This window comes from Aplidium turbinatum, chromosome 10 (genome assembly GCF_918807975.1).
Source record: "Aplidium turbinatum chromosome 10, kaAplTurb1.1, whole genome shotgun sequence".
NCBI classification, from domain to species: domain Eukaryota; kingdom Metazoa; phylum Chordata; class Ascidiacea; order Aplousobranchia; family Polyclinidae; genus Aplidium; species Aplidium turbinatum.
This window is the reverse complement of record NC_137481.1, coordinates 6,601,787-6,669,103: the sequence shown is the minus strand read 5'-3', so window position 1 is coordinate 6,669,103 and position 67,317 is coordinate 6,601,787. Positions and strand designations below refer to the sequence as shown.

General features: G+C 37.2%; 4 protein-coding genes and 1 long non-coding RNA gene across 5 annotated transcripts; 2 read left to right on the top strand and 3 right to left on the bottom strand.

Annotated features, from left to right (window-relative positions):
* Positions 1 to 6,468: 6,468 nt before the first annotated feature.
* LOC145778777 (uncharacterized) lies at positions 6,469 to 16,749 on the top strand. The gene is made up of 8 exons (XM_082590354.1): positions 6,469 to 7,005; positions 8,276 to 8,410; positions 10,227 to 10,425; positions 11,877 to 12,001; positions 13,328 to 13,434; positions 14,278 to 14,417; positions 14,811 to 14,963; positions 15,896 to 16,749. Exons 1-8 carry the CDS (start codon positions 6,469 to 6,471, stop codon positions 16,273 to 16,275), a joined length of 1,776 nt encoding a protein of 591 aa, XP_082446480.1. The 3' UTR covers positions 16,276 to 16,749.
* Positions 16,750 to 26,742: 9,993 nt separating this feature from the next.
* On the top strand, positions 26,743 to 43,328 carry LOC145778251 (uncharacterized). The gene is made up of 16 exons (XM_082589708.1): positions 26,743 to 26,869; positions 29,135 to 29,238; positions 29,786 to 29,899; positions 30,364 to 31,141; positions 31,449 to 31,687; positions 32,515 to 32,746; positions 33,085 to 33,322; positions 35,333 to 35,475; positions 35,886 to 35,970; positions 37,272 to 37,434; positions 38,335 to 38,485; positions 38,971 to 39,127; positions 39,376 to 39,543; positions 41,233 to 41,421; positions 41,771 to 42,001; positions 42,508 to 43,328. The coding sequence occupies exons 1-16, from the start codon at positions 26,766 to 26,768 to the stop codon at positions 42,691 to 42,693; spliced, it is 3,282 nt and encodes a 1,093-aa protein (XP_082445834.1). The 5' UTR covers positions 26,743 to 26,765; the 3' UTR covers positions 42,694 to 43,328.
* A 1-nt stretch (position 43,329) lies between these two features.
* On the bottom strand, positions 43,330 to 44,813 carry LOC145778253 (scoloptoxin SSD976-like). Its single transcript, XM_082589709.1, has one exon. The coding sequence runs from the start codon at positions 44,209 to 44,211 to the stop codon at positions 43,432 to 43,434; it is 780 nt and encodes a 259-aa protein (XP_082445835.1). The 5' UTR covers positions 44,212 to 44,813; the 3' UTR covers positions 43,330 to 43,431.
* Positions 44,814 to 44,984: 171 nt separating this feature from the next.
* Positions 44,985 to 47,107, bottom strand: LOC145778551 (uncharacterized). Its single transcript, XR_014290445.1, has 3 exons — positions 46,923 to 47,107; positions 46,670 to 46,727; positions 44,985 to 45,931 (listed from the first exon to the last, which is right to left on the bottom strand). It is a non-coding gene; the product is annotated as an uncharacterized LOC145778551 (long non-coding RNA).
* Positions 47,108 to 47,900: 793 nt separating this feature from the next.
* On the bottom strand, positions 47,901 to 50,888 carry LOC145778549 (uncharacterized). The gene has a single exon (XM_082590057.1). It carries the CDS (start codon positions 50,765 to 50,767, stop codon positions 49,106 to 49,108), a length of 1,662 nt encoding a protein of 553 aa, XP_082446183.1. The 5' UTR covers positions 50,768 to 50,888; the 3' UTR covers positions 47,901 to 49,105.
* Positions 50,889 to 67,317: the final 16,429 nt, after the last annotated feature.

Here is a 67,317-nt window from a genome sequence, read left to right as displayed (position 1 = left end):
ACAAATAGGGCAGTGGACCATAGAAATTTTGCTTGGTGAAAATGGGCATGAATGAAAAAAAGGGTTTAAAACCACTGATCCAGCCAGTTCAGTAATGCCGCCGATATGTAGCAATCCTCTAAAGCTAGAAGCAGGCATCTAACAGATAGAGTAAGCTCAAACAACACAAGTAGGTCATTACAAGCGGAAACTACACACTATCCACCTCTATGACAAGGTCGGTGTCATGGGTCCAAAGCCTTTAGATCAGAAGGTTCTTAACCTTTTAATGGTCACCGACCCATCTCACACAATTTTCCAGTTTGCGAGCCATCAACTTTTCACCTACACCAAAAATATTTTTACTCTACACGAAATGCCGAAAATCTTCGTAAAAAAGCAAGTCCATCTTTTTTAAAGTCACTGTAGTTAATCCAGTGCTGTTTTTAAGAACACCAGGGAAACCAGGGAAACATGCATGAATGTCGTGGAAATCATTTGCTTGTGGCCTCAGCCAAACTGCGAATACAAATTGCCCTTTTTCTAATTAGATAACTGCAACGCATTGGTTGCATAATAAGCTTACAAGTTACATGTTTCATTACTGTTTCCAAAAAAAAAACATAATAAATTACGTTATGTTAAATACCAGAACTGTCTCGCGATTCCAAATCACGTGGCATTTTCTTTGACAATTAGACTACTCTGGATTGGGATGTGGCCAGAATGTGTCCTTCTTTGAGAAGCACTCTGCCTTCTTGATATTCTTCATTAAAATAACAAGCTGAAACGTTTTGAAAGGGTCTTTAAATAATAGACATTACACCATTCTTAAAACACAGTAAACATTATGAAAGTGTTCGCCAGCATTCTAACGTTTAACGAAAAAATAGCTCTAGAGCAAATGTTAAATATAGAATGACCAAAACATTTCCAGACTGCAAAACCCTTCATTTTTACATTGATTTAACGTCTACAGACATTAAATCAATGTAAAAACGACGGAGTTTGTTGTCTGTTATTAATCTATTTAATTAATCAGTCTGAACCAAAAACTCTTGTAACGTTACGCTAAACATTTAGATACCAATTATCGCAATTTAAATTTAAAGTGTAAGCCAAATACTTTATTATAAAATGCATATATATTGGCAGCACTGCCGGGTGCAAGCAGAACAAAAAACGTTGCTTTACGAAAAACTTGTTAAGCTGATTTCTTTTTAACTATTAGGCCTACTGCATTTACACACCTCTAGTAGCGTTGACTGGGGGTCCGCGGGGTATTTTTAGACCCGGGATAATTTTAGGGGCCGGGAACCTTTTCAAGGGGCCTAAAAAAATGAAGAAACTACAGCCTATTTTTGGGATACAGTGCGTTTTTTTTAAATGTCTTGATTTGGGCTCCAAAAATGTCATTGGTACCCGGCCCAAAATTGTCTCCCAACGGCCCTGCACGCCTTACTGAGTTAGTGATAATCGTTGACTGGACACGTCAATGCAAATTGAACCTGAACAAGTAGATTTCAAATTGCTGAAGAAAGTTAAATGAAATTTAGAAAAACATCTCTTAAGTTTATTTAAAACTATACGCGTTTTGAAAAATGGACATGTTTTTACAGTCAAGTTTTTTTTAAAAGTCTAATCGTTTGGTGGAAATTGGACGATCACAGTTGATTTCATTATTAGACTATTGTCGAAGTAACAACATTGGGCCAGCTGAGAAACTTTAGAAGCTTTCTGTCCCCGATTATTATTGATTACAGGGTTAGCCTACTGGAGTAATGCAAAGGAAGCAACTTTGCTAGCTAAAAGGTAAACATAATCAAACGGTATGGTGTAATAACTTAAAGCCTATGATAAGCTGGAAACATCAAAAAGCATAATTATTATATCCAGATCGGTATGTTCCAGATCTTCCGGGTATGATTCTTGGAGCATATTAGTAAAGAAAAAAATTCTTGTCGAAATATGGAAATTTAATTTCAATACAAATATTATATTTTAAAAGCATCGATTCTATTTAATTTTATGATTCAGTTAAAATGAGCCACGTTTTATAAACTTTAAGATTGATGCTGTTGCTTTGTGTTTGCAACGATGGATGAGTGAAGTTGGTCTAATTTGGAGACATTTCAAATTGACTGAAAAACAATGTTATGATGTGATGGGTTGTAACGCAGAAAAAAAGCTTTTTTGAATATTGCAGAAAGCTCGTTTTGCCAAAAACATGTCATAATAAAATCCATTAGCAAGTTTTGATGAATCGCTTTATAATCTCGTCTGAAGGTTTAAAGCGTTTTTCACTGAGTAGCTATTAAAAACAAGCAAAGAAAGCCAAACAGCTGTAGTCTAATTATAACTGTTCCGTACCAAAATTGAAACTTATGCCTCAATAATGATGCGTAAAAACATTTTTAAGGAAATGAGTTCTGTAGTACGACTCTTGTGGAAATATAGACGATAAAAGCAGCTCTCAGATGACGTAAGCGTAACTGCTGAAAAAAAAAAACAATTGGAGGGAAATTAAGAGCTGATCATCCTCGCATCACCATTGATAAAGTAGACTTTAGGATGATGCTATCTCCCCATCTTCTTTTTTACCGGGCGCCAGGTGCAGGCAACAAGCTGCTTACAGCGCCTCTATTTCGCGGCAATGCAGCAGATTTAATTTACTCTACAATGATGTCTCAATTTTTACCATCGGTAACGTATCTCCTGCCTAACGGCAGTGACGGATCCAGGGGGGGGGGTGATTGCCCCCCAAAAACACAGAAAAGTAACTTCATTTACGTTATATTTGCAAGGTTGGGTATAGACCTACCCATTATTGTGTTTTGTTTTAAGGCTAATTGCTGGATCCGCCTCTGCCTAGAGGTAAACAGAAAATTTGATGTTTTTGGTTTATTTTACATAAACGTAGATTGGAATATGGACTAGCTTCTTGAACGCAAACTTGTTGCTGGCCATGGGTTGTGCTGGCGTGGTAAGCGCAGACGACAAACAAAATCGCAATTAGTTCATTTCGTTCTTGCAGCATTATTGTTTCCGTTCAATACTCTTTATTGTTGGTATAAAACTGTAAACAATTAGTTCGTTTTACGTGGAAGAGTAGGCCGGCCTAGTTGGTATTAAGTCAACGAAAGCTATAGCAGAGCTGTTGTTGCAATCTGTAGGCTATGTGCTGAGGTACAACAGATATAACAGGAAGAAAGGCGCTCGCACGGCAAGCTAAACTTTATAAACTGAATCCTTTTTGCCTATGTTTTGCAATAAAGACCTACAATGTTTTATGTTTACATGTAGGAACTGTAGTCAGGGAGCTCATTTAAGCTATGTAGCCTATGCCCCCATGACACTAAAAGGAAGGGCTGAGTCGCCATAATTAGATGCAGTATTAGGGTGCTAAATTTTAACAACAGTGATTTTCACTTTGTTCCCAAAGTTTCGTTAGTTTATTGAGGAATCTTGATTGGCACTTCTCAACTGCATTAACACTTAGCATAAACTATACAGGCTAGCATATACCCCAAATAAAAGCATAGGTGCATAGCCTATATCTCAAATAAAAGCATAGGTGATAAAACTACTGATCTACTGCACATTTACAAAAGTATCCCGGTTTTTTTTTTTTTCAGGGTATTTAAATTATCGTCGAAGGTTCCATGTAGCCTAAAGAAATTTGGTGAAAATACATAAAAATCTACCAGCCGTGGCATAACTACATTTCCTAACACAAAATTAATTTTGTTCACCCCAACACAAATTGAAGTATGCATAGGTTCGCCCCCTCCTTCTGAGTGAGAAAATCGTCTTTTTTTAAATCAACAAATAGTGCTGTAGTAATGTTCTCACTGTTTTTAGTTGCTTTTTAAACAGAAATCTTAAAATCTAAGCTGCTTTTGCCTATCGGTGTTGCAACAACAATGTTAAAGTCATTGAATTTTTATACAGCTGACGAAAAGCTCACAATGTATAATATATAACAGGTTTAGGTGAAGTGAAGCTCGGATTTGTCGCTTATTGAAAACCTAGTTCGTATTTTTAATAAAAGTGGTCTCGTATGCTGAGCTGCAGGAGCATTCATCTTTATCAAGTTAGCATGGCCCCCTTTAAGTTGCACCCCGCTGCTAAGCTTTCTGCTGGCGGAGACTATTTGGTTTGCATCTTAATTAGCTCTTATAAAGAGAATACTCACAGAATAGCATACGATCAGCCACTTCTACAAGGATCTTCCAGCCTCTTGTAAATAGCGAAATCATTTTTGGCTAGTACGTTTCATCTTTTACACCTAAACAATACGCAGCCTTCTTATATAATAATGTGTGTGTTTTTAAGCGCTGAACCCATCGCAGATATGCCTTGCTCCTCAGCGCTTTACAAAGTTTACAGTGTAAGTGCAACCGTACGTAGGGGAAACAAAGCAGGTCTACATTATTATCTTGAATATTTATTTTGTTTGCTGAGTGCCAAGCACAAACAAGATTTTAGTAAATCTTTGGCATGACCCAATAGGGCATTGAACTCATGCCTGGCGATTCAAAGACGGATACGTTAACCACTAAGCTATCTGAGTTGGTAATAATTCTTCTTAAATATTGTAAAGTTGGTCTGGTCTTGACCGAGATGTAGCTTACCACGTAAATGCAAGTAACTATCTATTGTTTTGAAAATATTAGGCTTGGGCATTTATTGTTCATGTCTGTAAACAAAACTAAGCGGGATTAAAGTAGGACTACAGAGAGTTTAAACATTAAAGAAAACCTTTCAGCGCACTTACAAAAAAGTGTAGAAATTATTACAGGAACAATTAGATCAGGTATACAAGGCACGCACGCAGTACAGGAATTACGTATAACAACAAACATACAGTATATACAGTTGCTAAACGTGAGGTGTGTTGATCAATAAGAGTGGCGTTTAATGACAGTATTGCATTAGTCTAATTTGCGTCCTTTTAATTGAAAGGGTTTTTTTCTTTTTTATCACAAAATTGTTCGCTTGTGCAATTTTTCAAAAATCTGTTTTCGTGAAACATGATAGGCTGTGATCATGTTTTAAGCATTGGATGCAATTTGCTCACTTCACTCAAGGTATCGTTTAGCAAGGCGTTATAATTTCTGGTGATACGCAACAACAATATTGATAATTTTTCAGAGTGGTAGCTTACTTTGTGTAGGAATGAATACAAGTTTAGGCAGGTCATCTTGATAACAACATAGTGAATGAAAGACAAAGTAACGTAAGCGTACACAGGGATCAACAATGAAATGTAAACCTACAACCGAGAGAAATGTTTCGTGTTGCAAATGCTTGCTAACATTTTTAATTTTTTTTCTCTATAGTTTCTCATCAAAAATGCAAAAGTTTGTAAAACTTTAGAGATTCGGAAACAAAACTCAACGTAAATGAATGTGGTCACGTACTAAACCATCTAATTCCAGTCGTGATGTTTTTAATAATAGGCTATTCTACCCCACCTTCTTTGTAGCCTTTTGAATAACTACATTGGATCAACGCAGAGTTGCTGCGAGAGATAGTCGTCAAACACCTTTTTTTTCTTTTCGAGTTCTCTCTGTTGATATTACTTCTTCAGCAGCAAAAAAAGTTTCTTAAAAATGTATTTTCTTACGCAATTGCGTGTTCTGTGCTTATACAAAGAAATACAACACAAAAAAGAGAACAGAGAAAATATTTCGTTTAAACCTATAAAGAAGAAAACTATGTCTGGTTAATTATCACCGTCAGCAGAAAATATTTGTAAAATTTTCTTTTTGTTCAAGTTCGATGCTAAAATGTATCTTTCTTCAAAAATGAGGCCTAGTTTTATATTTTCAGCATTTTTGGTCTAAGTGTAAAGCAGATATAGAGTTGAAAAGACAGTTTGTAAATATATACTGGGTCACTGAGGCAGTCTATTTCGACATATGTTGTCTAATGCGAAACCTGAATAATTAATGGGTTGCGCACTGCGCAGATAAACAATACATAGGTTTAGTCCACAGAAGTATATACGCTGCGTATATAAAAGTTATCAAAATTGTTTTTCTTATATGTAAGAAATGATTACGGCCACACTGTAAGTCTGTTCCGTTCTTAAAAGCAATTATTCTGCATACTAATTCATTCAGACGTTCATATAACATTCGCATACACTGAAATTGCAAAGAAACAATACAGTTGGCTTATCTTTAACAGCACCACCACTTGAGCAAGAACTTATGAATAACAAAATCTTGAACAATGAAAGAGCATAGATCTCGATAAGTTTCAACAAATTAAGAATAAATATCAATAGATTTCCTGTTGTAGCTGCGTCATAGATAGGCTACAAGACATGTGTTAGCTCTCAAGCTTTAGTTGAGGCAAGATTAATTGAAGTTGGAAAGTGCAGCAATTATAATAGCTTAATGCCGGAATTGAAATTCGTTTTTTTTTTAAACAACATTAATATGTGTTGCAGCCTAAACGTGCTTGTTTAATCACTGGATGATGTCGGTGGAAGCACAACATCACAGCCACGTGGGTGGGAACTTTAATGTCGCTTCAGTGCAAAGCGAAGTGCTCGAGTCGGGTCCGTTAAACCTTACTCAATTTCAGCGACGAAACGAAAGAAAAAGGAGCATTCCTCAAAAATCTACAGAAGTTGATGAGTTTGCAGAAGACATTTCATCCGATGACGCTTTTCACGATGACAGCTCGACAGATGAAGAGAAAAGAATCATGATTTCCGAAGAAGCAAAAGCCAAAGCCAAGAGCATACTTGAACACTACCGATCATTCATGCAGCGAAACACTGTGGATTTCAGCGAAGAATTGCATCAAATTGCAAAAAAAGCAAAACTGATGAAAACATCTTCAGTGGATGCAGAAAGAACGAGTGACCACAACGAGTGTGAGTTTCTTCCATCTCATCAAAAATCGAAAGATATCTCAACCGGATTTGAAGCAATGATCAATGGACCAGTACAGGGTCCGAATGGATTAATACCAGAGCGAACTATGAGGCAAAACAACTGGGCTATCAAAGTTTGTAGCAATTATTTATTTTGGAGCAAAAATTCTTAATTTTTTATTCGCATTTACAGCAGTAAATTTGATAAGTAGTTTACAAACTTTTTGTCATCATTATTTTCTTGCTTAAACTATAATTTTTTGTTTTCAAACGTTATCTCTGTATTTTACTTTCAAATTTTGAAAATTAATTAAGCTGGTCTGTTAATTAATTATACACCAACAATCTCCATTTTCTCCACAACACATTGTTGAATGAAGGTTTAGTTAGCCGTGCTGTGTGACAAATTTGTTCAAATATTAACTATTTTCTTAATTTTCATCACTTCCGCTTTCTACTTGACATTTGTCATCAACCTATACAACGTAAAGTGACGGTTTTACTTTTGTTTGTCGTATCCAGGCTTACACCCGGTGGTTGAAGATTTAGATTAAGTGGACGGGAAGGCAAGAAAGCCAATCTTCGTGTCTCCCTTCAGGCATGTCTTTAAGTGTCCTGCCAAAGACACAGCCGCATGCTCTTGAGCGGTGTTGAACCGGCGCCCTTTCGATTGCCGTTCCAGGGCTCTCACCACTCGGCTATGCAGCTGATGGTTTTAATGGCAACATATCATATTTGAATATATCTTAGTTCAAAAATTTAGCATATATTTGATGTAATTACATTTCTAAAAGGTTGGCTTATAATGTATTTATGTTATGTTATGTCGCACCCAGTTACATTTTATACCTCTGGTTATTAGTTATTTTGTTAACAAGGATAGTAAAAGAATGTGTTCATATTGACACCAGACGTGAACAGAGTAGGCTATATGTCACATGTCCTCAAAGCAGCACCTACGATATTATAGCAATATTTCGGTTGACCTTTTTCCAAAAATAATAATTAGAAGCCTTGAAATCTAATCATCAAACTGAAATGCAATCAAGTTGATTCGAAAAACAAATTGCGACTTTTTAAAATCAGAAAATCTTTTATTTCACTATATTACACCTCGATGCTGCTGGGTTGTCATTATTCGATCTAAAAGGTGAAGAATAATATAAATCGAATAAACTGGATAATAGCTGGCGCCTTTACAAAGCTTAGGCGACAAATTCGCTGGGTACCGAATAATTGATGTTCTGAACTAACCACGCATTAGAACATCTAATTTCCATATATGACAGAGATATACTTCTATAACTCAATAAAAGTTGGAATTAAATGGACTACGTCTCGCTGCTATAATTTAGTTGCAATTGTCTTCCAACAAAAACAGAAGAAAAAATTTTTTATTTGCAGGTGTGGCGAGACTGGGCGCTTACTCGAAACAGACAACCAGAAAATAAATTTGACAAATTTCCAAAAGCCCCAGTGGACATCAGGGTTACCGATGTTGAAACAATGAGCTACTGGCTACCAAGATTTATCAAAGAGGTTGGTTTCAGTTTATTTGATTTGTGTACATCTTCTTGAACTCCTTTTTGTATGAAACGTTTTTCATTTTTTAAGCTAAATCTTGTATAGTTGCTGTATAAAAACGTAAAGGAGAATTCCCGCAAGTATTTGATATTCCCATAAAAGGATTTTTCAACTGTATCTCCGCAAGGCTATTTGATAACAACTTCAATATCCAGGCTATTTCACAAATATCCTTTCATGGCAACAGCTGCAGTATAATTGAGAGGATAATTTGGCTCCGGTACCAATCATATCCTCTCTCTCTAAATCAAGACCATTATAAGAAAAACGCACTATATTCAAGGAATATGAGGTGGTCTTTTCAAGTTTTCGGGGTTTTTGGAAAAGTTACAGGCCCCTAAAATCATTCCGAACCCCAACCCAAAAATGTCACCTGGATCCCCTATCAACGCTATTGGCTATTAGACCTATGAACGAACATGTGGCGTACTAATTATGCTCACCGTTTAATCTGTGCAAAACGTAGCCTTAAAGGAGGCTACAAAACCGTGCAAAACATATGCTGCTTTTGCGTAAATAGAAACAATTACAAATATGTTGAAAACAAACAAAAACAACTCTCATAACAACGTGTTATCAAGTGTTTATGACTTTCTCTGGATGTTGGTGGAAAGCTAAGTCTTGCAATGGAGCAAAGATTGGAACTACCTCAAAAACGTGAAAATTAAACTAACGTTTGTCTCTCCCTGACAATATAAGAGTTAGCCAAATTGATTTTGAATAATCAAAGCTGTTGATTAGTGCAAGATTTCTTCTCATGTCTTTTTGAATTGTATTTTTTCTGACTTGTCTGTCTCATCACTTGGCAAACAGCTCGCTCGGTTACATACAAACTGTATTGATTGATAGAAGTGTGACGTTAAATACCCTAAAAAGGTCAGATTTTATAAACTGAAGTGATCAAATGGTTTTAAAATACATACTTTGAATCCCATCTGCATGTTTTTGTCATTTAAGCCTTCAGTTAAATTAGTAATTTTTTGTGATACGTAAAGCAGGGTAACCACCATGAAACCCAATGCTGCTGACCCAGGGCTGTTGAAGATTACCGTTTCTTTCTATCTGACATATAAACCAGCTTGTATTAATTGTTTACTCTTTTTGTCACATCATCCAAGCCTATGCCTGATTGCTGAAGAATCAGATTAAGTGGACATGAAGGCAAGGAAGTCAATTTTGCTCAATTTTAAAGCATGTCATTTCTTGTCTGGTCAAGACACAGACGTGTGCACAGTGCTTAATAGGGTGTCGAACCGATGCCCTTCCGAACGCCAGGCTAATGCTTTCACCACTTCACCACGCAGCCAACGAATATTTTAACTATGCAGAAAGGAGCGTCCTGGTAGTCAGAACAAGTATACCACCTATCGCTGTTAATTCTTGATACTGTACAATCGGCCGCCGAGAAACAAATGTTAGAACTGAAACAATAAGCTATTAATACCTAAGATCATCGAACTTATTGAAATAAAAATATAATTCTATTTGAATGAGTTCCTTCAGATGATCCTATTGAGGTAAAACAGGCTGTTAAGGCTTTTGGTGAACTAGTAACTAATTTTGATGTAACGTTACAACTGATATTGTTTACATGTGACTTGAGCAATCTATAAGCGATTTACAGGCATATGAATTATCTTCTTCTCAAAGCGAAAGTGGCATTGCTCCTTATGTCATTTGAACTTCATTCACCGACATAAAGTCTAAATCTAATCGAATATTGGCATCATCAACCATTTTTTAATTGTCTGTTTTGTTCAAAAAAATTCAGGTTCGACGGAAAGATAAGAAACCATATCCGGCAGATACTCTTATGCAGATCGCTTCTGGGCTGCAACGCTATTTGAGACAAGTCTCTTGTCGCTCCGAAGTGAATTTTTTTGATAAATACTCAAGTACTTTTGCCGAGTTTCGCGATGCTTTGAAAACAAGATCCGGAGAATTAAGCATGGAAGCACAAGCGAGCAAATGTAAGTCGTAAATCCTTGTCTGGGTGGCTGAGGTCATTCATGTTTGTGTTGGCAATGGACTAAAAAAGAGGTTCTACAAAAAAATAATTTTAATCGGACAATAATTTCACAAAAGTAGTCGCCGTAGGCACGAGAACGAATGCTAGTGTGCGTGATTAATAGTTTCATCTGAACTCTTCTCTGTCTGTTTATTTTGACATTTCAGTTTCGTAAAAAAAGCTTTTTATCGAGACCGGTAGTAGCGTCAACAAATTCTGCGACCTCTGACCAAAATCATTTTCATGCCATTACCATAATTCTGTTATGGTGGCTTCACATGCTCTACCTTTATTTTATGACTTACTGTTTTGACTGTGCGAAGCGCCCAGCAAACTGCTGTATGTTTCCAACAATTCCTTTCGACAATGTAAGTTTCGAGAAAAAAACATTATGATTATTATCTAATCTCGACCTTTTAATGCGATTTTTTTACATTGCTTATCTTAGCTTTAGTTGCAGTGATTGCAAAACATAACAAACACATTTTATGAAGCTTTTCCATGCATTTTTTTCTTTATGTCATTATTTATGCTACTTTGACAAGACCAAAATCACGTCTTATCGTAACAGTCTCGTTTGTAAATGTATGAAATTGACTCTATCGCAGTTGCGATACGAATACATGATGTGCTGTAAGGTTGGCCTATATTCCTGTACACAAAAAATCAAATATCACATCTCCACAGGTTACCAAACGGAAACCGTACGTGGAGCGGATATTTTTTACTCATTTATAATTTTCTGTTTACGGAAAGCATTTAACATTAAGTAGAGATATTAGCAAGCAGTTTTTAAAATTTCCGGTAAAAATACCTGAAAGTGCAGATTTCATAAATTTGTACGTCTTAGTCACTTGTGGAGAGAGTTACTCTTGACACGAATTGATATTCGTAGATAGGTTTCTATAAAAGTAAAAATTAGCTAAACGGCTTATCAAGTATGGGCAGATCCAAAAAGTAGCCATAAGGGGGGAGATTTCAACAAACTACCAAGATGTGTAGGTCTACATTAGTCCGACCTTGCAAATACAATATAGTTACTTTTTATAGTTTTAGGGGAGGGTTACTTTCATCCCCCCCCCCGGATCTGCCAAACACATCAAATATTATAGAATGAAAATATACAAACACTGCAATAAAAGCTCATGGCCTTGAACAATGGCGCATTGTTATTAATTTCACGAGAAAGGAACTTAATGATGAAATTCCACGAAGTCTTATGACATAGTAACCTAAGTAATGTCGATTGGTGGCCAGGAGAGGAGAACGTCTGTTCGACCATCAAACGACCGCCGTTCGATACCTGTTGAAAGCCCCTACTGTGCCTTGCCAAGACACTAAATGACACAGTGTTATACCAAATGCAAATGTTAACCCCTTCATCTAACAAACAACCATTATTTCGTCATGTAGCCGGTAAGAGAATTCAAGTTGACAACTTAAACGAAGACGAACTATGGCAATCTGGATACTTGGACTGCTCAACAGCAAAGGGAATCTTTCATGTCGTGTTTTATTACAATTGTGTTGAGTTTGAAGTAAGTATTAGATTGCAACTGGTTTGTTCCTTAAAAAATGGCATTTTTAGGTTTGACTACACAAGATTTGTTCGTTTTATTTTTTTTAATCAAACAACACTTTTAACTGGTCTATGACGCTGCAAGACCATACGTTACATTTCAATTCAATTGTAAAAGATTTTCGTGTGATTAAATTTTACTTGTAAAAAGTGATGGCGATCTAAAAATGCCATAATATCTACAATAACAATTTTGTATGATAATCCATGTTGGTCGAGAACCAAAGTATCCTTTTTGTTTCTTCATGCATGGGCTAATTGGCCTGTGCATTACTGAAAGGCAGATTTACAAAAGAGAATAACTTTTACGCCTTTTTTGTTTTCGTAAATCATGCTTTTGCTCTGTGCCATGAAGAATGTTAACGAGCAATTAATTCTTGTCAAAACCATCTCAACAACAATTAATTTCTGTCGTTTTCATTTCCACCATATACAACTGGCTCTCTTAATGCTAAACACGTATTTCACTGTAACCCTGTCAAATTCAGATATTTAACAAACCTTTGGTTTAACATGTTTTCTTGTTTGACGTTCAGTTTTTGTGATGAAACGAAAAGATTTTGAAAAACGACATACTTTATCCTGTCGAGTTTTCGGTAAAGATTCTTGCATCAATAAACATGTTGAGAAAATTGATCGATTTGTTATAAACAAAGTTAATATTAAAAATTCGTGATTGGTCGCAGTCAATTGTTCACAAAAATCAACAAAACATTTTGATTTTTTGAGTACCTTCTCAACTACTTAAAACTCTATTTTGCTTTGATGCAGAGGCGTGCTGGTTTGACGGAGCAGTAAGGCCCTAACTTACTATTACATTTGTAACTTGTCAACTTGGATCTTTTAATGTACAAACTGTGTGGACAATAAATCAATTCTGAATTGCCATAAAATTTATGAGCACATACAACTTATACTAAGCTTTGGCTGATCAAGATAAATTTTGTCTTGTTAACATGAATATTTTGAAATTGCTGAAATGTGTTAATAATACCCATACCATTTAGATTGCTCACAAATAATACTCTTTGCTGAGGATTACTTCTCGCAGTAGCAAAATTAAATTGATTCTCCGGCTTTATTGTTTGAGATAAAGGTTTTATTCTTTATTATACTGCAAAAATACAGTAGCCTACTTTACCAAATATATGCGAATGTTACAGTACTTTACCAATTGACCTTGAAGCTATCTGCAATACAATGCATAAACGCTTATAAACCAATGTCTTTTGAAGTAACATTACAGTATATGTCGCAAGAGTTAATTCATGTTATTTTAACGTAGATCACAAGTATGGAAGAACATCATGAGCTTAAGGTTGAACAATTCACTTTTGCAACCGACCCAGACAAAAACAAAGATTACATTGAATTTACACGAAGTGATCAGAGGTGAGTTGCCTCGGTAATGAATAGCTCACTAACTCCCAGCAGTCAACGTCGCAGTTTTGTTTTGAAGCTGAAAAGGGTCTTCTCAAAAAGTGTTTAAGTTAGTTTGAATATTTTTTTTACTTTATTTTCTTTTGCTCATTTGAAAATAGCAATAAACCATAAAGTATCATAGTGTCGCCCAAAAATGAGTTCTTTCACATCATCAATGTCACAATCTAATGTTAATGCTGCGGAAATGAATAGCCTCACAATTTGTTGAATTAAGCTTATCTTGTTGAACCATAGGCTAGGCATACGAAGCCGAGAAATGTGATCAAATTTAATATATTCAAGTTTATTGATCACTTTGCTCGGCTTCGTATGTCTATGGTTCAACAAGACAAACTCTCTACGCAAGCTCTAAGCTTATCTTTGAGAGTAAGAGCCCAGATATTTGAACGCAGAGTTGTTTATCTTAATTGAAGGGAACCAAAATTCGTAGATGTCTGAATTTCAGAAAGTGTATGTAAAATTGCTGCTATTGTTTGGCCTTTGTCACCTGAACCTCATACATCTTCTTAAATAGAGTTACGTGTTTTTCAATTTTACTAATTCTCAGGAGAAAACAGGCTATTTTGTAACATTTCTGGAGAAAAATCTTGTCTATGTTTAAGTGACTTTTGAACTTAATAAAAATAGATTGCTATCTGTGAAGTTTTTATCTTGTAAGATGAGGATGTTAAGTTTGTTATTATTATGGGATTAGAGAGAGTGACAATTTAATAGAAAACAAAATTAAATGCTAGACTGACGTTTAGCAATTAATAACAGCCTAAAACTTAAACCAATTTTGGTAAACGACAGGTATTACAACATGTCCACAAAGCAAGTGATGAGGAGATATTTAGCAGCAGACGATGCCAGATGTATCGTGAAATTATATCGAGCTTACTTGGACCTTGTGCCTTCTACGGGTCCTTTTTACAGAAGACCGTTACAGACGCGTATGTACACACACTGCAGCTTTGTGCCAAATTCACGGCGATTCAATATGTTATCTAAGCAAATACTCTTCTTCGTTTGAACCTTCTTCGCCCCTCCAAGGGGTCGAGAAGCTCTGCCTTTCATCACCCTTGGCAGTGGCCATACTTGTCAAAAGTTAACTAAATGCATGTACTGTATACTTTTTAACTGCAAACAGGACGTCACTGTTTTGACCTTAAGGTCTCCTTAGCGCAGTAAATCGTGAAACGCCTTATTACTATATAAGCAATGCAGTGTGGTGATTTTTCCATTTGTGGTACGCAAGGGATCACTATTTTAAGTTTATTTGTAACATGAAAATGTAATAAACAAACGTGGTCATTCTAATTTGTTTGACAAGTTTTTCTTCACAGCAGAGAATTCTTCTCCGAGGTTTAGTTTCAATCCAGTCGGAATAAACAAACTTCGTGAAACCTACAAACAACTTTTTTCACCGGACAGGCCTGCCAGCTTGCGGAGATCTGGTCAAACTACAACTATCCGCCACATGTCGCGCCATAGCAACGGCAAGTTTTTTTCGGTTTTTATGAAAACCTCGAAACGCGGTCAAGTTCGACGTCGTTTGCTTTCGTAGCAGATGTACAGTAGTTAACATGTTTTTATAACTGTACCGGTATTACATTTGGAACTGGACAACTTTGAGTTGACGAGTTTAGTGTGGAGGTGACGAGTTTAGCTGACTGGGGTCTAAAATTATCGCTTTATCAACGCAAGTTTTATCAAAGCACGCTTGATATCTTGAAGATATAACTTCCCTGGGTATAATTGAATTTCCGCAAGATGATGATGTTGTTTTTGCTAGTTTGTTTTATTTGTTTTTGTCATTGTTTTCTTGTCGTCAAGTTATAGCCTATCTATTTTGTGAGTCGTGCAAGGCCTATGGTGCGTTGCGCTTGAAATGGCTTTGCCCGTGGTAGGATTTCTTTGTGGGGTTTTCTTTGCCTGCCTTGCTCTTCTTTGCTATGAGCTAAACGCATCAAGACGTGTTCCCCTTACGACCATCAGCACTCTTGATAACGCACCATGGTCGATCTTCATAGCAACTGTCCATGCAAATCTTAAATATATCAGCTAAAGCTATGTGGGCTAATAAAGCTATAGCCTAAATATATGTTGTTTAATTGTTTTTTGTTTTTTTGTAACATTTTATTTTTTTATTTTCTCTTTATATCTTAAATTTTTCTGAAGGTGATGCGACCGTGCCAAATATCTTTCAAATCAATAACTTACTTCGGTCTCAAGCACGTTTGAACGTTCGCGTTTTGTCGCTTCTACCCTTTTTTCGACCTTTGCTATGTTGACGTGTATTGTTTTGATATGATGGTCAGAAATAAAAACAACTGAACTGAACACACATCGTGTAAAAAAATATACACAGACTGCACTAATATCTCACACCAATTTTAAAAAACGTTTTATGTTTATTATCCAGACCAAGACCAGGCAAACCCTTCACAACCACCGCCACCTCTGGTCCAACCACTGAACGCCACGTCACCAACGGTTTATGACGTAATAACACAAAAGCTCAGAAGCAGCGGACATTTGCGTTCGACGTCAGACGATGTTGTCGATTTATCGGTGAAAACAAATGATAGCTTTGAGTCAGACGATGACGTCACCGTGCCACTGACAACCGAGAGTGTCCTTGAACGAATAAAAAAAAATTGGCAAAATATATGTTATTCACGTGACTTAGACGCAGTCAAGCATGAACCAGACAGTGGGGACATGCTTGTGTTGAAAGTTCCTCCCGCCGTGAAATACGTCATCGTGGAAAAAGAAGGAAAAAAGATGACATTTAGTTTAAACAAATAATTAGTTTGTTTTCCCTATTAAATTATGTTGTGCTTACGTTATATTGCTGTCCAAAACAACGTAATTTAGAGTTGAGATCGGGCAAACATCGTGTACATATTGACGGTTTTCGATCCAAGATGAAACCTTACAAATTCTGTTTTTAGAGATTTGATCCTTGCCCAGTCAGTAAAACTCATTTGGCGATTTTCAATGAATGATGTTGTGCTTTCTAGGAATTTTACAGATTTGCGATTTTACTGCAAATCTTATGTTGACTTGGCTTCGTTTTTGTTGCATGTCATTTGAACTAATTCATACCTTTTTTTATTTATCTTATTTTTTACTTTGAAAAAGACAAAACTACTAGTTTCATTTTTTAGCTGTTTGGTCTTGCAAATCAAACTATGCTACAGATGCAGAAAATCAAATAGTTTTGTTATTCAGTCGATGTATGTTTAAATTGTTAAGTTATGTTAACTAGTTGTTATGTTAACTAGGACGTTTCTGCTTTTTCTTTTTTAGTTTAAACAAGTTTTAAGCTTTTAAATGAGATGAACGTGATTTGTTCTTGTTGAATTTGTCTGTATGAAAAGTTAATACATTGTAACAGAGCAATTGATCATAGTCATAAGTTTCACAAATGAGGCCCAATTATAGCGTCCAATTGCTTTCGGACGACATTTAGTAATCTTCGTAATCGACTCCAAACGTGTAGTTTGTCAAGGTTCTTCTTGTTTGAAGACAGCGCTAAAACTGGAAAAGCTGATCATGATAACAATTCAAAAGAACGATTTTTTAAAAGTGTTTACCTATTTTACTGACACTACACATTTTGCGGCTCGCGGGTGCTTGTCAGTGAATCTTTTATTAAACAAGTTTTCCCACCCCTGGCATATACAGTTATATACTTATGTTTGAAGACAGAGAGAACATTGTTTTAAAAAATGATTTATTTTTCCCAAAACATCTTTGAAATACTGATTGGATATTTTTTCTGGATTTGGCAGATTTTTGGGAGCCGTTTATCAGAAAATAAATATTTCATTTCTCGCACTAGTTGCATCGTTCCTCTAATGAAAATGAAAGTAAAAGCAAAGACAAGCAAGTTATTTCATGGCTTCACTGAAGTTTCGCGCACCCTGACAATGTGCATCCTCAGAGCGAATATTTTGAATAACATACAAATAAAATTTACAAAGTTATATACTGCAGTGCGGTTAAAGGAAAGAGAAAAAATGGAATACACATTATTTTAAAGGTTGACTCAAAGATGTGTGAGCGGTTACTTTTCATGTTAGATAACACAAAAACTTCAAACATTAAATATAAAGTCAAAGCAGTTGAAACCAACATCAATGTGAGATGAAATTGAATTACGAGAACGTTTCCATCTGTGTTCAAATAGGCATGAAGCCTGCCTGTCAAGTAAATAAAGATTTATAAGCTTTTGGTAACAGATTTTCATCGTTCAGGTTGAGTACATTGCATTGTTTTGATGTAATGTTGATGAAACAACTTTCTGCCGTCGTGCGTTGACAGTAATTTGTTTCAATTTTTAAAAATTTTTGTTTCCGACCGGTTGATTCTGTGATCTTTTTTTAGCATGTGTGAACACAGAACTGAGTTTTCATCATCCATGTTTTTTACAGCTCTGCGATGTTCTTTAACCCGGAATTTTCGTTACGAGCATGCATATTGTCACACTGCGCGAAACAGCAATGAAGCAATAAATCAACTTGTTTGTCTTTGCTTTTACTTTCATCTGATGAACAATGTAACTAGTGGGAGAAACGATAATTATCCTAATGAACACCCAAAATTTTCAGTATTCAGAAAATAAATATTGATTAGGTAATTGTGATCACGTATACACACAACAGTAATTAACTAGCCCCGGTGCGGTGTTGTAGGCTATTTTTGTAGGTCCATAAAAACTCATAATTTGCTTTGTATGCCTGAATTACAAAACTCATGTTGCGTTTCATCAATGACAAACAATTAGAGACGTAGATTATCAACAAATTTATTGTCGGTAATGGTCGGAATATTTGTTTTAATTACGATGACGCTTTTGCAACATAGTCATTGTCGTCGCCGTTTATCGGCCTGCTTATTTCGCTTAAAATTTTTAGTAGCGTGAAGCAACAAGTCTTTTTACATAGACTCGACGTCTCCATACGTTTGGAGACGTTGAATCAATGTAAAAAAAGCTTGACTTGATGACTGGGAAGCGTACGGAACTCTCATACAGGCTGCACAAGATCTGTGCATAAAATGACAGTTGACCTGATTTGTCAGTAGATTATTAGCTATTACACAATAATTCAGTGAAATTCAACAAGGATAATAATCACCACTCAGAAAAGCACAATTCTAAAAGTGAACACAAAGGGTAAACTAATATTTGTATAAAACTACAAACAAATTATGTACTGTTGAGCTTACGATTGCAAGAGGAAATAAAAAAATTGGCCAGGCGATATGATAAAAATCCTTGGAGCTTGGCTTTACTCTATTTTAATGTGGTTATTCATAAGAATAGTCTGGAGTTCTGAAGTATGGAAAGAATTGTCGAATGGAGACCATTTTTAGGGGGTGACTTTTTTTAGCAGGCTGCCAACACATCTTTGGTTTGTTTAACGGTTTTCATACATCAAATCATTTTTATTTTGACATATCTGAAAAACCATTGCGCAACCTGCAAATCAAGTAGCCTGGGGACTATGTTTGAATACAAAGGAAGGGGAAATCACAATGAGCAAAATCGACCATTGTGGCAAGTGGTTACATGAAAGATGTGCAACGATGAAGAGGGTGACATGCAGATCCGGAGATTGTTTTGAATGTGAAAGATGCAAGAAGATTGAAAGATGGTTGGTCGTGTTGAAAAGTTGTATTGGAGAATGCTTTTTGCTATCTAAGAGATAGGTTGAATGCCAGTGGTGGTTGTGAAGCGGCAGTGACTGCAAGAGTAAGGTTTGGCTGGTGAAATTCAGGGAGTGTCGAGAGTTGTTATGTGGTAGACGATTTCCGCTGAAAATGAGAGGAAGAATTTATACTAGTTGTGTGAGATCTGCAATGCTGTACAGAAGTGAGAAATGGTGCTCACGAGAAAGCGAATTGGAAATTTTAAGAAGAACTGAAAGAGCGATGGTGAGGGCAATGTGTGGTGTGAAGCTCATGGACAGAAGGAATACCGAACAACTTATGAACTTGCTTGAGTTGAATGAATGACAAGTTGGCGAAGGCGAAATTTTGCTGAATCCGTATTTTGATCTTTTAGTATGACAAAAAGTTTTAGAATTTTTGATTTTATTGTTGTTGCAATTGCAATGTTATTGTCAATAGGTTTTCTATTTTCATTTGGTCAGGCAACCTTTTGTTGGTCATACTTCTCATGATGTGATTTTGTAAAGTTGTGAGTCTTTTCATTGTTGCGGAGGACCAATTTACACATTCTGGACTGTATAGCACGACTGGTAAAACGTAAGTGTTGAAAATTTTTGATTTTTGCTTGATTGGGCGCTCAGCATAAAACACGAAAAGTGGTGCAACAATATTGAACACTTGGCACGTGCCTTTTCTCAAGTATGCGGAAGTTATATAAAATGCAAGATGACACTGATACAACAGGAAGTACGCATTTGCTTTCCTTACGTGTGCTTTCTATAAGGTGATGTCCGTTCATATCTCTTCGCTAACTTATTCCGTGATTATAGTCCACACTACCAAATAACCTGCTGCTAAACAAAATCAGTAAAGTCAAATTTAGACTAATTTTTACGTTAGAAGTCAAACTTCAGTTGAAGAAAAACAGCACAAAAACAAGTTTTGGTATAAATGTGAAAAGCTATAATATTTGGTACAGGTTTGGATCCCAGATCTACTGCAACTTAGACTATTCGTGTGTATGTAGCCTACTTATTAGACCATTCACCCTCTAAACAACAATAATAATAAATAATCTGTAAAATCATGTTTGCACTTCTAAAAAATAAAACACAGAAAACTCGAATATACAAATCTTGGTTGGCATGTAGGCTATAAATCACAGGGAGTCAGATAAAAAAAAACATCAATTCTAGCTCAAGATGAAAGAATTGGGCAAGAAAAGCTAATGGCATGTTTTCTTCTGCATAGATAAGTCGAAGAAAAACTTATGAGCCTAAAACGTGATATTACTCAACATCCTGGTAGTGCAGCGAATATTCGTACATAAGCGTTTAGTATAAAGACTCAATGGCGACAATCAAACTCCAGATCAAGCATGTTTGTGGTGTGAGAAAAATCGTAAGAATTTTACTTAACTTTTTATTTGGTCGTGTGGTTTAATAGAATAAATACTTTAGAACACTTTGGTAAACATTCCTCGCAGAACGAAGCAGTTCCTCGTAAAACGTTTTCGTTTAAAGTTGAGACGTTTCAACTATCTCTTTCATTTTTTACAATTGCATCAGTTATATAAATTGTAGAACATCTATATTTTCTAAGTTTTTAATCAAAATGTAAGTTCCCTCTTGGAGTGTCATTGTGTTCTAGTTGACTTGTACGTTTTTATGAAGTCATAAAATGTTATGCTCGATGTTTTGCAATCATTTTGGTGGAAACAAGCGCTTAGTTTACCAGCTATTCAAAAAATGCTTGACTGCCTCTCATAGGAAAGTCCCCAGACAACAAAATCTGCCATTTAGTACATTGATTTAACGTCTGCAGACGTTGAATCAACATAAAAGTGACGGATTCTGCTGTTTGGATTTTAACTACCACCCGCTGGAATGAGTCATGACCTTGTTCTTTAGATCCAGGTTTACTCTGAGATGTAGACAGTTTTGATCGAAATGTAAGTAGCATTTCCTACCTTTTGGACATTCATATCTTATCAAAATGTAAAATTTTTACTGCATAATATTTTTCAAATATTTTTATTACACTTGTGGTACGAATTTTTGTTAAAACGAAGAAAAAGGTTTTTCATCTTTCTTGAGCTGACCCTTGAGCCCAAAAAATTCCATTTCTTGCAAACATTTGGAAATATCAACAAAGACAGGAAGTGATTTGACGCAATTCAAACATGAGCAACAGCGTTCCTTCGCTATGTCGGTCACGCAAGGCGAAAGAAGCAGTTGCACTACTTTAGATAAATTCGCTGACAAGTTACGTCGACTTTTTTGCCAATTCAGCTTTACGTGAGAAGAGTTTCTAAAAAAAAAGAAGATAAAAGCAAAAGATTTATAAGCTCCAGATAAACATGTTGTTGGGTGCTGGCATAGAATAAAATGCAGCGGCAGCAGCTTGGCTGAGTGTCCAGTGTAGTAAAGTCAGCCTGCTTTAATTTTGTGTAAAAATGCACCAAAGATAAAATTCTGAATCAGATCAAGTCAGGACTAGATTTGGTTTGTTTTGTCGCAATTTTCGTGTGTAAGCATCGTAAAGTATTTCGTAAAAGTCATTGTTTCATTTACTGTGAGGATATTAAATATTAGTGGAGAGTTTAATAATCGTATTGAAAACAAAAAGTGAAACAGAGAAATGATAGAAGAAACTGGTTGAAACAAAATGCTGGTAGTTTTGATATAAGTTAGCTTGCGAAAAATCTGCGTGTTCTAATTAAATTTTCATGCAATTTTTGACAAAAACAGAATTATTTTCGTTGGAACCCTTTTATAGGAACAACACACAGTAGCATAGGTGTACGGGAAGCATACTTTTTGGGGTGCAAAAGAATTCTTGCCCAAATATAATCAACTGGCCTAAACAAAAGTACTACACATGTAAGAAAAAGCAATAATATAGCCTTAAAAAAAACAGCATGAGGCATCAACTGACAAGCCTTCTACAAAGCCACTGGTATGATAAGTAGGGGAAGGCGGGGCAAGTTGAGCAGGTTTTTTTAAATCTTTTTTTTTTTTCACTAACTTTTTCGAAGACTTTAGTACAGTAGGCTATTGCATTTCAAAAACATGCTAATAAGCCAAGTTTTTAGACAAAAACTGGTTGGTTTTATTTATTATTTTGCACTGTATTCAAGTTTAAGTAACGATTGCACAACTTGCCCCGGATTATTTTTTCCGGGGCAAGTTGTGCAGCACCATGGGGTAAGCTGTGTAGCACATGGGGTAAGTTGAGCAACAACAATTGTTCGTTTTGACTAGGGGCAAGTTGAGCAACATATTACGGCCAGCAAAAGTACAGACAATTTAACAAATCAGCTATTTTTACATTCATTCACTAGTCATTTTTTACATTCATCCACGTGGAAGACTTTGAAACTATGTAAAAATGGCTAATAGGCTAGAACATTTGTAAATTAACAAAGGCGGTTTACAGGAACAGTTGCACAACTTGCCCCGTCATCAATTGCACAACTCGCCCCATTCACACTTTTTTTAAAGAACAAAAAATTTCAAGAAAACTAACAATGGTACGAAAAAATTTTACTTGCGAAAATACAACTACATCATATGTCTACTGACCCCTACTGCTAAAGTTTGACTAGTTCTACTGTGCATCCAAAAAATCAAAATTTCGTTTGCATCCAAATTTAGATCCTAAGACCTAAACACCTTATATCGTTGATCAAGCCTAACCTGCTGGTCACAGCGGTAAACCATAATCTCTTCGTGGGAAAATTGTAACGTAAGATTCCCGAATCCGTTCGTCTGCATGTAATGACCGAAAAAGAAACACTCCTTCGAAACGTCTATTCAAATTTGTATTTCTGTAAAATTAGCCACCTGGCTGTCTAAAATGGGATGCAACGCCGTACACCACTAAAACTTGTCACTACAGAACAGATTACTTGGATAAAGGACGGAAAATTTGTCCAGCTAGTAAGCACCCAGCAAACAGTTAAATATGCGACTGACTTCCAACAAACAATTTTAAGAATAACCAGAATGATTTGCAATATCTCAAACTCACGTACGCAGTACTGTGACGCAATAATGAAAGACAATTATGAAGTCATTCAAACAGGTGTTCAAAGCGGCTGATGCAATATTTCATAAGGTCTTACGAACGATGGTGCAATATTAGGACATTTTCTAGCAATTTCCATGACGTAAGATGCCAGCTAGGTTAAGTAGACCATAACGGTTTTTATATGACGTTTGATTTGGTGAAAATTGTCGGGAACACCTGCCCAAAAAACTGATAACTGCGATTCACGTGCTTCAAAGGCGTTATAGGTAAAATATAATAATGGCGTTAAAGATTCATTACGCTATTTATTTCCTTTCAAACGGGGACTTGCACAACTTGCCCCGGGCCGTTGCACAACTTGCCCCGCCTTCCCCTACGGTATACCATTATGCAAATTTGCAAAACAACAAATTCATCAAAAGACAATTGAAGGGAGTAGGCTAATTGACACTACACTAACGAACCAGTAGAATGCAGTACTACCGGTACATGGCTCTAAAACTGCAAAACTAAAACTGCAAACTGAACTAAAAAGTACTGATTAGTGGTAGTCTGGTGGTATAGGCTACACAAATTTAAAAGAAGTATTTGTTTTGCCCACTTCGTTGTCCAAATATATCTACAATGCGATTGACATCCACTTTAATTGTTGTTGGTCTTTCCAAGTGCAACAAAGCTAAGTTTGACAGTCGTGTTTGGCCCATTGTTGATCTCAGATATGTCTTCAATCGTCGTAATCCGGAAAAAGACCTCTCAGCTGAACATGAAGTTGCAAGAACTGTTGCTAGAATTTTTGCTGCTTTGGAAAAGTGGGGCATAGTTTTATCTAATCCATTTGAAATTAGGAATTTTGTACATTGTACAGCAGTTTTGATTTCTCTGTTGCGAGTGAGTTGGTGAAAAAGTTGATATTCCGATTCCAGGAAATCCTGTTCCAAGGTGTAGAATTCAGATATCAACTTCAAGCTTTGTTGGTTGGCATTATTTGTATCTTCCGAAAATTCTCCTTTTGAAGACTAAGGAGAGAATTTGGGCAATTTTTCATATTTGGGCAAGATTTCACACCTATCTCCTTTTAGGATAGATAGGTATAAAATCTTGCCCAAATATGAAAAATTGCCCAAATTCTCGACAGATTGGGGGTGCGATTGCACCCCCTGCACCCCCGGCTCGTACACCTATGCACAGTAGGCCTACATGTTCAATAGAGAAATGCTTAGTGTGCGAGGCCTGGCCTGGCAAGTCTGCGTCGAAGCAGTTGATCGAAGTCGGGTCACATCACACCAAGACTTCAAATCTTCTAATTGTATTTTAGCCCATTTGCGTACAGCAGTGTAAAGGAAAAGTAGGAATAATATTTTCCCATGGCCATGGTGATTGGTGAACATGATAGTAGAACGTACGGTAGTGGGCGACGGTAGTTCAAAAACCATAGCGGTAAAGCAGTCCAGAACGCCAACAATGTTGCTTTTTTAAGGTCCAGCGACGTTAAAACAGTGTAAAAATGCATTTTTGTCTGGCTGGGATAAAGTAAAAGCTGATCAGTGATCACTATAACTTTACAAACGAATTTATTTTCACCCTGTGAGTCAGCTCAATCATAAACAGCTAAAAATCGATTTCAATCAGCTAGCAGCTCGATCATCTTCAGTTATGCTTATTCAAATAGAATTAATCTATTTGAATAAGCTTAACAGCTAGCAGCTAGATCATCTTCAGTTATGCTTATTAAGTTATTCAAATAAAATTAATCTATTTGAATAAGCTTAACTGAAGATAATCTCGCTGCTAGCTGATCGAAATCGATTTTAGCTGTTGTGTGAAAATATATTTGTTTGTATTACAAGACATGTAACCGAGTCGTTTATATCAAGCATTGTTGTGGGATTGACACCTGTCAGAAGATATTTCCTTTTCTTGATTACTATAACTACGTTTTTCGGCAGCCGATTGTAACAAGAATTGACAGCGATGGATGCCGGTATTTTCTTGCTACAATCGGCTGGCGAAAAACATATAGTAATATAATTGATTGAAAAGCTCAATGGCTAGCGTGGAAGCTCAAGAACTACCAGGAAAATAACCCCTTTGCTTTCCATACTATAATTTTAATAGCTCTCATGTAATTTGAAAAAGCTGGTTAAAGTAGGCTGTGTGTTGTAAAGACTTGTTGGTTCCGCTTTGTAGGTTTAGAAATTTCTATGCGCTATTCTGCGAAATGAATAAAATATCTTGCTGCTGCAACACAGTTTCTGATTTGATTATACGCTTTAGCAATGTAAATGTTTTTTTTGTTTTGTACTTTCCTTGTAGCAATAACTCAGAATTTCTGCCAACAAGCTTCCCAAGAAGAATTGAAATTTCAGCCCAAATAAGAAGTTCTCACTCCACGATCCAGCAACTCAAGTTTCCTTAGACGTAGCACAACGAGCCCTTGAAGCTAAAGCATAGCAGAGCGACTGCATCAAAAATAAATTAAATAAAAACGTTTTTTCTATTTGCATTGACAGCGTTTTCTGACGAAACTTTAGTTTTCTTTTTAATTGCTTTTAAAAAATTCCATTTGCGCACAGGCATAATATAAGTTTATACTTTAAGCTAATTTGCAGCAATAGATCATGTTAATTTACATATTTGTTTAACCTACTCATTTTTTCCATATTATGGTCACACATGACATAGTAGACCTATCACACGAGTTTCAGTTCAGTTCAGCCAGCCACAGCACTAAAGACCGTAGACATTTCTCTCCATAGCAGCATACTGTTCATGCATGAGAAATCAAGTGCAATGTAGTCGGAGCGACACTACGCAATCGACGACGCGTCTTGGCAAGGATACAGCCACATGCTCTTGGGCGGTGTCGAACCGGCGGCCTTTCGAAAGTGTATTAGAGTGAATTCACCAGTATTAGAGTGATTCAGTTTCAGTATTCACCAGTATCACGGCCCAGTATTAGAGTGAATTCACTGAACAAAGCGCATGTAGCCATCACAAGTGCATAATAAGACACGTCTCATGCCAGAAGCTCAGAGCATAGACGTAGAGAAATTATTTTGCTTACAACGGATTTTAGTTTCGTAACCTACAGTGGGGAAGTAAATTTCATCGATTTCAAGTTTGAAATCTCCAGTAAAATTTGTTTTGCCATGCTAGATAGGTAGTCACTATCTGACTTAGCCTCTTAAAGAAGTCAGTCATGTCTGATTGACGAAACGTCGGAATAAAAGCAGATTATCACCCTATACATCTTGTGATAGTTTAGATTAGTTTACACCAGAAGAACGTAGGCTATATCATGTTATTTAACTAAATGCCTGGTGAACAACCTTATTCAATTTTTCAACTTAGAAACGCTAACTTTACTTTTCATTTCAAATATTTACAAAAAGTAGCCTATTTGAAATGAGGAAAAGATTTGTTAAAATTGTATAACAACGCATTTTTACACCAATACGATGCCAAAAGTAATGTTTTGTTGTCACTGCTGTAAAATTACTTCATGATTTAGAAACGTTAACTGATTGAACTATTATCTCTTAACAGCAATTTTTTATAGGAAGTTGATAGAAAAACTAGCTGAAAACATGTTGCCAACACAACCCTCGACTATTGCTTACGTGACTTTTGTTTCTCTCGCTTGGTTCGTGATTGGAGGAAGAGGTTTGTGCCCGAACGCAACAGGTTGCAGGTAAATATAAACTTTTAAAAAAATTGCACCGGTGCAAGTCTGGTCAGACTGTAATTGCTGTAAGTCCACATCTCGCAACCAACTTCAGCCTTCCCAGTCGGTGGGCACTTTAACGTATCACACTTTTCAAAAACAATAACGCAATCATGCGTGACATAACAAGTGAATAAAAAAATAACAGTTAACCTCTCAAGTACATGTAGCTCCACACAGAGTGAAATTTACATGCCTTTTGACTCTTTTTTATTTCTTTAAAAGTAATGTCTAAAAAGACATTATTGACCCAAAAAGAATGTCTAAAAAGACATTATGAAAAGTAACTACGGAAAAAGGCCAGTGTTTCGATCTTCCGATCTCTTCAGCGTAGTAAAGTGAAGGTGGAAAGTTGTCTTGAAGTGTTGGTTGAGGTGATGATTTGAAACTTGAGTGATTGTTGTGAGACAATGAGACTGGATTTAATATTTAATTTCGGACTCGAGCGAAACGTAATTTTACAGCCTATTGGAAGGTGTGATTTTTTTGAGAGAATTTGTGCTAAGGAATGACTGGAATTTATTGTTTATATAACAATAAATATATATAGATGTTTGCTGGTACACCCCTTCATTTTCTTTGAATTTTTATACTTTTATGTGCCTCTTGTATCTAATTTCTTGTATTTTAGATCCATCTCAGATGATTGTTATGTCCTAGCTCAGTTGCAAATTCTTGTCTTTTTTTCTAGTTTTTATTTTTAACAAATTCCAGTCGTTCCTTAGCACAAATTCTCTTAAAAAAATCACACCTTCCAATAAGCTGTAAAATTACGTTTCGCTCGAGTCCGAAATTAAATATTAAATCCAGTCTCATTGTCTCACAACAATCACTCAAGTTTCAAATCATCACCTCAACCAACACTTCAAGACAACTTTCCACCTTCACTTTACTACGCTGAAGAGATCGGAAGATCGAAACACTGGCCTTTGTCCGTAGTTACTTTTCATAATGTCTTTTTAGACATTCTTTTTGGGTCAATAATGTCTTTTTAGACATTACTTTTAAAGAAATAAAAAAGAGTCAAAAGGCATGTAAATTTCACTCTGTGTGGAGCTACATGTACTTGAGACTTGAGAGGTTAACTGTTATTTTTTTATTCACTTGTTGATTCATTCATATCAGTTTGTATCCTCTGTGGATCCTTCTCTGGTATCATGGGCCAATCCTATAGATGTTTGCTGGTACACCCCTTCATTTTCTTTGAATTTTTATGCGTGACATAGTCTACGATTCCTCGCGAATCAGCTGATTGCAGTCATGTGACTCAGCTCGTGATATTGTGAGCGTTCTTTTTGTGATTGTGAGGGAATCATAGTTGTAAGTTGAGCGAGATTTTTCCGGTCGGGTTTGCACTTCATTAACAGATATTTGTCAGCTTCAATCCTGAATCTATTCTGTATTGTTTTCTTTGCAATTTTAGTTAGTTGGCAAATTCAATGAAACATTGGAACAATCTATTATTTTCTGTTTTTGATTTCTATTTAATCGGATGAGCACAGCAGCCACTGTTAGAAAATAAAATAATTTTAATGAAATAATTGTTATTATTCCCTTCATCTACAACTAAAGGCGGAGCTGCGAGTAGTTCACGTACAGAGATATAATTGATTGGAGAGCAGGGAAGACAAATTACCACCTACACACGTAAAACACAATACCCAAGGTTTATTTTGGTCGCATGTGGTTTCAAAAACGCCGCAAGAATAGTAAAATGATTGTGTTAGCCAATAGGTTGACAGTTACCGGTTTGCTATAACGTTTGCAAAACTTTATTTTTGAGCTTTAAATGAATTGTCGGCTTAGGCTAATAGTTTGGGGTTCAGGCCACAAATGTTTATGTACAACTTTGAAAGAAATAGTCACATGTTGCGGACAAGGCACAGTTAATTGAGACAAAGTCGTCTGAGAGTATAACCTTTCAAGGCACCACAGAAACCATCCAAGACCCTGAAGTGCGGCGTTCGACAGGTATCTAACGCTTATATTACATGGGGATATGGTCCATCAGGCATAAAGTTCTCCGCAACTCTTTGGCGCAGGCAAAATATAACTTAATAGATTCAAGATATGTAAATGTTACAAATTGTCTTATCAAAATAATGGAAACAAAAGTGTAACATGGACTTGTTTGAGCTGAGAAGGTAAGCTAGAATCATGAACCAATACAACTTTGAAAACACACCTTCCCTTTCCTTGCAATTTTAACCTGTAAAACGAGAATTTTTACAGATGCAGAACAACTTCAAAATGGACATTGTCAGCCATTTGCAACGGAGTCGATCCACAAATAAACTTCTTGCCATATACCAATATCACCAAGCTCACGATACAAAGTAAGCCTTCAAGTTGCTTGTAAAGCTTTCACGAATCCATAATATCTATAAAACGGTGCATGAACAAATTATGTTTTTTATAACCGCATCAAAGGACGACTTTCTCATATCAAGGTTGTGAATGACTCTTCAGAACGAGCTCTTGGGCTTGTCACAGACTACATCAGTCTGCGGTAACGAAGTCACAACATCGAAAATAATTTCTTCATCAGGTGGTGAAAGACCTCGGTGAAAAACAAAACAGCCTCTTGCCGAAATCGAATTCAGAACGGTGGACAATAAAAATTATGTCTGAAATGCGGTAGAATTCGACATATTTTGAGAGTACTGTACTGTAATACAAATACACGTGTCAGTGTTCATGGAGCTGATGTATTTTTAGCAATTAAAAGTGATTATCACAATTTTCCAAATCCTTTTCGAAAAAGCTTGAAACCTTATCCAAAATTAAAATTAAACGTTTTGGGTTAATGGTTCCCAACTTTCCATGGCCGTCTATGGATGCAGTTATGGATAACTAAGCACCATAATAAAATACTCATTTCAGGTGGAAACTTCACAAACGTATCTTCATTAGCTATTCTGCAACAGTTTATCAACTTAGACAGAGTTACATTCAGAAACATACAACTACCTTTGTTTAACTGGAATTGGCTGCCAGGTAAAAGTAAACCAATGTATGGCTATTTATTATATTTACGTTAAAACACATGAAAAAAACGTCTAAAAAAATGTTTGTCAATCGCTTTTACGTTAACAAGTATTATCTACCGTGTACGTTGTGTGATTTTACCTTCTGGGGCCTATAGAAGGTAAAATACTACTGGCTTCGGTGCTAGATACTTTGGCTTCAGCCTAGAATCTAGGTCGAACCCAGAGTCAAATTTTTAATTGAGGCGAATTTGTTGCACATTTTGTGCACCTGTTCCTTTTTGGTATGTTACCACCAAAAATTTAATTATAAAATTTTAGAAAGTTCACTGAAGCAAATGCCTTAATTTCAACATTTTATTTAAAAAAATCCATAATCTATAACAAAACGAAGCATTGTGCAGTAAAAACCAATCATGAAAAAACTACAGTAGCTTCTCTTTATAAAAATGTGATTTTTTTTTGTGTTTTTAGACAGCTGCACAAGAATGACTTTAACCTATGGAAGCTACAAACAAACATATCCCCTTCAGTACCCACCATTCAATGAAACTTGCAACTTGCGTTCTTCGCTAAATATCACAAAGTTTTATATATTCAATGTCCCTTACACACAAATTCCTTCTTGCCTCCCCGAGAAGTTAGAGACACTCTCTATGACTGAAGCTCCTTTGACTGATTTTGAACGAAATCAAAGTAGCAGAGAACAACCTTTGATTTGGCCTCCCAACTTACGCTATTTGAACATAAAATCGTTTAGTTTCACTCGTTTTGATTCTGAAGTTTTGAGATATGCTCCACCAAGCTTTGATAAAATAACTGCAGGCGCTTGCCGCAAACCGTTCAAAAGATTTCCACCTGTGTGGCCACAAACTGGAGCTGTTGTGCATCTTTATTTCAGAAATTGCCACATTAATGAAGTGCAACCTTCAGATTTCCTTTACCTTCAAAACTTAGAGTATTTGGATTTATCTGGAAACGAACTCACTGAGGTACCAAATGGTCTCCCCGCAAGTTTGAAAACGTTGTTCTTATCAAACAATTTTATTGCAACTGTGGACGACAATGCATGGAAAAACCTTTCAAATCTTAAAACTCTAAGGTTTGACAACAACAATCTACAATTAATTCCACGAAATTTACCTCAGAACTTGAATTTCTTAAGTTTACGCTACAACGTCATTGAATTCACTGAAAGAAATGTCTTTAGTCATTTGAAAGGCTTAACTTATTTACAGCTTGACAACAACAGGTGAGTTGATTGAATTATCACTTTACTCTGGCTATTGCCTGATTGATCCGTGTAACTGTTGGTGACTTACAACAGCACCTTCCCAACAGTTTGTGTGAACAAATGTCTTAATACTTATGTGGATGCTATGCCTGATACAATGGGTGAACCACTTAGCCTACTATAGGCTCGCAACCGAAACGTACAGAATGTTTAGCTTTGTGTCTACAGTTAAACAAAACGTATCTTTTCTGCTTAAATTACTGGATCGTGTTGATCTTAACCAAGGGATATCTTCAGTTCACTGTTGATATGAAGTTAATTTCAGATTACTGAACATGCCTGAAGGGCTTCCACCCACAATGCGGCACATGGACTTGCAACACAATCAAATTGCCCTCATCCGGTCTCCGAGAAACTATGAATATTGTGCAAACTGCACAATGCGTTTAGACTATAACCCGTGGATATGCAACGACAACATGATACGCTTTCTGTTATGGGAGAGTCAACATAAAGTAAATCTGGTTCTGCAAGAGCGTTGCGGGGACCCTATCCCCGATACAGGTAAACATGACATGAATAGTCAACAATTTAAGTCAGTGGTGCAAAACAATTGTTAAATCATCCGCTCTCATGTGGCCTGTACCGTTTTCTTTCAATCAAAATTAATTTTTCAAAAAGTAGCCCAGATCTGCGTGTCACCATCTGCGGGTGTGTGTGTTTGAAGTGATTATTGCAACGCTTTGTTTTCAGAGCAGACACTCTCCAGCTAGCCAGGTTTATCCTTTTTACATTGATGCTACGTCTTCACACTTTTATGGTAATTTGATTAATTTCCTTGCCACGGCTATAATGTAGCTGGAGTTTGGTTTTCAGTCAGGTTATACCTAAGAGTATGAAAACGGCACAAATTGTGTTAAGTCTTGTATAAAGCATAACCCAAGACATGGCAATACTGTTTTCACAATGCAAAGGTAAAAAAAATAATCGTTATAGACATATACAGTAGAGCGACAATTAATGAATTATGGCACTGATGTTTTTGATATACGATTAGTGACAAAAATAAACACCATACAAGCTCTCTAGCAGCCTTCCAGTGTAGTCCGGGAACATCGTGAATCTGAGGTGGTAAAAGGATAGACCCTCGACCCCAGAAGCTCAGACGACGACGACGACCATACAAGTCTAATATTCTACTAGTTTGTATATTCTTACGAACGTTCTAACCAGGTGTCCACCCAGATTTGCCAACAAAGAGTACTTCAGGCAATCTTGTATTGTAGAACATTGAAAAGAGGTGTGTTTTACTTTGTAGCTTGGTCCGCCATTACAGCTCATTCAAAAGACTCTCTTCAAATAACATTCTAACAAAAGTATATAATCGTTAGATCTAGGACGAGTGGGGATTCAATCTTTGACAAGATATCTTGACTTCATGAAAAGAAACGAAACGTTTCGGCTTTGCAAATACCAAATAAAAACGTTAAATTGCATCAATGCCTCCTTAACCCAGTTTCCCCCGGAAGCTCCAGATACTCTGGAGTATGTTGAAATATCCAATAATCCCACCTTAACTATTGTTCCTGATGGCTTGTTTTTCAACCAAAGCAACTTGAAAACGTACGTATGATTTGCATGCCTTTCCCAGACAGCAAAATCTGTCATTTTTACATTGATTCATCGTCTGCAGACATTAAATCAATGTAAAAATGACAGATTTTTTTGTCTGGGTAACATGACCTTCAATATAATTATACATTTTTGGGTACGTGTGCGTTAAAATGTTTTGGCATAAAACCGTCAAACCATTTATATCATGCAAAATGTATAATAACCAGACCGCAGTATCAAAAGATCATTAAATCTTTTGATTATGCAAAATGTAAGTTATTTGTTTCTTTTGTATTGACATAATAATATGTGGATTGTGGATGTTAAATGATATTCCAATATTTCAGACTAATTTTAGACAACAACGCGATTAAAAAGTTTCCAAAATGGCTTCCCGTTTCTTTGGAACTGCTCCAATTGAACGACAATCAAATAGAAGGCATTCCAAACGCACCAGACATTTTCAAGAACTTGAGGAATCTTAAAAGCATTCAGCTTATTAAAAATCGTATCAAGGTGCTTTATGACTATCAACTCACCCCACTGACATCATTGACTTGGATTGGTCTTGATGGAAATCCCTTGGTAAGTGGAAGTGTACGTGACTGTGATACTGCAAAATCGTAACTAATCTGGTAAGTTTTCTGCTTCTAAGAGCTACTACTATAATGTAATGTAAAGTCTATGCTAGCTGAAGATGTAATGTATGTGCTAGCTGAAGATGCTGTTATGATAGCGAAATCGACTCGTAATAATTTACGCTAAGAAATTAGATTGTTGTGCAAATGCCAGTATTTGATGAATGCAAAATAGCAGTATATGCACAATATATAATTATACTAAGTATTAAATATTATAGTTTTGTGAGAGTTTGCTTTTTATACCACAGACAAGCAAGGCACAACAACGCAACAAGATCGAGCATATCATGAATATATTTCACATATTAACAAATAATTTTAAAAATCGAACGTTTTCGGCTTTACCTAAGCCCTCATCAGAAATCTGAACATATTTATAACAAATACGGCATAGCCTATACAAGGATACTGTGTGTATAATGTAACAACACACTGCTAACATAGTTTTATTAACAAATGAATAATTTAATTTTGTTGTTTTAAAACTGTTCAGCTTTTTCATAACTTTACCCACTCAGCAAAAATCCGTTTTTTTTTTGTTTTTTTTTGCTGGCTTTTTGGACTTTGCTAGCTGGGTATGTTTTCCAACTTAGCACCATATGTACCGAACCAGTTTGAGAACAGAATATTTTAAAATACACTATTTCGACACAAATTTTTTTACTGACTTGTTTCAAAATCAAGAAATTTTGTTTCGTTGTGCATTCGAAGAAAACCGAAACACAGGCGGCTGGCCTCACGTCACCTTATTGGAAGATCTTCTAATTGTCCTTAGGATTCCCACTAGCATTCAAACAAAAGCAGCTTAAACTATTTTTTTATTCAAAATAAAGTTTTTTTAATTTTGTTTAGAATAAAATTTCTGATTTTTTTAAAATTCAAACCACCGTATATAGAGTTTAAGTTTATACTTTTATAGCCATTAATATAAAACGACTTGAAATCGGACCCAAGCCTACCAAAAGAGGAGGCGAAGACATCAACCAGTTCAGCAGGCCATAGGCCTCAGGGCTATAGACATTTCTTTCTAGAACAGGGTATACTGTTCACACATGGGAGAAATCAAGGGCTGTATTCGAAGGGGCGCCAGCGCCACTCCGCAATCGACGGCGTGTCTTAAAGTGTCGGTGGCTTAAAATTTTCACAAAATGCTCGTCCAAGCCAACGGTAGAGATTAACATTTGGTTAAAGCTTATCAAGCCGAATCTTCATGTTTTTGCGAGCGCAATGAGGCGAAAATTTTGAACACCAATAACTTTCACATTTTACCAAACGTCTACATCAGAGGTGTCCAAACTTTTCCCCAGGCAAGCCAGGTTTGATAATGCGGAAGTGTTTGCGAGCCAAAAGCCTCTGACAATCTTGTTTTGCGTAAAGAAAGATGCATAAATAGCAATTATTGTATTAATGTTATTTTCATACAACAAAGCGATATGCAGGTTTAAGTATTTTGTTGTAGAGCCTACATATCACGCACGTGTTATCGGCTTGATTCATCAGAACTTAAAACATACAGAAACTTTGTAAAACACAGCTCTGTTATTGCAAAGGATGTCACAAAATTTCGTGAAGAGGCAAATAAGTATTTTTACATATGTGAGTGAGCCCGCAACAAGTCACCAAAAGTGTAGCACCCATAAGAGGTGTGGAAGGACACCCCCAAATTTTTTTAAAAAATACCTTAAAATTGCGCATTCTGAAAGTACTTTCAGCCTAAATCAAGAGAAAAATTTTGTCAAAGCAGAGTGTGAAATTTTCATTTAAAATATTTCGGGGAGTGAGGAGAGAATTGTTCAAGGTTTATTGTCTAGACTTCACTGTGGTGATGCTCTAAAACCGATTCAAAACTATAAATGGTTAATTATAGAACTTCAAACTAATTTGACAGAATCAAACAATAAGATTTTACCTGGTTTATCGCTAACATGAACTTTCATTACAAATACACTTTTAGGTTTGTGACTGCTCCTTGTATTCATTGACTTGGTGGTATCAGAACTTGGAATTAGATGTAGTCCAGCAGTTCTTCTCACCGACGTGTGCGGGCCCTGAAAAGTACGAAGGTTATAAGTTGGGACAAATACTTGGTGCGTACAGGTAAACCGACATTGCATCAATATTGAAGTTGACTTTATGTAATTTCTGCTCTCTGTTGGTGCTTTATACCACATAAAGTAGTTGTCTGAGTATAGGGATTAGCAGATCTTCGTCTTAAGGCTGGAGATGTGACCTAATTTGTAGATTTCTACAAACAATGAGATATCGTCGATGCATTTTCATAAAAAGTGTCTGAAAGTAGGCTATTGCTTTGTGTGAAGTTGATAGCTTTGAAAGTGTTCCTTGTTGACGCTGTTTCTAATATAACATGATGTCCTCAAGCAGTGTGGCGGTGTCGAAGCCATTGGAAGGACAAAAAAGGCAAGACATGGTATTTAAACAGCCCCTTACGTTTAGTGCGTAGACTATTGCGTAACCTAGATACTTTTTAATTCTCTTTTCACTGTTAGACATGACTTCGAGTGTGTTCCGGGTCTGTGTGATTGGATGCCGGGTTCTGGAACACTTAATTGTTCAGCGTCAGTGCAGTTAAAAGTAGGTGCTAAATATGTTTACAGCTTTTTATTCACTTGTAAGTATTTTAATAAAGCAGACACATTATAACTACACGTTAATATAGCTTTAAAAAAAGGCAGGAAACCAACTTCTCTCCGTATTGTCACTAGGCCACGGTCAGGGATATCTAGAGAAGGGGATGAAGGCTCGCAGCGATTGCCTTATCTCGTGACACTACCAGGGCGGTAGTTTGTAGTGCTTTAAACATGTGGTTCTTTTTAAAATCGTAGAAAGTTTTGTAGGCTAGTGCAGCTGGTACAATGAGCTACAGTAAATAGTTAGAAAATGTTACGTAGAGCATATTTAAAGAATGCTTGTTTACAAAGACAGTTGAAAATTTACCAGTAGCCTAAGCTGTTTTTTTAACAACGCCTTTGCAGTAGGCTAGATGTAAAGCAAGTAGCCTATATGGGTAGTTGAATTAACAAGCAACCATGAGCATGCTGTGAATATCCAGGCCTGATGCTAATAGCGCAATGCAAGTTATCATAACAAGATTTATTAAACTACTATCGGTGCCGCAATTGTCATTTTACGATAAATACAGATTATTTACGATAAACAAAAGCCCTTCTATTGTCAGAAGTAATAAAAGCCTTCGTATCCCCTTCTTTAGATATCCCTGGCTACGGTACGGTTACTTTTTGTGGTGAGCCTATCAGAGGGCATTTTCAAAAAGTAAATGATGCATTGCAGAAACAACCTAGTATATTAATTATTAAGTAAGCTGCAATTCCTTAGATGAAGTTTACCAGCAAAAGATCGATGTAAAGTTGGTTCCAGCCGTTTCGCAGCCATTGCCGCGATACGGAACAGTGCAAAACGTAAACGCGTTGCTACCCCGGACGAGCCATAAAAGTGTCCCAGATAAATTTAAAAAATGTCAAGCGATACACTATGTAAATTGAACACTCCAGCTTCTCTAATTAACTCATGCACTTCAAACGTCACTGAGCTGTCTAAAATAATTTATTAATTTTTTTTTTGCTCACACTGGCAAGCCATACGACTGCTAAGTGCTAATCATCCATCTACTCATTTGTGTGTAGACTAGAATTTGGCACGTTTGATAAAATTAAGGCCTGCAGGCAGCTATTTGCGGTCCGAGCATCGGCATACAAAGATATGAGACGTTGACAAGCACAAAGGCTTTGGATGGCCGATAGTTTGTTCTGAAATATTTGACGATAAACAAGTAGCATAAAGTACCTACAAAAAATCGTCTTGCTTGGTGACTTGCAATTGATCGTGTGTAATCTTTTAGTCTATTTATTTTTTAGAACGAAAACACAACTTTTGTTCCCGAGATATCTGACTTTACCAAACTGCCACACATTCCGAATAATTCGTATTGGCTTAGTCTGGATGTTTCCCATATGCGACTGCAAGAAGACGATATTAAACTGAAAGGGCTCACACAATTACAGATACTGGATTTAACAGGTAGCCTAGATAGATTTGGACTAATGGTGTCTTGATAGCCTACATTTAACTATACCAACAAGGTTCTAGGCTATAAGTGCGACACAAAACAATTTGGAGACTTCGCTCTATTTCTGTGCCACAACCACAAACCTAAATTGTTTATGATCGAACTTCATAAAAGTCAACTTGCTTCGGTGTCGGGCAACGTCGACTAAAACAAAAATGACTGCCTTTAGCCTACCCCGCACTATATTTTCAAATAAAAAAGCTAGTGGATTTAAATCAGAGCTGTGAACTCGGGCAAAAATTATGCGACTCCGACTCCTCGGTTTATAACTTATAACGGATATAACGGGCCAATTCCGGAGACGTCAAATCCTTCCCTCGACTCTACAGCCGTGACAGAGCTGTGGAATCGGGCGAAAAATAAACGACTCCGACTCCTCGATTTATAACTGGCCGACTCCGGACACGCCAAAATCCCTCCGACTCCACAGCCCTTATTTAAATCATCTGTTTTGAAACCTTGAGGTGATATTGCTTATTGCAGACATAGGCCAAACACATTTTAAATGCTTGTTGAACTCACTGGAAATTAGCACTGTTCCACAGGGATAGGCGTTTTTGAATACTTTCACCGACTCTAAAATATCAAATCCGATTTGGTTAAGGGAGTAATGCCGTAAAAATAAATTAAACAAACCAAAATAAAGGCAAGGTGTTTTAAAGTACAAATTGGATACGTGTGAAAATACTGACTCGTGTGAAAATAAATTCGTCTGTATTACAAGACATGTAACCAAGTCGTTCATATCAAGCATTGTTGTGGGTTTGACAGTTGACACCTGTAAAAAAATATTTGATTTTCTTGAATTCAGATACGTTATTCGTTATTTACACTTGGTTATTTCTTCCCAGACAACAATTTATTAACGATTCCATTGAATGGTCTTCCTCCGAGTCTTCAAGAGTTGATGTTAATGCATAATAAAATAGAAGAAATACCGCCCAGCCTCAAGCAATATCTGCCACAGTTACAACTTCTTGATTTAAGACAAAACCATATCAAGTAAGTCTAAAAAGTTTGCGTAAAGTAGTGTATGGCTATGGCTGAAAGCTGCTCAGTGTGGTTAAGAAAATTGTGGCTTTTTTATTTAGCATGCAGAACATTAAGCCAGTCCTTTTAAGCTTATGCCACAGTCTATTGGCCAACGTTTATTCCTGCAGCTTCTCACTTTTCTCATCAGTGTATAGGCTACAATAGGTAGCCAACTAAAAATTAAGTAACCTATAGAGTTGGTGTTGTTGATGCTATGTTATAGCTTTATTTTTGATCAAATATCAAAGCAGTGCACGGCTACACGCCTTTCTTGTTTCTGAGAAATGCCTATTTCAGTAGATGTCACTAAACAAGAAGATGATTGTAAAAGTATACAACAACCTGATCATGAACACAAAACTGTTTATGACTTAAACTAAATGTCATAAAGTGTACAATAAGCTGTGGGTGCAATTGCATTTCTTCCAAATAGGTTGTGCTTTTTATTTCTCAAGGACAATACAATCACAAAGTCTAACAGCTTTACCCTTGGTTGAGAGGGTATTCTTACAAGACAACCCTATACGATGTGATTGCGAGCTACGTCCTCTTGTATCGTACATACAAGCACAAGAAAAGAACAACTTCACTTTAAACAACAATCATTTTCAAGTCAGTATATTTTCTGAAATTAATTATGAGTTTGTTTCCTCACAAATGGTTTGTAGATTGAAAACAAGTCTACAGATCATTTGCGAAGACCAAACTTACTTCTGCGTTTTATATTCTTTTGATATTAAGTTGCAATACACGTTTACCGAGTGTTCAAAACATGTTACTTTTAAGTTACTTTTTGTGAAATCAATAAAGTTTTAATAAATTTATACGTCATAACTTTTTAATTGATGTCATACTTTTAGAAGCTGACGTGCCAAGAACCACCAACAATGAAGGGGTCAACACTTCTTGGACTAAAAGAAGATGAGTACTGTGAAGTCATCATATGGACAGAAATCACAGGCGGCGTAGTGGGAGGAGTGTGTTTTTTGCTCATTATAGCAATCGTAGTGAATGTTATTCTGTACAAGGTAATGCTTTGCTCACAAACAATTCGTTCTTCTTAGTGGCTAAAGGTAGCACGCCTATAAAACTGAAAAAAAAATTATACAGAAATAACTTAAAACGTTTAAGTAAACCGCTAGTGATAATGTAAATCACGGTGGGATAGTTTATATGTAATCTTTTGCAGACTGAAAAACAACCATCTAGATCAGTGTTTCCCAAACTTTTTTTTAATAGCGCTCCCTCCTGGACAATAAACAGAGTATCAAAAACCCCTTCGACAAAAAAATAGTAAAATCAAAGTTATTTTCCATTCAACACAACAGTCCAACTCTAATGAAACGGATGAGTCTGGTGCAATGTCATTAGTTTCAGTTTGGATAGGAACAATCTTAAGTCTTCCCGTCTATGTCAAGCCGGTTTCTTTTGTTATCCAGAAGTGTGGTCACGGCACTGAAAGCACGCTCTACCAAGTATGAGCTAGGAAAGACAATGATAAAAATTTTGACCTGATTCCACACGTGAGGGTATTTCACAATTTCTCTTTGATTTGGTTCTGCAGGCAGAACGATTTATACAAGATATTGAACTTCGGTTTGAGTTCAAAATCGCTTTGCAATGTGATTAGTTCCTCGTCAAGAATGCCATGTTCGGAAAGAGTCTCCTACAAGTCAACCGTTGTGAACTGAGCATGTGACAACTGAGCTAGCAACATTAGAGCAATTGGCTGAAGTTGATAAATGATGAAACTGAGCAAGCCGAAACTTGGAATGTCACAAGTCAACAAAATGAGTTGGACAAGCGATGACCAAGCAAGTCCGACGTGAGCAAGTAAATCTCATTTGCTGACTTGGCAGTAGCTGACATGTACTTGCTGAGTTGTCGCATGCCGAGTGGTCTGACAACCGTTCGGAAATATTGACAGTGCGTTGCCAGTGCTCATTGACGAAAATGTTGCCAGTGCTCATTGACGAAGACGTTGCCAATGCTGCCAGATGGTATCCTGGGCCGCCAGATTTCGAAAATCTGGTAAAATTTGAAAATGGTTTGGTTTTGGTATCGAAATGAAAAAGCTTGAAACCAGACAAAAATCTGGTGAAATCCGGAGTATTTTTAAATGATTTGGTACTGAAACAGAAAATCTTGGAAGCAGACAAAAATTTAGTGTTTACAAGTTAGTTTACGAATTCTATTGTTCATGACAGGGCATGTTGTTGGTATGTGTAGGCCAATACTGTATAACTGCCCCGATTTACTCTCAGCGCCCCTCAATCGCCGTTTATAGCTAGCTCCGGCGCCCACTTTGAGAACCACTGATCTAGATCAATTTTGGATCAATTTTTTTACGCAAAATTTTACAAACTCAAAACTTCTGGAGAAACTACCTTTATCTTATTTCGCTCCCCCCCCCTGCATGTGTGGTCCGACTAAAGACGCCCACCTGCACAGCACACTTGATAATTTCTGTTTCCGATGTGGACGGATAAGCTGTACTTGAAGAATAAGGAACAAGGGTCTTTTTTCGAAAAAAGATTGCTGTCTTGTCGATAAATATGTTTACTGCAATTTTTCAATGTATTTTAGCTGAATTTTCCATTGTTTCTTCATAGAACAATTTTTTTGTTGCAGCTGCCACTTTCAGTTGTAAGATATTTCACACATCTTATGGAACTTAATCTTTCACTAACTTAATAAATTTAATGCATACTGTCTAGCGTAAGAAAGTCCAAGAACGAAAAGACATACTGCTGGGTTTTCACAAGCTTCTTGAAAGAGAGGCACTAATGAACGATGAAGACACGGATTCGATGATTGGCATTGGAGGAAAGAAATACCAATACGATGCATTCATTTCTTACTGCAGTCATGACGCAGACGAAGATTTTGTCTACAAAATGATCCATGTAAGTAATAAATAGATTAATCTTGGCAGAATGTTACATTGTGATTGTCAAGTCATTATGATGATTCTTGCTTCTATATGTATAGTACCATAGTCGATAGTGAATCGTGGCTACTGTCATTTCTGATGTCAAATGCACAGTTTATGAACAAAATGTCAAAAACTGACGCACTTTAATGAAGAAAAAAGCACTGTGCAAAAAGCTTTATTAAAAGTGTTATCTTTACCCAGATAGCAACATCCGCCATTGTTACATTCATTCAACGTTTGCAGACAATCAATGTAAAAATGACTGATTTTGCTGTCTGGGATATTATTTCATCCTTCGTCGCAATTGTGTACATTTAAAGGAGTTGGAGGAAAAGAGAGAAAGAAAACTTTGTGTACACGAAAGAGACTTCACCCCTGGACAAGGAATTGCTGACAACATTGTAAAAAGCATTGGGTTATCACGGCGTGTGATCATTGTTGTATCAAGAAAATACGCTGCCAGTGCTTGGTGTCAATATGAAGTTCAAATAGCTCTTGCGCAGTTGCACGAGCACAGAAGAGGAAGATTGCTCGTCCCGGTTCTACTCGAGGTATAGTGAGAGCAAAAGTGTTCATGTTTGAATGTTAATTTAAAAATTACACATAGAACTGTTTCAATATAAAATCTTCCGACGCGAAAATTGTTTTCTTGCTATTTCTTCAGCAAAGTTGTTCGTTTATTGTAGATACGAAACGCACATGAAAAGTCAATTATAGCCTATTGAGATTTTCTTGTATTGAGCACAATAATCTTTTGTTTTGACGCTAAAGTCTTTGTCTTGATTTTATCAAATTTTGAATTAAACTTTTTCATGGAATTTTGTTTTTGTATCAAACAAAACACCCGCTTCGAATAGTTCTTATTTGCAGATTAACTTAGCCTATAACATTTAAAACTCTTAAAAGTAAAATCAAAATAAATTCTCCAGCCCTGAAATCGTTACCGAAACAAATTTGCATTCTACTAAGAGACACAGTTCTTGTACTACGGTACGAAAGTATAGTCTACTTCGCTTAAAATTAACCTATTTCAAAATTAATAAAAGTTTTTACACAGGATGTAATGCAAGACGACAATTATGCTGGAAGTGTAAAGACGATTCTTTCACTTATCACTGGCCTTCATGCCCCCGCTCCGTATCAACCAGACGTTTGGAATGCCTTTTGGGATAAACTCGAAGCAACTCTCCCAGCAAAGGCACACCAGAACTATACTGAAAATGTTGCATACGAAGTAGATTAGTCAAATTTACTAACACAGTATTGTCCTTTCAATAATACAGCTTTGAACTAATCATGAAAACATGTCAGCGCGACTAGCCTGCAAACAGTTACACTGTTAATGTTAGGAGACAAGCTTTTGAATTTTTCATTGTCAATGTAATAACTACGGGTTGTACCTTTATCTTAACATTTTATTACTCCTAAATAAAAAGCTAGGTTATCGCCTCGTTGATGGCCGGGAAATTTAATGAACATTAATTTGAAAAAAATCTTTACTTTGCAGGGGTTCTCGGTTTTATTTATATTAAAATGTTTTAATTTTTTTATGTTTTGCACCACTCAGCGCAAGCTATACATATTTCTGTAACTATTATTAAAGTATATGGCTCCAAACGAAATTCGCGGTGGCAAATAGGCTAGTTGAATTCTTCAAATCTTTATTTCTACAATTATCTTCGAAATGTACTTTCATGCACAATGCACATAACTGGCAATACTTTTCTACCGCTCTATGAATAATTGTTCTGGATTGAACAGAAATTCAACTGAGAAAAGCCTGCTACCTTGCTTTAATGCTATATATAAATGCTTGAATGATTATTATCAGTAAACAAATAAGTGACAATTTAATAAACAAAATTAAATCTGTCACTCTCGGTCTCACTGCCCTCGTGTTATCAATAGGCTACAGAAAATAGAGCTGAGAAGCAACCACGGCGGAAAAAGTTTATTGTTTGCTAAGTGAAAAAAAAAAACTTCATTGTTGGAAGTAACATGCCATCACCAACAAAGGTAAAGCTACATGGAGCGATCTCTTTGATGAAACGAGAGTCGCAGCCGAGAGATCGGCTGCGGTTATATTACTTGCTGGCCCGCAGCCTAGCGCAGGATCACAACAAAGACCAAAATTGCATCTTGTTCCAGAAGGACACTCAGAGCATTCCTCTCCCTCCTTGTAAGGTTTTCTTCCAACAAAATTTCCTACGGGGCCATAATTACACACAACATATTGCGCCGATGGCCAGATAGAGCCGCGTACATTCATGTTTTGACAAGTAACAACAGCACACCCTAAAGCGTAGGATGAAGCCCATACGTTTTGTGTATAATGTCCACAAACCCCTGTACACCCAAGTGTAGAATAGGTAAACAAGTGTTTTTCTCTATCCCAATCTTTTATTCCATTTTCCAAAGCTTGAGACGCTGGAACAGTTAAAGACGATATATACAAATTTTCTCCAATCGAGAGAAACTTTGATGTTCTTCTGTTTGATGCTGCGTTGTGCTCAAAAACACACTTATTAGCATGCGTTTCAGCAACCTGAGCGATTTCATCATCCCAAGTCATTTCTCTCATATCACTCGCCCTCGGGTTAACTAACCTTCTGTACTTGTTATGTACTGCCACCGCAACGTCCTGCTCCAATTTCGACAAAGCCCTTTTAGATCGAGATGTTCCATCACTGGGATTTGATTCAGAAAATGATGTTGAATGTATCATAAGTATAAATACGAAGCTCACCAACAAAAACTTCATCCTCAAATATCACCGCATTTAAGAAAACATTATAAGTTTCGTTAGAAATATATTACCAGGGCATTCCAGTAAAAAAATATAGTGTAGTGCTTTCAATAACACAAAATCTTTCAATAGTCACTAATTAAACCATGACACAAAGGTTGGAGATAAAAATCACAGATAAAAAAACTTTAAAAACTAATGAAACACGATTGTGATGTCACAGTCAAATGTTGAAGATAAACGAAGTTCTCAATGCTATTCTGCAGTAGCCGATATGATAAAATTTCAATCAAATACACCACTTACCAACAAACTTTTACATCGTGTTTCATTCTATAGATCATCAGATATTGAAAAGTAAGATACGTTATCTGGAAATAAAATCTGCACATTCATTTGAATCGTTGATAAATTAAAAAGAACACATTTATCATCATCATCCATCCAGACGATGCAAAAAGCTATCGCCCCATCCCCTTGCTCTGCATCCCTTTCAAGATCATTGAGAGACTGATCTATCAAGATCCTCGATGTCAATAATATCATCATCCAAATTTCGGTTTAGTTCCCACTGGTAAAAAGTTTTATCACAAACTTTTATCTTGAACTATTTGGACTTTGTCATCAACAAGAACTACAGAAAACTTGACGTCATAACCTACTACGCAAAGACGCAAATGCACAGCTTCACGAATTCTGCAGATGACGAAACAAATCCATTTTTAATTGAAAACTTCAAGCTTGAATATATTTCCATGGCAAATTTACTTACCAACTTAAAGCGGTGCTTTACCAGCCTGTAGAATTACTAGCTTTTCAAGAAGATCAATATAGCATATAGCAAAAACTGCGACCATTACTACCTAAGGTCCGAAACTGCTTTTGACAGCTTAGTAGCCTACAGTTGCTTTTAGATCTATCTGTGAAATATTTATTATTGAGTTTTTACATACGTTTCACAACAACCCCAACAATGAAAGTACCATTACTAACAGAAGCTTTAGAAGTAACAGATTTTTTCCTGCATTGACCATCCAAGGGGCAACCAAACTTAACCATCTGCAATTGCAACCAGATTAGGGTAATTCTTTGACAACCTGCAAGTGCACAACTTTCAGGTCATGGCTGGATATAATACATGCCATAGGTTAATTTTATTGCAGCCTACAGTATTACGGTACAGTTGAATATCTTGTGTATTCAATGAGAAAAGCAGAAAAAACAAATTGATTTTATATATAAAATCAAGAAACGATTTTATCAGAATGAAGTAGAATAAACATGGTGTCAGTTTTAGGCATGTGGCAAAGTCCAAAAATAACAGAAAAATTACATTAGCAAAATCTCTTGCAAAGCACGCATAAAGACAATATAATAATATCCAAATCAGAAAGCAATGCTTACATGGAATAGCATTAAATCAGAATATAACGGAGCTCCTATACCATATTCCATCAGTTTAATTAAGATTAGGTTAGCGGCAGTTAAATTGATCAGATCCAAAAATTGTTTGCTGATATGACAAATCCGAGATTAGTCCATTAATCTTCATTTAGACTTAGATGTAAAATTAGTGTGATGATCTTTCAGCGTAATAAGTATTGGGTTGTGGAAAATCCGTTCAAGACGAGCTGTTCCAGAGGCGCAATTGCCTAACGCGCTGAGTCAAATTGTTGTGCTCACGTCACAATTTCTTGTATTCATGCCTCGCGTTATTTTTTGCTTGCGCCTTTACCTGCGGAAAAAGCAAAACTCTTTAGTTTTCTTTCAGTTCAGTGTTGTTGGATGCCGTCCGGATGGCTGCAACTTGATATCAGTTTGATAATTTGGTGTTCTATGTAAAATTCTAATGTTAATCTTAGTCTGGAGGCAAAAACAGAAATAAATAATTAAATAAACAAGTTGGTGATGGTCTAAAGTCTGCCGGACCGGATAGGGACACTTATTTGACAAGCTTCCTGCTCAGCAAGCGTCTTTTGATGACCTTGAGGGACGCTCCACGAGCCTCAACTTTTTGACGCCTTTGCAATCTCTTCATAATAATGTTGTATTAATTTTGTCACTGACAGCTGGACGCAATGGTTCGTATTTGGTAGGCTAAAGACAATATTGATGAGCAGTTTTTTGTAATGTTGACGCTTGACTTCATGTAAATTATTATTTATATTAGCTAACAGCAAAAATGTTGAGATAAATAATAATGGAGTCATCAGAAGATTCTAAAAAGAAAACACACAAAAAAGAGACAGGTAATATTACAAAAAAATAAAGTGAATTACCTCAATCCTGTCCTCAACAAAAATTGCAGAAAAATACAAACGTACGGTTAGAAATGACTAATGACCTAACAAAACATTTTTTTTTTGTCTTGTTTGTTTTTTTATAATATGTCATACATTTTTTAGGTAACAAAACAGAAAAGTTAAATTAAAATTAACTTCCAAAGTAAAATAAAGGAGTGCTAAAGATTTACCTGCAAAATTTCTTTAGGAACAATTTGAATTTTCGGGACAGAGCAGTCGGTAAAAGATCTGTCAAATTAAAGTACAATGCACAAAATACATGGTTGGCTGGTGGAAAAACATTGTTTAACTATTAAATTTCTCATCTTCATGTGAACTTGTTTTTTTTTTTTTTTTGAATGAAAATAACCACAAAAAGAGCTAACATCGCTAGACACATGATACTCGCATCAGTTTTGCAGAAAAAAAAAACTAAAAACAAACCTGGTCACAGTGTAAGGTTGAAAATCGTTCAAGTGTAAATCCCAATGCAAATAGAGGGATAGCGAACAGAAGGTTGTTCATAGCTCGAAGCTGTAGCTTTTTGTTTGACTTTCTTCAGGAGCTGTGGTCAGAAAAAATAAACATAAATGTAGTGAAGTATTTATAGTAGAAGGAAAGAAAAACGAAACGTACATTGGCTAATCAGAGTAATAAAGTCATTAGATCTCTATAACAGTAGGCTACAAATTTGGGTCTGCTACTATTCGGTGAGTCCGATTCGGTGATTTTCTAACCTCTAACCCTAACTCCTAACCCCTAACCCTAAAACGGCAATGATAATTAGGCTACGGTACCCGATAATTTAAAAAAAATCGAAAAAATCCCCCGTTAAGGGATCGGACTCACCGAATCGGACTCACCGAAACGCCATTCCGTACAAATTTAACCTAACAGAAGGTAATTTATCAATAGTCACTTTGCTAATTGAATTTTTAAGTCAAACTGGATGCCTAACATTATGTGTTGTAGCCTAAATATGATGAAAGAAACTTCTTAAACATGTAACAGGATTACCTCCCTAGAATATAACAAAGATACATCATCATTGCCATCTAGTTTTTGTAGAAGTAATATGAAATAATAACATTTCCATCATCATAATCCATGATCATACTTCATGTGATAATAATTTTAGTGTAGGCCTACACAGTAAACATGATGAAAATTTAACAGCCTCATTCAATCTTCAAAAACAATTAAATTCAAAAAATGCAAAATTGATGTTTCAAACGTTTGGATTAAGGCTTTCGAATAAAATGATCATTTTTAAAGTAACTAATGAGTCATGACAATAGTTACCTTATGACAAGTACCGTACATCTTACTTTCTTCTCTGTTTAAAAAATAAGCTTCAAGTTGGTACAAACTTCACAAGCACGTAACAATTTGGAAAACATAGGTACTGAAAAATTTTTTTTGATAAAACAAATTGCAAAAATAAGCGTCTATTTCTAAGTATGCTTTGTATAGCCTATATGGCCAACAAGAATCATTGCCATTTCATTTTAAGTCGATATAGGTATTACTTCAAAAAATAAACATTTTATTTTTAACAAAAGTGCTTTGATGCAAAGTGACACAGTCAAACGATTCAACAACCAACTCAAAATATATCATACTACAAAAAATCAATACAAAAAAGATAACAAAAATCAATAAATAAAATTAGAAACAAAACAAACAATATTATTGTGTTGCAGTTATGCCAGAAATAGCATACAATAAAACATCAACTTTGATGTGCAATAGCTATAAAAAAAAATAAAGAAACATGAAAATGACAAAGTGTTTTCAAAACTACACTATAATATATCATTTCATCACATTTCAGATTTCTTGTTTGAAAAAATATGTTTTAAATATGTAGCTGGTATAGATTTATGATGGAAGAGATAAATCAACAAACACATTACAGACTGTGTAGTGATGTTTTCCAGAGCATGAGTAAGACAAAAAATCTCTACTTCATAAATTTTTAAAGATTAATGTTCACTCCAAGTATATACACCTTAATTTGTCAACTCCACGGCCCTGATATTTAACCTATACATTACTTGTTGGTAATAAAATTGACTTCTTATAAGTAATGCATTCACACAATGTAAAGTCAAAAAAAATCAGCAAGGATTCTTAAGCCTAATTAACTTCTCATGCAAGATATTTCGTTTGATACATTTCATTTTGCTTTCAATTGAATAAATGAGAACCTATGGCATGTAATTTGAAGTTTTGTCAATACATCTACTTTTTCAAAATTAAAACAAGCATTCTTGCAATAAAATCAAAATTAATATATAACCAACTGATAAGAATGGTTCTTCTACACATGTCAAAGCATAACCATCAACATAGCCAGCTTATATAACATCATTGTCAAATTGACTAGTGCTAGTGGGTTTTGAGCAAAAAGATGGTTGATTGATGTCTAATTCTAAGAGATTGTACTTTTGTCATACAATCATAATTTTTAAGGCTTATGCCGTCAACAAACAGGTAGTAGTTTGCATACAATTGTTTTGGTCTAGCAAGAAAACAATGTTGTAAAACTGAGTCACCACCAAAATTAGCCTATACTGTATATCTTTCAGATTACAGCCTTGATAAGCATGATTAAATAACATATATTAGGTAATTTTTATTAAATGAACATAGGCAAACCAACTGAGATGATACATAGAAAGCTTTAATGGATCAATGAGTATGTCTATGGCCATTGCTGAAGAACATGTAAACACTTGGCCACGTGGAATGGGGTGTACAATAGTACGATATTTTTCTAATTCATCCTCATTTTCAATTCTGTTGGTATCGTTTGGCCCAAGTGTGTAATTACCATGAATTCCACCACAGCAAAGGGTTGTTAAAATCCGCTTTGTTACAGAGTTTGGTTTACTTCCTGGCTTTTGTGTGGGATGGGATGGTCTAGGACTAGGTGTTGGGTTCACAAATCCAGGCATTGGAAGCCCTGGTGGTGATGCTGGAAATGCTCTAGTTGGATAAACAGGGATGTCATGAAATGGAGTTGCTCTGACAGGAGTAGGATTAGGATTTTTCCCATGGTAAAAAGGAAAAGATGCCAGTGGTTTAGTATGAGGTCCAAGCACTAATGGTGGTGGTGTTATCATAGCTTTTTTTGTTGGAATGATTAATGGAATGAATGGTGCAGTTCTTCCAACAGATGTTGGTTTAGGCAGCTGATGACCTTTAAGCTTTATGTGAACATCAGATGATGTTGAAGCTTCTTTATTCAAATTCATTGGCTGAGTTGCCAAAACCGTAGTTTCTTGTTTTATTACATTTGGCATTATCAAGCCTTTGTCCTGATGAAGATTTAATGTACGGACACCGGGAGTTGTTGAGTCAATTATTTTATGGTTACTTGTTTTTTCAATTATATCTACCCCCTTAAGTCTGATCATTCCGTTGTCAACTGCCGGGGAAGTATACGATGCTGTGGTGGTAGCTGCTGGTCGAAAATCGAAAGCCGGTGATGTCAAAATCGGTGGCCTACGAGGTGCTGAAGGAAACATAGCATTACCTTTGATTCTAACGTTGTGTGGATGATCAATGAAAGGTGATGTCCATACTCTATTTAAAATCGCCCATTGGTCAATAGCTGGTGACGTCCATCCCAAGGTTTTAAAATGAAAACCATCAATAGCCGGTGATGTTACCAGCCCGTCTGGTTTTGTTTTTGCACGTTTGTCTACTTTTGGTGAAGTTAGAGCTTTTGTTGTTAAGTGAGACCCACCAAAAAATAAAGGTGGCACAGTTGAAGAAGCTTGCTGTGTCGACACGAACAGCCCAGTGCGATTGCTGCATAATCTTGTTCGGCAAGCATAACCATTTGGGCAGGCCTCACATGATCTCCCTTGTTGATAAGGTTTAGCTCTGTAATGGTTTCCTTGTGGTCCAAAATTACAAACAAATATTTGAGCCTTTGTTCGCACTTTTCGTTCTATTTCCATGTCTCTACAAGTACTCATTCCACATCCTACCGCATATGTACTTGCCCAAACCATTTGTGTGTATCGCGAGCAAGTCCCTCTATTACATGACATGGTTTCATAATTATAGTTATACTTTTCTCTATTCCAATCCCAAATCGCCCGAGAAATTGCATCTTTTACAGGTAATACAGTTACTTTGTAATGTATTGCTTCACCTAAGTAAACAGGAAAATCTTTGACCTTTCTGTTCCAATAAGGGTTGTGCCCCCACTGACATTTGTTGGAAAATGCTGCAGCTACTTTTGCAGCTTCTTTATTCCAAACCATCTCCAACATATTCGTTGCGCTTGGCAATACCCTACTACGATATTTATTGATTTCAGTCACAATTTGTCTCTTATCGTCTTCAGTAAGAGCGGAAGGAGCGATAAGTGTAGCATGATGTTTTACTACTGAGTTATGAATACTTGCTGCCTGAACTAGTTCTGCTAGCTGAAGTAATACGAAAAAAAGCATTAGCAGTTAATTAACAGTAGCATCATCTACGCTTGATAAAAAGTTGACAAGGCAACACTTCCACAAACGAGCTGCACAGCTATAATCATTCAATTTAGTGCTTGAAACTTTTTTGTTGCGTCATAAATCCTTTCATTGTTTGCAAAAGTTGAAGGCGCTAAATCAGAAGGCTTTTAAAACAAAGTTGCCAACATTGAAAACAAAACTAATTGACTAACATCAAAAGAAATGTGCAACCAATCAGTTCAGTGCAAAAATATTATTTTTATCAAATAATCTTTTATATCTGCAAAAATGCCCGCAACTGACTAAATCTCCAGGTATTGCTCACCAAAGCAAATGCACCCCAGTTTGTTAAGCGCTCGACTTCACAAAGAGACTTCAAGATCAAACAGCACAGGTTCGACTGCGTAGTCAAATGGTGAGAACCCTGGAACGGCAATCGAAAGAGCGTTGGTTCGATACCGCTCAAGAGCATGCGGCTGTGTCTTTGGCAGGACACTTAAAGACATGCCTGAAGGTGGACACGAAGATTGACTTCCTTGCCTTCCCGTTCACTTAATCTAAATCTGCAACCACCTGGTGTAAGCCTGGATACGACAAAAAAAAAACAGGTTCGACTCTCGGGGTGTGGGCAGGGATGGAGGAACCACGTGGGCCTGGGCCCACCTACTTTATTTTCTGGTTGGGCCTGGCCTACCCACTTTTGAAGGGCCAAATATTTTTGAAAAGGTAGCGAAACATTTGACCAAGATAACTTGCAGTTTTTTGTGATACAGAGAAAGTAATTTTAGCTGCAGCAAGGGTAGATGCAGCAACTTTGTCTCTAAAAGAAGGCACTTAAACCAATACCTGCTTAAACCAGGCTAGATGAGGATATTGGTGTTATTTCTCTTTAAAACGAACTCAAGCTGTTAAAATAGATAAAACATTTACATAAATCTATCAAAACTGATACAGTTTTACCTGAAAATCTTTATGTTTAATGCTACCGCAAAAAGGTCTTTTTCGTGCCACAGAGTGGAGAAAAATTACTTAAAAAGCAGATAACCCAAGAGCACTTGAACCATAGGATGAACAGTTGAACACATTCACAAAAACTTAATCGATCAGGTTAATCTCACCTTAATTTGCCAAGAATTTATTGCTTTCAATAATCCTATTATTAACTTTTTTAGGAAAAAATTTCAACTGTAATACAGTAGCAGTCACCTATATAGTGACAGTTGAAGGAACCTTGTTGTTGTTTGATACTAGTTGGCCTATTAGCCTATATTTGTATATTGGTGGTGCAGCTGCTGTGTAGCCTATGCACATAATACTGCAGGCACATAATACTGCAGGCTTTGACAGAGTAATGCAAAATATGTTTTGCATTGCTCTGTCAAAGCAATTAACAATATAGACTAAGCCAGGGGTTCTTAACCTTTTTTGTCTCGTTTACCCCTTGCCGAATGAAAAAAGTAAAATTTACCCCCACCGTTTTGGTGGCCCCTTGTGATGTCATCGTGTCCAGTCAACCATGCAAAGAAATGCAAAACATCCTTTTTTGTCTGGATTTACCTTGGCAAATATCTGAAACAAGCTGTTTATTTGCCGAAGACACGATTGTTCTTGATGGGGTCCTGTGAAACATAAAGTCTACTCAAATGTCCTAATATAACTATGATAAAAGTACACAAGAACGTTTAATTTTTTTGTTTTATTAATAACTGACACGCCATTTCAACAGTCAATCAGTGAGACTTTTGTGCTTGCTTTCCACGAACAATTTTGGAGATTCTAGGAACAGTCGTTGAAAGAGCTCTCGTATGTCGTATTTGGGAGCTAAGCGAGATATCGATGTTTTGATTTAATAGTCAACAATGAAGAGAACCCTGGTTCACACAGATATGTAGTTGGAAAAAGTATAATAACTTCACATGCACGCTTAGTCAGCGTAGGAAACTCTTCGACTAATCCACACCAAAACTTGGAAAAGTCACCATTGCACGTAAGAATTTGGAACAAAGCGTTGTTGAACATTGAAGATCAATTCATCTTTGCAAAGATCATCGTCAGCAATACTTTCTAACTTGGCTTCGAAGGGATGAGTTATCCAAAGAGCAGTAGCCTACTGTTAAAACTTTCACCTTCGAAATAATCGTCAAAGTTCCTTTTGAAGGCGGCAAGGTGCTGGCATCATAGGCGTAGCCAGGGGGGGGGGGCCATGGCCCCCCCCCCCCCAAATTTTCAAAGTTTGGATTCCGAAGTTGAGCCCTTTGTTGAAAATATAATAAAATTTGTAGAAATTTATAACGTTTTCCAAGACATCTGGCTATTAACACCCCAAGGACTTGTTTTAGACACACAGAAAGACACCAATAAATTTTGTAAATCCTAAATCGCGCAAAATTTAGGTACTCGATTTACGTTTCTTTTAACTAATTTGTGGAAGCTATTTCAGAATGGCTTACTCTGTTGGGTTTTTGTGTAGCTGAGTTTTTGGTGTTCTCTAATTTTAGCCGCAGATTTTGCCCGTTCGTGTGTAAGAGCTACCTTTAATAAGTTAATAGCTGTTTATCTGCTAATAAATTTCATACAAATATTACCCTAAAAGTGTTTCCAGAAAGCGCTATAATCCATTATTTAAGTGTAATTTTGCAAAAATTTTCCGGGGGAGCATGCCCCCGGACCCCCCTATAATACGCGTGCCTTCGGCACGCTCTAACCCCCACCAGTTTCATTGCTTCCCCTTGCTCAAGCCCCCAGGATACGCCACTGCACATCAGGTGGCGATGTCTTAAATCCAACACATTGTCGTTCTCTTCAATTCATCAAATATTTGGCCCCCCCAAAATTTTTTTCCTGGCTACGCCACTGGCTGGCATATTCGACTTTGAGGTCTGAAATCTCGTTGCGACTTCTGATATTCCAATCATCAAATGTTGGAAAATTTGGGTAAATTTCTTTTTGAACTCTTCTACTCCACAGATCTAATTTTGCCTGAAAGCCCTGAATTTTATCATATACATCTATAGTGGTAACACTTTTCCTTGCATTTGCATATTGAGCTGGTTAAAACTTGAAAAAATGTCTGTCAAGTAAGCCAATGCACCAATAAATTTGTTGTCGCCAAAGTGCTTACTCAACGGGGATTTGCGTTCTCGAAGAAAAATCTCGATTTCACCATGTAGTTCGAAAACTCGAGACAAAACAAGACCCCGAGAGAGCAACCGAACGTCGGTGTGATAAAGGAGAACAGAGTGTTTTGATTACATGTGATCACAAACCACTTTGAAAAGACGATGATTAAAAAGTACGTGCCCTGATATAATTCGCACATTCAACCACATGCTTCAATACTGCTTTCAAATTTTCTGGAAGGGTTTTACTTGCCAGTGCATGTCGATGAAGGGCACAGTGAGTAGAAATGATGTTCGGTGAGTGTTTTGTTTTTTCACCAGAGTTGTAAAGCCAGACTTAGCACCGAGCATAGAAGGGGCATCGTCTGTGCAAAGTGAACCCACATGATTCCAGGATATATTATTTTGTTGAAAGAAATTATCCATTTTTTCCAGAACGTTAACCGGTTTGGTAGTCGTCTCTCAACTTTCGCACATCAAGAATTCCTCGAAAATGACAGAAATTTACATTAAGCATAAATTTGAATGAAAATCGAGTGCAACACTCCCAGTTTTTTAATAACTGAAAAAATGAAGTTTGCTTTAATTTATGATTCAGTAAATTTACCCCCTCCGTAGGTGAAATTTACCCCCAGGGGGTAAATTTACCCCCGGTTAAGAACCCCTGGACTAAGCCAATACGAAATACATGGCCCAATCCACCTACCCCACCCCAGGTATACCAATGTAGCACAGTGTTCTGTAAGCCTATTATAGTGAGAAAGAAATGGATAAAGTCTAAACTAAAACCATAGTGGGATATCATGAAAACGTCTGGGATATCAATGGCCAGCGGTCTAGCCAAGGGGGAGGGGTTTGAGGTTACAACTCCCCTTTGGCACGCGTGTGACGTCACGATATTGAGAATGATGCTTTCAGTCTCTTTATGCTTGAGAATGATGCTTTTAGTCTAAAAAAAACTAGCCAAATTTTAAACAAAACTGCATTAAAAGAGCGAGTTTTGCCAATATCAAACATTCAAACATCTCAGCCAGGAATTAACAACAAGAAAACATAGAGACTTAGCTTTATTTCCGAAAAATGCCGAAGAAAACATGATCTTATCCTTTTGCTATGCCACCGGACAGCACCATTTTACAGGAATATTCATACCCACATTTTTGTTGAAAATGCTCTCAGAATGCACCAAATTCAAAGTAATTTTTCAAAAGTTTCTGGGGGAGGCCCCCCCAGACCCCCCGCCGCTGAGTGTCGTCTTAGACGAAAACGCCGTTGGGCTTCGCCCGCCGGTCGTCGAAACCCCCCCTTTCAAAATTCCTGGCTAAGCTACTCTCAATACCCCCCCCCCCCCCCTTCAGAAAACCTGCGTTCGCCACTGGCTGTGGCTGTTACATATGCGCACAGACTACTGTATAATGCTGCAGATTATTTATCCCAGGTGGTATTATAACTGCGTGTGTATTATTTCTTTCTTATTTGTGTGTTCATCGCCATATTTTGTACAGCATTATAAAGCAATTTAACAATTTGTAAATGTTTTGGCCAAATTGGGCACAAAAATGGAAACTTTTTGCTTGTTGGTACGAAAGGCAATCATGAAAACTCAATGTATAAATGATATAAAGTATTTGGAATGCAGCAATGCTAAAGGGGTCTGGGGGGCGAAACCCCCCAGAAGTTGGTTTGACTTTGACTGCTGCGCCTCTGGGCCCACCTACTTTAAAAATGGTTCCTCCATCCCTGGGTGTGGGCTTGAACAACGCATATCAAGGTCTGCTCTCCATTTAGCAGTACCGAGAGAATAAAATAACTCGCAAAAAACAACACTTCATCTATATGAAACTTCACTTTGTCAGATTCGATGAGCCAATGCGCCAGTGGTTCAAAGCCTCCACAAGTAGGCTAGGCTATGCAAAACTGAAAAGATGAAGCTCTCAAAGAAGTTTTGTCAGTCCGAGGATAGATTCTCTCAATTAGTCAATACCATAACAAATGGACAGTGTTGTACGTTGACGGCGTCAACGTTTTGTTGGTCAACTTTTTGTTGACGCTGAGGCTAGCGACGTTAGTTATTCTTTAGTTGACGAAAGTGATAGCGCCGTCAACTATTTTACCGATTTTAAACGTCACGCACTATGCGTCATTTTTGTTTTCATGGAAACTCTTGTTTCACAATGAGAATTAAATTTCGATTGACGTTTTGACTTTCAGACTGAACAATCTTTTTTGTGGCAGCTGTTCGTCTATCCAATTATGCAGTTTCAAGTTTGTTTTTCGAATTCTGGGAAATCTGAGTCGAGAAAAGACGAAATCGTCTTTCAATCAATCAATCAATCAATCATTTTATTTTTCGTCATTAACGCGTCCGGGACGAAAAAGATACTAACTACAAAAGTCGATATAAATCTACCAGCACGTTAACGAACGCTGCTTTCGCTGCTCGAAACTCTCTCAAAAACCAATCGCGTTAGAAGTCGAATACACAAGCAGTTGATGGTCTATTCTAGAGGTCGGGAACCTGTGACGCGCGAGCCATATAAGTTATGGCTCTTTTGATGGTGGCATCTGGCTCATGTCCCAAACGCAGCAGATTGTCAGCCAAACATTTTGAAATGCTTGTGTTTCTACAAGGAAATAACTAATAAGCTAAGCAATTAATTACAATACAGTGTCAAAACATAATTTAAGAAAAATGTGAACACTATAATATAGGCTAAACGGCGACCTTTTAGAGTACATGTTAATTGTATGAGTGCATGCATAAAAGTGAGACAAAGTCCAATTTGAAATTCTTCTGTTGCATTTTTCCAATTTGAAATTCTTCTGAAATATTTGAAATTATTTGCAACAGAAGAATTTCAAATTGGACTTTGTCTCACTTTTATGCATGTACTCATACAATTAACATGTACTCTAAAAGGTCGTCGTTTATATTATAGTGTTCACATTTTTCTTAAATTTTTGATGCTTTTGTATCTGCTTTACGCGGATCCCCGATTGACTTTACGTTGATACGAGTTTAAAGTAATCTCCCCTTTTTTTAATATCAAAACATAATACCTGCTCTTTATTTATAGCTATTGTTAGTCCAAACTTGGTAAGGCAAAATACTTCCGTTTTGTGACCCCCTGGCTAAAATAGCGCTAGAAATTAGCGCTGACGCCGTCAATTTCTTTAAGAGCTGACGCAGTAGGCTACTTTACGCCGTAAAGTTTTTAGGCAAATTTGCGCTAACGCTAAGGCCGTCAATTTATTTCATTGACGCGTAGGCCTACAACACTGCAAATGGACACTAAACAACTGTGATGGGAACTTTCAAAAACATACTGTCCTGAAATACACTTGCATACTCTCACAACGCACAGCATCACATGCCAGTCAAGAAAAGCAAATTCAACAAAAGAACCGCTTTTTCTTGAAACTCAATATCAAATAACCAAAATGATGTGATCTTTTTTAATGACTTAGCCTACTACTGTATATAAGCTAAGTAATCTCTCGTAGTACCGTAGCCTAAACGCACTAGGCTACATGCTCACCTTGATGAATTCAAAGATAACATGAGCGATTGCTCAGAGAAACAAGGTGAAAGGTATCATCAAGATATCAGGTCCTTTGAGGAACGCTATGATGGCCAGTAGATTGCCTACAATGAAAGTAGGCTATAGATGGGGACTAACATTTTACTTAAAAGTAAACTGATGTATCATCGCCAATCTCAAAAAAAATTCTTTTGCTCTGTAATAAATTTGACCAAGAATCTGTAGCATCGGGTTCATACGTATTTTATCGTGAAAAGTGGGTTGGTGGTACAAACTTGAAAATTGCCAGTAGGCTACAATTTGAACGTAGCCTTTTTGTTGTGATGGTCAGAAATAAAAACAAACAGAACTAAACAGAGTCAGACAAAAACCTGCAGCTTCGAGCTATTTGCAACATTCTATTTAGTATCCTATCGTGTTTGTGGTTGCTTAAATCGCCTTTCATCTAAATGTTTTCTTTTTGTTAATGCATTTTTTCTTTAACTGACTCTGAAACAATGTTTATCGTCATTGTTTCATTATGACAATACAGACAACAATAAGTAATATTAGATTTTACTACATATAGGCTACTAGGTTACTAGCCTATGTTGATTAAAAAAAAAACACTGGCAGCCACTGCATTAAAAAGGCAAGTTAGCCCCGTTAGCTCAGTGGTTAAGCTCACGAATCCGATAGCTTAGTTAAGCGCACCGCCCCGATAGCTCAATTGGTTAGCGCGTCACTTCTGGAACATAGAAGCTTCAAGATCAAGTGGCGCTGGTTCGACTCTCGGGGTGTGCGCTTGAGCAACGCACGTTAAGGACTGCTCTTTATTCAGCGGCATCTAATGGATGGAATAGTTCCCCGGCAACAAGACTTCAACAATCGGAAACTTCACTCTGTCAATCTCGGTAACCGGGCCTGCGTCAGTGATTCAAAGCCTCTGCACATGGGCGCTGATCGCTCTCTAAAATTGGTGGGGACATTCACCAGAAAAGGTAGGAACCGGCGACGAGCGAAGCGAGCTAGAAAGATCGGGGGTCTGTTCTGACAAACAAACAAATACAGTAGGCTAGGTACAAGTCTAATGCGAAGTATAGGCTACATATTTTGATTGTCAGTTTTAGCATTGGGCAGCACACGTCCAAACACTCAGCAACGAGTCTCCAGCGAAGTAAAAACGAAGCTCTTGGAGAAGTTATGGAGGTTGATCGAATTCAAAACTTTATTGTGCACATGGCTCTACACATACAAGTATGCGAAACTGCCAGGCCCAGGATTAAGCTCTGCAAGAAGCTTTCCCAGTCCGAGGATAAAAATTCAATCAATCAATCACTCAATCAAGATCACACGGCCAGGGCTGTTGACAGGATTTCTTGGGCCCGGCACCAATTTATTTTCGGGCCCCCTTCATCGACAATGCTATGAATATAAAGGTTGTGTACCAGGGCTTTGGAGCAGGCGTAAATGTTACGTTGCTCCAGCTCCAGCGCTCTCCTTTATCATAAATTAGCTCCAGCTCCTGAGCTTACTAATACCATATTGCTCCGGCTCCAGCCTCGGAAAAGTGCTTTTATTAAAATAATGACGACATATCAACTTAATTTCTAAAGCTTAAAATTATTTGTAGTCAACTATTGCTACAAAATGGCACAACTTTATGAAATTTAAGATACTTTCATCAAAATATCATGCAGAACTGCGTTTCAAAACATATTTGTTAATTCAACGTCTGATTACGCAAATAACTTCTTAATTTAGTGAAGGGTTGCTGTTAAATTATGTGAATTCAGCCAGTAGTAGTAGCATCTTGTGAAATACATCGGAGCCGGAGCTATCCTGCTCCAGCTCCACTTGAATTTCACATAGAGCTCTGGCGAAAATGCACGGCTCCAGGGCTCCGGCTCCAAAGCCCTGTAATGTGTACAAACTTTTATTGATGTCGTTAAAGCGTGGTCATTTAACAAATCTTGCGCAGTATTAAGATTTCTTAAACCGCAAAACTAACTATCTGTATCTATAGCGGTTGCAGTTTTAAACTTTTATTTGTCACATGGCGCTAGAGTATTACTTCCCGATTCAATTGATGTTTCACTGGTCATTCTAGGCTCACCAGAAGAGAATTTACAGCAAAGTTGATGCAGACAGTCAGAAAGTTTTCAATTCGATTTGGGAAAGGTGTTTGGGCCTAGGTCAAACATTTTCTGATTGCTGCAATCTGAAAACGGGTTTTGGTCTAATTTTTAGTGCAGATATAGGGATAGCAATCTTCTTACATGTGCCATTTCAGTTTTTGAGTTTGAACAAATATTAGCCAGTTTATTTTGAAATTCGTGTTTCGGGTAATATTCGTGGTTAGGGAAATCACTATACTAGACTAAATTCTTATTTTGCTGTTTGGTGGCTGAAGTGGTTATTTTACCACCAGAAAGCTGAAGTGGGCCCGGTACCCAGAAGGAGGCCTGGTACTTTACCATCTGATGTCTGTTTTAACCTCTGATGGCAATTCCTTTAGATCTAGTTACATTAAGATCTTGATAATGTCTGAAGTCGCGAGGAATTTTTTAAATCCGGGCCCCTTAAATATTCCGGGCCCGGGTCCAAAAGTACCACCTAGACCCCCCTGTCAACGCCCCTGCACACGGCGCTAGTTCGGCTCTCGGGGTGTGCGCTTGAGCAACGCATTTCAAGGACTGCTCTCCATTCAGCGGCATCTAATGAATGTGATAATTCCATCGCCAGAAAACATTTCAACAATTGGAAAAGTTCACTCTGTCTATCTCGGTTACCGGCCCTGCGCCAAGAACCTCTACATGTATGCAAAACTATCAGGAATGAATAACCTATCAAAGCTTTGTCAGTCCGAGGAGAAGGATTCAAAATCAAACCAACTAGCCAAACAAAAATCCAATAAATTAATCTCATCAAGTCAAAACCGAAATTTGAACTTTTGTATGCTCATTTTTATTTATTTAATTAGGCTATACTAAATCAGAAAATAATGTTTTTTACCCCAAGACAGTTTTGTGTTACACAGTGTAATGAGCATTGCTCCGGTAGGCTTATCATTATTTTGCATTTACAATCACGTGGCTTTGATTTTGCTTTGATCGACTTGCTTTTTCCATGAACATTTGTTACTAGGGCCGTCTTTAAATGTAGCAAACCTAGCAAACGTAGCAAACCTAGCAAGCCTCGCAAACGTAGCAAACCTAGCAAACCTCGCAAACGTAGCAAACCTAGCAAACGTAGCAAACCTCGCAAACCACAAGGTTGCCAGATGGTATTTTTTATTGTATTCTTTTAAATTTCTTGGCGTTTTATTTATCGGGCGCATGTTTTTTAAAATCCTTTTGAACATGTTACTTGTTTAGTGTTGATGTTGCAGATGTTCTGTTCTCATCTATAAAAAGATATCATAATCTCTGCTTTTTTAGTTTTGATATAAATACATTTAAAGCAATGCCTTTGCGATCAACATTTGTGAGATAGCCTATTGCAAGTTAATATTAACGCAATATTTGGTAGTTAGACATTCGGGAATCAGTACTCCATCCCTTAGTTAGACCATGGCTGGGTGAGTTCACTAATCACTGGTTTTCTAAAAACCGGGCTGCAGACGATAAATAGGCTAAAACTTAACTTTTGCAGACGACCGTAGTTCCAGCCCTGGGCTACGCCGTATGACACAAAACGAAAAAGTTCCTAATGACAAGTTTTTGTGTGTGTTTAGAAAGTAAGGGATATTTTGTGAACGAAACTGGTTTTTCCAAGGTTTGGTCATTTGAAGTGTGTTTAAAATACCTATAGGCCTATGCTTTGGCTCTTTTTTGGGCTACTTGCAAAAAATGGTTTGTTTTTGGGATTGGTTTGAAACGTGTTTTTGGCTGGGTAATTTTGTGGAATCTGGCAACTCTGCAAGGTTTGCTTCTTTAAATGTAGCAAACCTAGCAAACCTCGCAAACCTCACAAGGTTTGTAAATTTGTACAATTACCTAGTGATGGTAGCTCTTATCTAGGCTATGACTTTTAATAAGGTCTGTGCATTCGTCAATTGATAGTTATGAGGTTTTCTCAGCGGCGTCTTTAAATCAGTGCTTCCACTTTTGACAATTGATAAATCCTCTTCAGTTTCCTTTTTTATCCTGAAAAATCCTGTTTTTCTCAGTCGAAAATCCTTCAAAATTTCCTTCATAGGCAAGGTTATTTTTGACGTTATTTAAGTTACCTACCGTAAAAAAAGTGCCAGTACAACTTTAAAGTTATTTTAATCTCACCTAAGTTACGTTTTAACCTGAAAGAACAGAAAATCAGTAAATTGAAGAAGTGGTACAGTATACAAATCGCTACAAAAAAACAAAACCTTGCAGGCAGTACCTAGGCTATAGCATGGCTGATTTAGTTGACAAACTCAATCTGATAAGATAAAGTTGCTGAATAAATTACAAAGGTTAGCTTGATTTTTTTCAGTAGCAACGTTTTGTCGAAGCAACGTTGTTTAATTAGAACAGTAGGCTACACAAAACAGCACATATTTTACAATAACATGGTTTACTTCCTTTGTTCACTGTCTAGCCAAAAAACCGCTTGTTAGTTAGTCGTTTTTGGGATATTAATCACCTGGAGTCCTGGACATCATTTACCAATAACCACTCTCATCTTTCCCACACGGACTCTTTAACCTATCCCTAACACCGAAAATACACAGGTGGTAAATGTGCAGTAACGAATTATTATCCATCGATTAACAAATTTATTTTTGTGTTTAGTTCGGTTTTCCTTGATGCGCTAACTTGTTCAACTCTATAAGGCGAGGCTATCTCTTTTTTCTCTTTGTCAGTAACGTCTTCACAATCATCTGAGACTGATGAAAAACTTTAAGATACTAGGCCTATTCATGATACTGACTCAGTCTGACTGTGTACACCATACGGTACAATTATACATGTCTTATACACAGCCTAGCTAGCCCTATTATGGGTGCAACCTAATTCGTACCCTGAACACTTGGTAGCCTACCTTCATTTCGTACCCTGAAAACTAACTCACTCACGTCCAATTACCAAAATGGCGAGAATAAAAATCGAGTGACGGAAAGGCAAGAATAGGAAAAAGAGTGAGAGGAGGTTTCGGATGGCGAGTGGCGACGGAACCAGCTGATCATCGTTATTCTAGTCGTTTTTAGAACTTTTGAATGGAAATATTAATAAAATTTTCTTTAATATTGCTAAAAACTACAATTCCCTTTTTAAGACAAAATCCCCGAAAAATCCTTCCGATCTTCATTTCCCTTTTTTATCCTTCGAAGCGTTGAAAAATCCCTTTTTTGGGATAAAATTCTTCAAAGTGGAAGCACTGCTTTAAATGTCGCAAACTCCGAAGTCCTCGCAAAGCTTGAGAAGGTTTCTGCATTTGAAAGCCTACCGCAATAGGTTTTCATAGTCTCCCTAAAGAAGATAGATTAAGACTAGCAGCAAGTAGCCTAATGATAAGGTTGTCTGTAGTCTAGGCCTATCTATTTGATGCAAACTATGAACAGTTGAAAACCTCATCGGCCATCAATTGTAGAAACCTTTCTCAAGATTTGCAACATTTAAAGAAGCAAACCTTGTGGAGTTGCCAGATTCCACAAAATTACCCAGCCAAAAACACGTTTCAAACCATTTTTTTGCAAGTAGCCCAAAAAAGAGCCAAAGCATATAGGCATTTTAAACACACTTCAAAATGATCAAAACTTTTGGAAAAACCAGTTTCGTTTACAAAATATTCCTTACATTCTAAACACACACAAAAACTTGTCATTAGGAACTTCTTCGTTTTGTGTCATACGGCGTAGCCCAGGGCTGGAACTACGGTCGTCTGCAAAAGTTAAGTTTTATTTATCGTCTGCAGCCCGGTTTTTAAAGAACCACTGATTAGTGAACTCACCCAACCATGGTCTAAGGGATTAAGTACTGATTCCCGAATGTCTGACTACCAAATATTGCGTTAATATTACCAGTGTTGTACGTTGACGGCGTCAAATGACGGCGTCAACTTTTTGTTGACGCTGAGGCTAGCGCCGTTAGATTATTTTTTAGTTGACGGAAGTGATAGCGCCGTCAACTATTTTGCCGATTTTAAGCGTCATGCGCTATGCGTCATTTTTCGTTTGCATGGAAAATCTCGTTTCACAATGAGAGTTAAATGTTGTTTGACGTTTTGACTTTCAGACTGATAGCAATGAACAATCTTTTCTGTGGCAGTGGCAGCTGTTCGTCTATCCAATTATGCAGTTTCAAGTTTGTTTATCGTATCCTAGGTTAATCTGAGTCGAAAAAAGACAAAATCGTCTTTTTGCAGCTCGAAACAGTCTCAAAAACCAAACTCGTTAGAAGTCAAATACTTTCGTTTTGTGAGACCCTAGCTAAAATAGCGCTGGAAATTAGCGCTGACGCTGACGCCGTCAATTTCTTTAAGAGCTTACGCAGTACTTTACGCCGTAAAGTTTTTAGGCAATTCGCGCTAACGCTGACGCCGTCAATTTATTTCATTGACGCGTACAACACTGAATATTGCCTTTCAAGTTTCAACATCTCACAAATGTTGATCGCAAAGGCATTGCTTTAAACGTATGAACTAACCAAAACTAACCATAACCAACAAAGCAAAGATTTTGATATCTTTTTACTGATAAAAATAAGACATCAACACTAAACAAATAACATATCCAAAAGGGTTTTAAAAAACATGCACCCGATAAATAAAACGCCAAGAAATTAAAAAAAATACAAATAAAAAAAATACCATCTGGCAACCTTGTGGTTTGCGAGGTTTGCTACCGTTTGCTAGGTTTGCTACATTTAAAGCCAGCCCTTTTGAACCAGATTTAGCTGAAGTTTTTTTTGAAAATTTGGCAGCACTGGTTTTGAAAAAAAGTGCTTTATTTTGACCGGTAGCCACTTTAACAAGTAGAAATTCTGCCACTGAAATTGATTAGAATGAAACCGCCAACCAATCAGAACATGTTATAAGAGGCTACCGTCCAATTGTGACCTTTCTAGCACTCAGCCAGAGAGTTAATGCTTGTTTTGAACTTGATTTGGTAATTACAGAAGAAAAAAGAGCAATAGCAGTGGTGGGAATCGAACCCGCGTCAATGAAATAACTACTTTCTATCCCTAACCCCTAAGCCAACCAGCTGACAGAAAATCCATCACTTGATTTGCTTTGTATCATCTTCTTTTCGCTCTTTTTCACGTCATAGAAAACGTAGCTTATGATTGGTTGGCGTTGCATTCTAGTCAATGGGGTTGTGCGATTCACTTGGTGGCGCTACAACTGGGTCCTAGCAACACGCTCGCAGTGATTGCTTCAAGCTTTAGCACGCTTTGCGTAACGCGCGTACAGCTGATATGGGTGGGATCGGAGTGCAGCGTTCAATTGATGTGAGGGTAAGAAGGTGCATATTACAAAGCTTGATACATTTTAGGCTTGATTTAACGTTGCTATGCCTATAAAAGCAAATAAGTAAACAGGCTTTTCGAACACATTGCATGACAAGGTATCGATTTGTGGTGACAGGCAGAGAGGGAGACAGAGCAATTTTTGTAGTTATAATCCTTTAATAATGTCCTTGAAGTCTATGATTGTGCTGTCTGTTCCTTGTAATAATAAATTGAGCAGGGAGTCGAACCGAACCGGATTTTTGTAAACCGGTTTTGGTGCGATTTTGTCTGAACCTTAACCGGAACTGAACCGAAAATTTGAGTTAGCTTAAACCCTAACTGAACCCGAACCGGTTGAAAAAAGCGGTTCACTCCAGCATTACGTCATTGTTCGCATTGTGGTAAGTGAAGTTGTACGTAGCATGTTGTTATCTTGGAGGCCACATTGCACGGATGAATTATAGCCTATTCCGTAACACAAGATCAGGGAGTCGAACCGAACCCAATACTCTCATCATAGTTGCAGACGGCAACTTTAGCTCTACGAACCACAGGCTTCCCTTTCCTAATTTGTGGAACTACCTCATGCACCCTCCCAAGTTGATACTTCCCACGTTTACCAATGTCCTGGAGAGAACCTACCACTACAAGTTGACCAGGCTCCAAATTCTCGGCCATTTTTAGCCATTTTTTCCGGCCCTAAAGACCTGGCAAGTAAAAATCGATCCATTTACTCCGAAACTGATGAGAAAGTGACAAATTGAACCGATAATCCCTTCTTAGTTGGTCACGATCATGTGGTTGCCCAACAGCACAGTATGGGTCTAAGTATGGGGTCAAAAGTGAGGCAGGGGTGATGACAGTAAAATCCCTAGGGTCGTCACTCAAAGGTACCAAAGGGCGTTCGTTCACGATCCGAACGGCACTGCCTGTGTACGTAAGCAGTTCAATAAAACTGGGCTTACGTATTGAAGAGTCCAAAATGTGAAAAAATGCGATTTTAAATTGTTTAACCATTGCCTCCCAGGCGCCACCTTGCGCCGAAGCTTCACTAAACCCATGCAATTGATATGAAACAATATCATCCGGACTGCACACACCAGAGTTTGCAAAATACCATCTCGGTAACTCCACGAACCCCAAAACGCTGGGACAAGCGAGCTAACGACATTTCTATCCTGTCTTCCTCTGACAAGCCAGGGGTGTCAGAAACCAAATTAGCAATCGTTTGCGCAGCTGTTCTAACACAAGCTGCTTGTAACAAAGTCAAACAAGTCCCCTTAAAGGGCGAAGCTGCCATTAAGGCCGTAACACGATTTTTAAAGAAGATAAATGGCATATTATTACCATCGTAACCAATCAAGGCCGCCTTATCGAAAAACGTCCTACTGTTTTGGTATTCAAAAAAGCAATCCTGCTGTTGAGAACTCGATTTAGCGGGAGAAGACAAGCTATATCCCTTAAGGGGCTGAGTGGGCTCAGTCACATGCACAGCCCGATCACGATCCTCACACACGTTAACATCAGGAGACGCAATACGCCTCTCACAACCACCCAAATTACGTGTAGCTGGGCGATCAAAACCTAGCGGCGCAGAAAACTGTGAAGGGGGCAAAGCATTACTGCTAATGGCGGCCCCGTGACCTGTACGCTCTGGGGGAGGAGTTCGGTTGTAATTCACAGACCTTGGCTCTACAGCATTCGGAAGACCCTTAGCCGCGGCCCCAAGACCTCCTGAAACAGCTGGAAAACGTGTGGATTGCCCTGGTCCACTCACAGGTTGAACGGGCGTTTGGAAAAGGTTATGTAAATTAAACTGCGATTGATGTTCATTTCTGGAATGCCTAGAAGAGCTCTTCTTAGAGCTACGCCGGGAGCCCGCCTCTGATCGATATTCAGCTAAAACTACCTCTTTACGTTGTTCAGCCCTCAACTGAGCGTCTTTGAGTGCGAACTCAGCAGCTCTCGCTTCGGCTCTCGCGGCGGCCTCAGCTGCTCTCGCTTCGGCCTCAGCTCTCGCGGCGGCCTCTGCAGCTCTCGCAGCAGCCTCAGCTCGTATGGCCTCAGCTCTCGCTTCGGCCTCAGCTTGTATCTGGAGCTCCTCTCGTTTTAACTGTAGGTTAATTTGTGTAACTATCCGTGACGAGCTCTCAGACATCCTAGTGCTTACGTTTGAGGCGCTATCCTCAGGATGTATGTCAGCATCCAACCTATCTGAGAACTCACTTTCTTTTTGTTCGAAGTTATGTTTTAAAGAGTTAAATTTGGGATCTACCCTGTCACGAAGTTCTGTC

Coding starts and splice junctions, on each gene's coding strand:
- LOC145778253 (XM_082589709.1), bottom strand. CDS start 44,211: ATGAAGTTTTTGTTGGTGAGCTTCGTATTTATACTTATGATACATTCA.
- LOC145778251 (XM_082589708.1), top strand. CDS start 26,766: ATGTTGCCAACACAACCCTCGACTATTGCTTACGTGACTTTTGTTTCT. Junction 26,870..29,134: donor CCGAACGCAACAGGTTGCAG/GTAAATATAAAC, acceptor GAATTTTTACAG/ATGCAGAACAACTTCAAAAT. Junction 35,476..35,885: donor CAAATACTTGGTGCGTACAG/GTAAACCGACAT, acceptor TTTCACTGTTAG/ACATGACTTCGAGTGTGTTC.
- LOC145778549 (XM_082590057.1), bottom strand. CDS start 50,767: ATGTTGGAGATGGTTTGGAATAAAGAAGCTGCAAAAGTAGCTGCAGCA.
- LOC145778777 (XM_082590354.1), top strand. CDS start 6,469: ATGTCGGTGGAAGCACAACATCACAGCCACGTGGGTGGGAACTTTAAT. Junction 7,006..8,275: donor AAAACAACTGGGCTATCAAA/GTTTGTAGCAAT, acceptor TTTTATTTGCAG/GTGTGGCGAGACTGGGCGCT. Junction 14,418..14,810: donor CAGAAGACCGTTACAGACGC/GTATGTACACAC, acceptor TTTTCTTCACAG/CAGAGAATTCTTCTCCGAGG.